Below are 61741 nucleotides of genomic sequence, written 5' to 3'. Positions count from 1 at the left end.
ACCCTGTTAATAGGGTAGATATTAACCACAGCTTGCCAACCGGAAAAGGTCACAGGTTAACTTCAGGACAATGAGAACACAGTCCCAATCTGATAACCTGATACCAAAAGGAGGAAGCACGAGCTTATCAACTGAGACGTAAAAACGAAGGAAAAAAACTGGCTTCCCCTGTCCTTTTTGAATTATTAAGCTTGCTGATGTAATAAAAATAGTAGCCCAAAAACCCCTGCAGAGAAAAAACTAAATAAAAGGCATTGTCTCATGCTCTACTGTGCTCCAGCTGCAACACGCTGACAGCCAGCAGAGAGAGAACGTGCATATTGATGCATTGAGGTCTCTGTGTTTGTTATTTTCGCCGACCCTCCCTCTCCCTTTTCGGGTACCCACAACTCGACTGGAGCTGGTCTCCAGCAAGAAACAAACACACAAAAAAACAGTAACATTTGTTTAGCACAGCAATACACATCTCAAATAGCTTGCAAGCACTATAAATATGTCAAAATAATGACCACCCTGAGGAAAATAAAGAATAGATAAAGCATTAAGTGTAAAGATTTTTCTCATGTTATTCCATATAAAACAATCAAAAATACATGAAAATAAGTTTGTGAAATATATAGTGGCATTTGAAGGTCTATAAAAACTTAGATACGGTGTTCTGTAAACTTATTATGTGTATGCTCTTCACAAAAGAAAAAGATTCATTTAAAATCATCATCATTATTGCTTCCTCTAAGCTATTAGAACCATATTGAGTCAACAACTGAATGTCATGGAAATGCCCAGCACATAAAATGCTATTTCTGTTAAATTATGCCTAAAGGCAGCTGCAGTTTGCATTTAGGCCAAGAATTGATTTAACTTAAAGTGATCTCATTTTAACTTTTAAAAAATATGGAATTCTTAGAGACTATTTTAGTACATTCAAATGCCTGAGTAAAGAAAAAATTCTGCAAATATATAAAACATTTAATTCAAATTCCAGTAAAGGTAGAGAAAGCTGTTTTTAAAATATTTTTTTTCGGGGCGGCCCGGTGGCGCACTCGGTAGAGTGCGGCACTTGGGAGCGTGGCGGTGCTCCCGCTGAGGGTTCGGATCCCATATAGAGACCGGTCCGCTCACTGGTTGAGTGCGGTGCGGGCGCAACACTGAGGGTTGCGATCCCGTTGCCGGTCGCAGTACGGGCGTGACACCGAGGGTTGCAATCCCATTACCAGTCACGAAAAAAGACAAAAAGGAAAAAAATATATATATATTTTTCTATTAGCTTACTTTTGTAATGCTGGTGCTAAAGAAAGACTTAAAAATATGGCTTTAGATATACATAAAGGAAGTACGACATGCTTCACATCATTATCCAAACTAAAGAAATGCCTTACAAAATAACAGTGGCTGTGACTGTCCTGTCACTTTTTTTTTCAGGTTTTACCTTTTTTTATTTTTTAGAGATTGCAGTAAAATATGTAAAACATAAAATTTACATTTTAATCATTTTTAAGTGTACAGTGCATTGGCACTAAGTATATTCACATTATTGTTCTACCACCACTTGCCATTTATCTCCAGAACTTTTTTCATCTTCCCAAACTGAAACTCGTACACATTAAACAATAATTCTCCATTCCTCATGTCCCCAGCCCCTGGAAGCCACCATTCTACTTTCTGTATCTATGAATTTGACTACTCTGAGTACCTCATCTTAGTGGAATCATACAGTATTTGTCCTTTTGTGGCCATGCCAGTTTTTTCAGTGAGTTGTGTTAGAACACAAAAGCAAAGAACCATTGCAATGAGAGTTTTTTTAATGCTGATAATAATCACGTGGAGACAATTTCAAGGTTGTAATGTCTTAAATAATGTAATACTTTTTAAAGTGTACTTATGATTTGAAAAATCTTAATATTATCACAGAACCACCTATTTTAAATAGTCACAAGTTCTATTTTGGTAGAACATGAAAATGATGACTAGGGTGCTTTTCTATAGCTCTGATTTTGTGAAACAGTCCTACTTAAGAATATGCTGGAGTTGTGATGACACCACAACTGGACAAATATGGTAGAATATTTCTGAATCTGATAATTCACTATTTGAACTCCTAGTGCTGAGCTGATGCAGAAGTATGTTATTCCTACCGAACTCAGCTGAGAAAGCTTGACATGGAGTGTAACTGACTTGTTTGCCACAAAAAAATATGTATTTTCTATAGCGTCCAGAAAACAGTAAATCCGCATCCCCTGAGGCATTCTATCACAAAAGGCTAGTGCCCCTTCTGGGAAACAACTCTTCATCTCTGCAGTGAGCTTCCAAGGTTTTCTCAGTTATAGATATCCTGAGCCCCGTCTGACTTCCAGGACAGAGTTTGGTCCTTCTGATCCTTCTGTTTCTGACAAACCTCTTTATGCACTGTCTTTCTCTGCATCTATATATCTTCAAATAAAGGTTGATCTGTTGCTACTGCAACCAGACGGTGCTTCCTTAACTATACACTGCACAGTGGGGACTTCCTTTGGCTGGATTATATATTTTAACCCGTGCTGTTTCTCATTCTTGCACTTCTAGCTTCTATTTTAGTTCTCTACTTTAAATTTTTGATGCAGTCATTAAATAGTTTTTTGTTCATTTCCATGAAAAGTTTTTAGCACAATTTATATTAAGCAATGTGTTTTCCTGTTGCATTGGGGTCTTTAAGTTGAGGTTCAAGGATAGAAACATGACGGGAAGAATTTTTGCTACATTGTCACTAATTAAACTCAGATTCTGGGTTAACTTTTTTTTCAGTACTTGAGAAATATCCCACTTCCTTCTGGCCTCCATGCTTTCTAATGAAAAATCTGTTGTCATTCACAAACTTAGTGGCCTAAAACAACACACATCTATTATTTAGTGGTTCTGCAGGTCACAAGACCAACACAGGTTTCACTGGGCTAAACTCAAGATGATGTCAGGGAAGTGTTCCTTTCTGGGTGATCAAAGGGACAATCTGTTTCCTTACATTTTCCAGCTTCTGGAGGCTGCCCACATTCTTTGCCTTGTGGCCCCCTACTAGATGTTTAAAGCCAGCAGTCTTGCCTCTCTCTGTAGTCACATCTCCCTCTGACCACAGCCAGTATAAAAGTTCTCTATGTTTAATGGCCATGTGATTAGATTGGGCCCATCTGAATAATCTAGTATAATCTCTCCATATCAAGGTCTTTGATTTAATTGTACCTGCAAAGTCCCTTTTGACACCAAGCATACCATATTCATGGGTTCTGGGGATTAGGATGTGGACATCTTTGGAAGGACATTATTCTGCCTGCCACAGCTTGCAATAAATTTTCCCATGTTCCTATGACTAAAAAAATTTTTTATTGTACCTCCAATTTTTTTGAGGCAACTGGAAAGTTCTTTATTAAAGTAGAGAAGAATCTTAATTTTTTTGAAATCTCATGCTTAAACCCAAGTGAAAATAAAGCAAAGTAATATTACAATAAAATTGGGATTTTACAAATTTACAGCTCAAGTGTCTTTTCTATTTGTGCTTGCCCTTCTATATAAGTATGTTAAAAAGCTATATGTATTAGTCCATTTTTTTGTGTTTCTATAACACAATACCTGAAACTGGGTAATTTATAAAGAACAGAGGTTTATTTGGCTTATGATTCTGGGACAGTTGCATCTGGTGTGGGCCTCAGGCTGCTTCTACACATGGCAGAAAGCAGCAGGCAACCAGAGGGTACAAGCAGATCACATGGCGAGAGGAAGGCGGGGGAGGGAGAGAGAGAAAGAGGAGGTGCCAGGGTCTTTTAAACAACCAGCTCTCAAGGGAACTAATAGAGCAAGAACTCACTACCTCCAGCCCCCAAGGAGAGCATTAATCCATTCATGAGGGATCCACCCAAACAGCTCCCAACATTGCCACACTAGGATCAGATTTCCACATGAGTTTTGGGGCTACAACACATCCAAATTTTATCACCATATTTTTACTCTTTCCATTTTCTAGCTAGCATCTTTCCTGATATTCCAAGTTTCCCTTTTTAAAAAAAAAAAACTCTTTTGTTTCCATTTGAAGAAATTCCTTTAGCCATTTTTTTAGGGTAGGTCTGCTGGTGACAAATTATCTTAGATTTCTTTTATCTGAGAATGTTATGATTTCCCCTTTATTCCTAAAGGCTATTTTCACTTGATAGAGGATTTTGAGTTGACAGTTACTTTTTTAGCCCTTGAAAAATGTTGTCCCTCTTCCTTCTGGCCTCCATGGTTTCTGGCAAGAAAGCCACTGTCATTTGATTGTTTCTGTTACTTGTACAGTGTTGTCTATCTCTTGCTGCTTTCAGGATTTTTCTTTGTCTTTAGTTCTCAGAAGTTTATTATTTTTCTTGGCCTAGATTTCTTTGTGTTTATCCTGTTGGACATTTTAACTTCTTGAATCTGTAGATTCATGTCTTTTACCAAATGTGGGGCACTTTGAGTATTATGATACTCTGGGTCTTATTTAAATCCTGTGTTTTAGCAGTCCTCCTTTGATGCCACTGTGGTAGAGTAAGATCACCATCTGATAGGTGGGGGTAAAAGTCCGAGTTCCCCATCCAACCTCCACTGACAGCTCTGGGGAGGCGGATTTCTTGTTACTGCTGGGCAGGGGTAGAATTGGTGGCTCCCCACTAGGCCACCACTGATAACATCTTGGCTGGGATGGAAGAGGCACCTTATTACTGCTTCCCACATACCCCCACTGACATTGTGTGTGGGAAGGCTCAGTACCACCAGGTGTAAAAGAAAGTCCCAGCTCCCCACGCTGCCATCTCACATCACCCTTGCAGGGGCAAAGGGACACCTTATTACAGTTAGGTGAGGGTGGAAGTCTAGGCTCACTCAGCCTTTGCTGATGGAGAAAGGGTGGGACCACCATCTTTTGTGTGTGTGTGTGTGTGTGTGGTGTTTGAGTAGAATGATTATTGTCTTAAAAGTTTTCTGTCATGCCAGGTTTCCCTTTTCTTGGTCCTTTGGCCTGAATTTTCCTGGGGCTTCTTTTGCCTGCACTTATTGACATTTTAGGTTGCCAACTTCTTCAGCACCCAGGCAAGGATATACATATAAGGCAAAAAGAAAACTGAGAAAACTAACCACCATGTTTTTCTCCAAGTTGCAAGACCCCTAGTTGGACTGCCTTCTCTCCAACTGTTGAGTGAGCAAGACTGAACCTATGTTGGGACCTAAAACCACCTGGGCTGGGGTGGGAGATTTTGAAAGTGAAAGGTTTTTTTCCTCCTCTTTTTCTTCTCATCCCCTAACTTTCTTATCTTGCTTGCTAAATAGAAAAATAAGGCAGTTGAAAAAGTTAATTAGTACTTTGCAAAACTAACAGTTCTTCTTTGAGACTTGCAGAATTTAAAAAAGTAATCAAGGCCACGTGTCTGAAAGCTGACCCTGATCAACAGCAAAGTCAGCCAGAGCCTTGCAAAGCTACATGGAGAAGCTTTGCAAAAAAAGCTGACTCCACTTTGAAACAAATCAAAATCCTACAGGGCCTTGAGATAATGGCATGGACAAGAACAGAAACCAGATGGAGCCTTGGCAAGACTTTGCACCTGGCTCCTTGCACAAAGCCCCCACAGCTCACATCCCCTTCTCTCCTGATTTTTATTTCCCACATTTCATTCCCTCAACCCCCTCTTTAAAAACCCCTCAGTAAATCTGAGTCTTTGAAATGGAGTAGTCTACCGTCTCCTTCAGCTGAATAAAGCTGGCTTCCTATCCCACCAAAAATTTGACTTTTCAGTTGTTTGTTTTTTTCTGTTTCAGTGGTGGACACCCAGACTTGAGTTCAGTAACAAGATTTTGATGAGCCTAAGCCAGGAGCTGAATGCCCTGGGTTCTGTAACAGATTTTGGTGAGCCAAGCCAGGGTTTTTGGCAGCAGCATTTGGGTTCAGTAACAAATTTTCAGAGTCTTCCTATATTTGTTTGCCATATAATATCAAGGGTTTTTAGCTCTACTTAGTGGTAGGTATAGGAAGAAGTGTGTCTACTCCATCTTATCTATTTGTTCTTTGAACTGTTTTGAAGATTACCTTTTATTATTGGTTTGTAGCAACTTGGTTATGATGTGCCTTGGTGTGATTTCCTTTGGGTCTTTCGTTTGGACCTCATTGAACTTTTTGGATCTGTGGGTGCTATTGATTGAATATGTTTGTCTCCACCAAAACTCATGTTGAAATTTGATTCCCAATATGGCATTGTTGGAAGGTGGGACCTATGGGAAGTGTGTGGATCATGGGGGCACTGTCTTCGTGAATAGGTTAATGCTGGCTCTGTCTCTCAGACTGGATTAGTTCTCATGGGATTGGATTAGTTCCCGAGAGAGCAGGTTGTTAAAAAGAGTCTGGTTTCCTCGGTTTCTCTCTCTTGCTTCCTCCCTCACCATGTCATCTCTTTGCACACTCCCACTCCCCTTCCTCTTTCTTCCATGAGTTGAAGTAGCATGTGGTTCTCACCCATTGCAGCTGCCCAAATGTGAACTTTACAGCCTTCAGAATCGTGAGCCAAATAAACCTCTTTTTTAAATAACCCAGCCTCAGGAATTCTGTTAATAGCAATACTAAACAGAATAAGAACGTATTTTGATAATTATCAAATTTTGAAAATATTTGGCCATTTTTTTTTTCAAAATTGTTTTACTCCCCTCTTCCCTCTCTCTGGGATTCTTAATAGTTAGGCTGTTTGATATTGCTCATAACTCATGGGTGCTCTATTCATTGTTCTACCTTTTTTCTCTGTTTCATTTTGGGTAGTTTCTATTTTTATGTTTTTAAATTCACTACCTTTTTCTTGTGCAGTGTCTAATCTGCTCTTAATGCAATCCAATACATTTTTTATTTCATATATTGTATTTTTTACCTTCAGAAGGTCAATTTCCCCAGTTGGCATTTCCCCTCTGATAGTTCCGAGGTCACTGGTTTATGTCATACTTTCCTCAAGGGTACCCATTGGCTCTTTGAGATCTCAAGAGCCCGGTTTTCCCGCTGTGTTCAGTTTCACTGAGTTTTATATTTCTCTTCAGAGACCCATCTGTATGGGACTCAGATACAATCAAAGCAGCAGAGAGAGGTCTTGAAATCCGAGGCACACAGATTAGGGATGGATTAGAGAGGAAGCCGTCTCACCATTGAGGAGGCAGCTCTGGAGCCCTTGAGGATTCTGTTTGACCAGCTGTGGAGAATATGGCCTTTGGACATTAAATCTACAGAACTAGGGAAGAGGAAATGATGTATCATCATCATCATCATCATCATCATCATCATCATCATCATCATCATCATCTAGATGAGTTGAGAAAGAAAGCTCTGGTTCAAATACTCACAAATGAAGGCATTATTGATTTCTGAGCCCAGAACTTGAATGAAAGACAAGCAAAAGCGTGGACACACACCTCAACTCTGCTGTGGTCCAAGGCTTTAAGTTACAGGAGGCCTATTTATTCTCTCAATGGCTTCCTTTAGTTGCATCTAAACGTTCGAAGGCAAGGGTTGGGTCATTCTTTGTGTCTCTAGTGCCTAGTTGTAGGGCTTGACACATGTCATAGGCTCTCAACACAGTGTATTCAGCTTGCATTTTTTAACGCCACCCAAAGAGTGACAGCCAATTCCCTCATAAACGCAGACAATGGGGGCGGGGTGGGACGGAGAGAGGGTGGGCGGGGGCGCAGGCGCTGAGGATTCTGGGTACTGTAGTTCTGACGCCTCGGCCGCGCAGGCGCACTGGCCTGCCCGGAGGCCGGCCCCGCCAACCCGGCGCCATTGCTGGAAGCGTTCCCGCCCTGCTCTGCGAGTGCCCTCAGTTGTCCTCAGTCCGGCCGCCAGGTACTCGTTGCCCCGGGCGCCAGGCCCCGGTTCCCCGCCGCCCCTCCCTCGGCGCTTGGCTCCCGGCAGCGTCCGGGGCGTGGCCGTTCCCTCCAGAACCCCTGTCCCTGAGCGGGCCCGCCCACCCCTGAGGAGCCACTGGGGCTGGGCCTCCCGCCTGGGTGTCGCCTCCGTCTCCGCCCGGCCTCACTCGTACGGCGGTCCGTGTGCCCGGCGGTCTCCTGCCCGGTCCTGACGCGGGAGACTTCTCCCCGGAGGGCCTGGCGGCACTGGGGCTGGAAGGCGCCGGGCCCCCACGACCCGGCCTTCCCTGTGTACCCACCCGCGCTTGGCCGGAGTGAGGAAGGGACCCTCCGAGTGGTTAGCGAAGGGCACCTAGGAAGGGGCGAGGCCGGCGGCAGCACGTCCGCCCGGGCTTCTGAGCTGGCAGGGACGGAGCTCGGCCTCACGTCGGTGACCCGCGCTACCGAGGAGTAACCGAGGCGGCTTTTCCTGGCCGGCTCATTTTACGGCATTTCCAGTAACCGCTTTTAATTTACTTGTCACTCCCTGACATGACAGCGGTGTTATTGCATTGCTTAGGAAATGCGGGACTGGTCTGTGGCGCGCAAATTCTCAGCGAGGACGTGGACCCTTCATTATTTTAAAATAACTTAGATGGGGTTTAGGAACCACAGAAAATGAAGTTTCTCCTTAATTCTGTTGATACTTCTGCAGTGCTTGGAAACACAGAGCTTGGGTGAAGTCACGAAATCCATAAAAAAATATCTAGGGAAATTATGATTCTGGGGAAATGCTGGCCTACATGTCTTCTGCATAATGTCAAAGGGGAAAGTAGAAACATGAAATGTGGTTACCCTCATTTGCGAGTATCTGATTCATTGTGCTCAAGTGAGTCGCCTATAATAGTCACATTTCTACAGTAGCCAAACCAAGGTGTGGACCGCCACTCTGGGATTTTATTCCTATACCAAACTCCTACATATATAGATACTTATCGTCTACTTGAAAAGTATAGTAAAGTAGAAAAAAGGGTAAACACAGCTCCAGGCGTCAGAGGTCTTCGTAGAGGTTTGGCTTACTCACTTGCAGTCTTTTTTTCTGGAATTTTGTATACACAGTTGAGATCAAGCTGAATATATTGAATTTTAAATAGCATTACTCTAATTATAAAATTTAAAAAAAGATGCTTATTGGACAGTTTAGTTGTTAAACATATTTTTCTAGCATAATTTACATGATATATTGCCAAAGCAGAGTTTATTAATCTTTACAGATTTAAAAAGAAATGATGACTCAGGCCATTCTTAATAAACTTTAATGATGCAGAAAACCATTACTGTAGTTCCTTGGAATTGAAAAGGTCTTATGTTGCTCTTTGTAAGTCTGCTTTAGTGTTTGAGAAGAAATTGTTTTTATTATTTCTTTTGGCTCCTTTTTTTCTTTGCAATGTTGTAAAACTGGGCTTCTTAACTTGGGGGCCAGTGGTCTTGGGGTGGGAGAGTCAGTCTTCAAATTCTCTGAAATAACATGCAACATCATACATGCATGTGCATCATTCTCAGATGGGTCCGTAACCTCCCAAAAGGTAAGATTTACTAGTATTGACATATAGTCATTGTTAATATTTGTTATGACAGCTTCAATTATTGTTTTAAATTATGTTCAAACAGCAAAAGTGTTGCTCCTGAGCTGTGAGACGAAGATTGTTTCAAGAAATACCTGGCTTGAGGCAGAAACTCAGCTGAAGTAACTAATGCAGGGCGACAACTTCTCCTTGACTCTAGAATCCTCTTGGTAAAACATATTTCAATTGGATTTGCAACTGTGTGAAAAAGAGTTTTTAATTTGAGGTTCAGGAATTGGCTTTAGGACAATATTTCTCAAAGTAAAAACCTGAGGTACTTGTTGAAACTGTAAATGTCTGTGTCTTTTACGTAGAGATTCTGATTTAGATCTTGGGTGGAACCTAAGAACTTCCTTCTTAATAAGCATGTTTAGTGAGTTTTTGGCATCCTTAGATTTGAGACCCCCCTAATTATATGGGGGGGTTTTCTGGCAGAGGATTCATAATTTTCATCAGATTTGCAAAGGGAACATGACTTTAAAAATCTAGAGAAACACTGGGATAAGGGAAAACCACTTTTGTTGGTATCCTTGACGCTTCAATATGGGAAGCCTCTCATATTGTTTCTTCACCCTGGTCTTACATTCACATGGCACTGTTTTTCCTCCCTCAACTTCTCATTGTTTCTCTTCCACCAAAATCTTTTTTGGTTGTGCTTAGTGAAACCCCTGTGTCATGGAACAGACATTCTTATGATATTCACATATATTCTTGATTTAACTAAACCCTGGTCTGCCATGCAAGTTAGGAAAATAATTTGGCAGATTTAACAGAGTCCAGATAACAGTGGTTTGAACAAGATAGTTTATTTCTTTCTCATATAATAGTCTGATTTGATAGGTGGCTGTCGGTGAAGGAGGTGGATAGTAAGTGGCTGTGATCTATTGGGTCATTTAGTAACCCAGGTTCATTCCATCTTTTTGCCCCACATCCGCTAGGGGGCAATGTCATCCTCCTTATGGTGGAAGGTGGTTTACTCTCACAGTATCTGCATTGCAGGCCATTGGAAGGGGAAAGGAAGTGGGGGAGGCAAGCAGCTCTCTTTTTAAAGATGTGACCTGGAAGTTACATACATCTCTTTTATTCAGATCCTTTTTGCTGTAATTTAGTGACACGGCTATGCCTGGCTACAAGGGAGACTGGGAAGTGACTGTCTGGGTTGTCTTGTAGCCAGCAAAGACTTCAACTCTCTGGCAAGTAGAAGGGGGGACTGGATGTTGGAAGGTAATTATCAGTCTCTGCTATATTGGCTTATTTAAGTTTTCAGTTTTAAAGTGTTTATCTGTTATAACCATATTCTCATTTCTATTTTGGGTTTTTGTTTTTTGTTTTTTCTGTTTTCACTGGCCAGTGGCTTGTATATTTATTTCACTATTCACAAAATCAGCTCCTGGCTTTGTCAGCTGTTTTTGTTTGTTTGCTTTCTTATTCATTAGTTTCTTGCTTTATTATTTCTGCCTCTTACTTTCCTATGGTTTGCTTGCTAATTTTTTTCTTCTTTAGCTGAATGTTTAATATTTGCATTCTTTCTGAAAATTTTACTTGAAAGTATTTAGGGATATAAATTGAATCTCTTTAAATCTTTGGCAGCAACCCCATGCATTTTTAATATATAATACTCTCATTTTTTAACTCATTGGCAATTATATTTTAAAGTTTTCTCTTAGACTCAATAGCTACTAAGGCAGGCCTATTTTAATTTCCAGGCAACAGGTTTTTCCTCTCTTCCAGACTTCCATTTACATTTATAATTCTGTTGCATCATGGTTAGAGAATGTAGTCTATTCAAATTTCTTCTTTCTCTTTTTTTTTTTTTTTTTTTGCAGCTTGCCATTATGGGGATCCAAACTCGTGACCTTAGTGTTATAAGGCTGCTCTAACCAACTGAGCTAACTGGCCAGCCCAAATTTCTTCTTTTTGATTTCGATTGAGATTTTTCTTTTATGGTCAGTGTTCTTTGTGGTATATGAGTATGGTTAATTTTAACAAATGTTCTGTGAATGCCTGAAAATAACTTTTGAGTAGAAGTTTCAATATGCTCATCTCTATTTAATTTCTACATCTCTGATGTTCTTTGCATTCATGGCAGCCTTGATTTGTACATTAGTATTCTTTATTTTCACAATATAATGATTAATTACTGCAAGTATCATTTCTGATGAGCTTCTGATTGGCATAAACTGTAAAGTGAGGTTAATTTCTGCTATGTTTATTGAGCAAAAGCTACTGAACCTTAGGGGAAGCATAGTGTCCATTCAGGTCAGGAGCAGATTCAGTATATTTAAGTATAACAAAGTCCCTAATTAAAGGGTCATATAATTGCCTGTAACACTTTGCGTGAGATAGAGTTTCTCAAAAACTCAGTACTTGTTATGTCACTGCCCTTTCATTCCTGAGGCTAATATTATCATTCAGGGAGAATTTATATTAACAATCCATACCATTTAGTATAAGGAAATACATGTCAGGCACCCTTCAATCAGCATCAGCAAGGCAGCAGCATCATTTAAGAAGGGGGACAGGGAAGGGGAAATGGTACCTAGATGTCTTTCATAGGTTAGCAGATGGTCATATATCTGGCTATTGTGGCCCATATATTTGTATTTTTTGACTGGCTACCAATTAGTTAACTCATATTTGTGGATAGGTATTTTCTTATTTTTTTGTTATTTGTACCTTTTCAGTCTCATCATAGACCTATAGACTTTCTCTATTAACCTTTCTCTATTTACCTTTTTCTATTCGTTGTTTTTGATTCTTTTTATTGTACTCTAATATGAATAGTATTTTTTCTACTTTCTACCAACTTTGATGGATTCTACTGTCTATTGTTATACGAAACTATGTGCTTAAGTTGTAGTATTGCTTCCAAATTTAGGCATCTCCATTTTCTCTGTTATTTTGAGCCTTGGCATAAATATCCTGGAATGTATCCTGGAATGATGATATATTCTAGATCAGTGTGTCTTAAACCTTAATGTGTACATACGAATCACCTAGGGATCTTATTGAAAGGTTCTGGAGTTGGGCCTGAGATGTTGCATTTTTCACAAGCTTTCTGGTGATATTGGTGCTGCTGCTCTTCAGACCTCACTTTTGACCAGGAAAACTCTTGGGTATAGATTCTTAATGGAGGCAAATTGCCTGTATGAGGCAGAGACAGATACAGCATAATTCACCATGGACTCCTTTGGCCCCCAGAGGCCCTATTACTGGGTAGGGACAGTGTCAGAACTGCCTAGGAAACTGTCATTACAAAGTAGAATTTCACAAGATTTGGAAAGCTCAATTCTTACTGTGCCACTGCCCTTTTATACTCTGGGCTTGTAACATCATTCTGGAAGTACGTATGTGATCCATACACTTGTTAAGACAATGTTTGCAAACATTAGGCTCTTCTTGTTTTTGAACCAAATTCAGCATCTGCAAGGCCATATCCTTAACCAAAGATAGAAAAGCATAGTGTCCAGGCATACCTGAATAAGATCTCTGCCACCCTGTTTCTCCATAGTATAAAACCTTTATTATACATACATCTTTTTTCAATATAAAAACATTACTGCTTAATGTTTTGTTCATTGAATTCTGTATCCCTTCTATTATTATTGTTATTCCTGCTTCTTTTTTATTTGGATCTGCCTGATATAGAAAGGACAGGTAAGGATCTGTTTGTATATGAGATTGGGAAGGGCATTCAAGGTTTCTAATATTATTTAAATTTGAAGTTGTGTTCTCTTTACATGAAACTGACATTTCTGAACATTTTAGGAATTTGACTCGTCACAGGAAAGGCAGGAGAAAGAGATTCTTGGACTATTTCATTGTTAGATGTGTAGGTGATTGTGGCAAAGAAGGAATTGAGTAATTTTTTTCACTTCACACAGCATATTGATTTAGTGGAAGAGGTGTGGGCTTTGGAATTAGATTGATTTGGAGTCGTGCATGGCGATAAGTAAATAGTTTAATTTTTCTAGGCCTCAGTTTCCTCATTCCTCATCTGAAGAATGGGAATGTAATTCCCGATGGGTTGATGTGAAAATTAAATGAGAAAGCATTGTAAAAGCCCTTTGTACAATGTCTGGCCTGCTAGTTGTGACTACATTTAATGGAGTTAAAATCTCAAGATCTCCAGGAGCAAGGATCTTTGTCCCTCACTGATCTTGATTGTTACTCTTGTATTCCTTTAGGGAGGTCATGCTCACTTGTCTGTCAGAATTTCACCTTGGTGAGTCTGAAATTCCCAAGGCAGGATTGTTTTCATGGCTTATTTCTCTTCCACAGATATGTCTTTTTAGGACTACTCTTTCTAGAGAACGGAATACAGAGGCAGAGATTATGGCTGCTGTGGTTTTTTCAGTTGGACCTCTGGTGAGTTGGGGTTTGCTCTGTTTCTGAGCTGCTGTCTTGATTTGAGAGCATGTCTACTTTTTCTGAAGTCTTGTGACTTCTCTACCTCACCCTCACCCTTTCTGGGAACTGAACCAAACTGATTTATGAAAATTGGGTTCATTGCAGTAAAGCCTGTAATCTAGAGGAGGATTCACTATACTTATTGAACCAAATATCAGGATACACGATCTTTCCAAAAATATCTGGGCCATCTTTAATTATGTTAGTCATCTTTAATTTTTATGTTAAATTTGTATTGTTCCCAGGAAACTTCAGTTATTTATGAGTTAGTAGGATGGAATATTTTTTAATTGGGATATTTGGTTTAGGAAATTTTGGAGAAAAAATATATGTACACACACACACACGCGCACACACACGCACACACCCCCGACCCTAATTCATAAGGACCATTCCTCTTGTGCCACTCTTAGTCATCTCTTTCATACCCATTAAGAAGTGACCAAATTTAATGGATGACATGGAGAGAAAGATGTTTAAGACACGGGGCCGGCCTGTGGCTCACTCGGGAGAGTGCGGTGCTGATAACACCAAGGCCACGGGTTCGGATCCCACATAGGGATGGCTGGTTCGCTCACTGGGTGAGCGTGGTGCTGACAACACCAAGTCAAGGGTTAAGATCCCCTTACCGGTCATCTTTTAAAAAAAAAAAAATGATGTTTAAGACACAACGCTGGCCCTTAGAGAGCTTATAGTCTCATTGAGGTAAGGCATACAAAAGAAATAGTTACATAATTTATTTAGGTGAGTAATAGTTGCTTAGCAGTATGGTAAACATGAATCTTATGTAAGAAAAGAAATGGGACATTAGTGTAGGCTGATTTGGTCATGGAAAGCTCATGAGGAGAGTTAGATTTAAGCTGGTATTCAGTTATGGAGAGGGGGGCGTTTAAATTGTCGCAAAGTGTTTGTGAGGATACTTCAGGTGAGAAGGGAGACTAAGGGTAGAGGACAGTGCGTAAGCTGGTGATTCAAGTTGGAGAGTTGTGACAGATAGAGCTGGAAATTAGATATTTAAAATGAATCTTTTAATGTTTCCTGAAGAAATTTAAGTGTGTGTGGGTGTATGTATTTGGGATGAATATTAAGTGATAAAAGCTGTGTTTTAGCAGTGACTTTTTGAAATAGGAGATTCAGAGGAAAGGTAATACCAACAAATATAATTTGTTGTAGTAATGATGTCATAACCTGTAGTAGTGATCTTTTATTCTTTGTAGCCAGAATATATAACATGAAAATAGTCTTTTAAAAATACCCTTGAAAATATAAATAAAAACCAAAATGTTGCACTTGATACTTCCCACTGAACTTGTCTAGTCATGTATCATGGCATGATCAAACCCATTCTTAATTATCAGAAGTTGAGGTACACATCGTTTATTTTCTAGAAGGTTGATATTTGTACTTTTTAGACAAGAACTTGGGAGGTGGGAACTAGGATAACATTTCTCCTAATGAAATTTAAGTAAATAGTTTTATTACATAATTTTTTAAAATGACAGGAAATCTGAAATGGATAAGTACTACTAGATGGTATAGTAGAATTTCATTTTTTAAAATAAAATCAGGTCCTCATGGGGATATAGTTTCTAAGGTTTGAAAGAAAACAATATTTTAAGAGGTCCCTGAAATATTTCCTGAGTGGCTCCTGAGACATGTAGCTCCTAGACACTAATGATTTTTCAATTGTAGAAAACAGATAGTGTTAGTAGGTTTGGGATATTATTCTCGAACAAGGTAGATACTTTCTGAGAAATGGATTTCATCCCCATATGAAAAAGCAGAATTATGTAGAATTATGTAGTGTCTGAAGACCTTTTATTATGTTTGTTTTTGTTTTCATAGGTTCTTTGTTAAAAGCCACCCTTAAAATTATGCAATTATATCTTTCTCAATTATGTGCGTGTTATTGTCTCAAATGAGGTGAAAGATTATGATTGGATGTTACAGTGGGACCTTAATTTCAGCCCGTAGGAAAACAGTAAAAGAGGTCATCCCATATATGAAGGTTACTTCAAAAAGTTTGTGGAAAAATAGAATTAAAAGATAATACAAATGTTTCCATGAACTTTCTGAAGACCCTTTGTACACTGCATCCACAGTGCACTGGTGGTGCTTGTTGAGGCTCTGCTGTAGGTCATAGACAGCCTATTACTGAGTGATCTTATGTATATTTCCCTCAGAGTCCTGAAGTTACCCAGCCAGATGAAGATCTTCACCTTCAGGCAGAAGAAACCAAATTGGTAAAGGTAATACCTACCATTTTATGTAAGAGGAATAAAGAGAAAATGCTGCTTTTACTTGCCTAATTCTTAAAGTTCCTAGTTCATTGCAAGTTCGCAATGAATATTTGACAGGTGTGGTAGCCCCAGGACTGGTAGCATCAATTTGACAGATTTTATTTCTCAATATTATTATTACTGCATATAAAAAATTAATAGTGAGCCTCTGTATCATCAAGTTTCAGTTGATATTTGTTTCCCCAGTTGATTTAGGCATAATTGGTTAACATGTATCTTAGTGTCACTTTTAGTGTAGATATTTCCCCTTCCTTTTTCTCCTTTTGTAATCGTTTATTGAAGAAACCAGGTTATTTGAACTTTAGAGCTGTGTTGTCCAGTGCAGAAGCCATTAGCCACATGTGACTATTGGCCACCTGAATTGTGACTAGTCCGAATTGAGATGTGCGGTAAATTTAAAATAACATACCAATTACAAAGACTTAGCATGATAAACTAATGTAGATAATGTCGTTAATAATCTTTATATTGATTGCATGTTGAAATTATAATATTTTGTATAATTGGGCTAAATAAACCATATTACCAAAATAAACTGTATTACTGTTTCCATTTTTAATGTGGCAAATAGAAAATTTTAAATCACATATATGGCTTGCATTATATTTCTATTGGATGGCGTTGATTTAGAATTTTACACACAATGAGTTTTAGTGATTGCACCCCCATGGGATTATTTAACATGCCCCCTCTACCCCTGTATTTCCTTTAAATTGTTAGATTCTTGATGAGATTCAGATTTTTATTTTTAAAAAATATTTTTTGCAATATTATTTCATATTGCTGGTATATACCACCAGAAGATACATAATGCCTAATTCAAGCCTTTTCTCATGTTAGCAGCCCCTGATGATCGTTTAATTTATTAGAGGTTGCAAAATGGTGATGTTGTAATTCCTGCATTCCTTCTTCATTTATTAGCTGGAGTACTTGCATAAAGAGAACCCTCCCCTCATTAACTAATTTAATTACATTTGATTACTATAACAACTATGTATAGTTTACATATGAAAAGGACAAAAGGTTGATTCTTTCTCTTTATTTACCAATTTCCAGGCATTCTCCAAAGATGATCAAAGAGTTTTTTTTAATAGTTTATTATGAACTCATGAATATAAATGTTATCAGATATTTTTGAGATCTGTTACAGTTATTATCCTTATTAATGCTCAAATTGTCCTGTCCTTAGGCAATGGAAGCCTCTTCAAGTTGTCTCCAGTGTCTTGGACATGACCCTAGTAATGTTCAATAGCTTCATAATGTTCCTGGCTCTGGTTTCTTTTGATGGGAAGTAACATTTAGAGGCTGCAGTCTGGCTTGCATAATGCTACCTAATTGATTGTTGTTTCTAGCGCTTTTCAGTAGCTAAATCTAGGAAATGTGTGGTTTTTTTCCTTAAACATAAAATATGAATGTGTACTGATGCTTCCATATCAAATTGACAACTATGGAGTTTTTAACCTAATCTCATCAATAGTACATTTATATCTTCTTCCTCTCATGCTAAATTCATTAGTTCTCAATGATATCAATATGCTAATTTGCTTTATCCAACACTCCACACACAACACTTACAGAATAGCATTTCTGTCACTACTACCAAAATGATTATTTACTGAAAAAGTTTTGTTTTTGTTTTTCGTTTGTTTTTCTCCTCAGGATATTTCTCACAAGCGATATACAGAAAAATTACTGTCTTAAAGTCACTCAAAATAGTTCCTCTCTTATGAATGGGTATGCTACCAACTTGTTTCATTTTACTTTTAATTTTTAGGGATTGCTTTTTTTAAATTTAATTTTTGTTTTATAATAATATAAAATATTTACAGGGTTCAAAAGTCAAATCTACAAAACGGGAAATAGTACAAGGCGACTAGCTTCTACTCCAGTACTCTCAGCTCTTATTTCCTCCTTCCCCCAATAGGTAATCATTAAAAAATTTTATTGCTCATTCTTCCATTTTTTATACAAGCATATATATTAGGGGTCTTCAAAAAGTTTGTGGAAAGACTCAAATTATCTTTCTTTTTTTTTTTTTTTCCTTTTTGTCTTTTTTCATGACCGGTAACGGGATCGCAACCCTCGGTGTCGCGCCCGTACCACGACCAGCAATGGGATCGCAACCCTCGGTGTTGCGCCCGCACCGTGCTCAACCAGTGAGCGGACCAGTCCCTATATGGGATCCGAACCCTTGGCGGGAGCACCACCACACTCACAAGCGCCGCACTCTACCGAGTGTGCCACCGGGCCGGCCCTCAAATTATCTTTCAATTCCATTTTTCCATGAACTTTTTTTTTTCTTTCTTCTGACCAGTAAGGGGATTGCAACCCTCGGCACAATGTTGTCTGCGCCAATGCTCAGCCAGCGTGTATAGGCCATCCCTATATAGGATCCGAACCCACGGCCTTGGCACTTACCAGTGCCACACTCTCCCAAGTGAGCCACAGGGCCGGCCGTTCCATGAACTTCTTCAAAAAGTTCATATATATTGTATAGCCTCACCAAAGAAGTTCCCTCAGTGTCCTGTGACTTCTTACTTTTCATTCTCAAAGAGAGCTTATAGTATTCTGTATCTACAATCTGAATGATAAAATAAATCTTTTATTAATATTTTATATTTTATTAATATTGATATTTATTTTATTAATATTGATGTTTTAGGTAGGCTAGGGTTTTGGAGGAAACTACTAGCTGTCATCAAATATTTCAAAGACTTTCTAGGGAGGGAGGAAACCATGCTGTTTGACTCCAGATCATAATATAGCAGGACCAATATTTAGAAATTATAGAAAGCCATATTTGAATTGATCTGAAAAAAAACTTGCTATCAGGTGAAACTCTGAAGATGGAATAAGCTTCCTCTTATGGTTTCGAGTTCATGTTATATCGTGTAAAGGTTGAACTGGTTGACCTACATAATCATTTTGTGATTCTGATTTCTGTGGTTCTTCCCCAGTTTTTGTACATATTATTCTGCCTGACAGGTCTGATTGTGTAGTCTCTGTGTGATCACAGTGTATTTATTTTAGGAATCAGTGACATTTAAGGATGTGGCTATAGACTTCACATTGGAGGAGTGGAGGTTGATGGACCCTACACAGAGGAACCTGCACAAAGATGTGATGCTAGAGAATTATAGGAATCTCGTCTCTCTGGGTAAGGATAACTTCTCTTCTGTGTTGATGTATCTACCCATTTGACCAGGTGTGCTAAATATATAAAGCTTCTAAAGTTCTTAACTGAATTTTGGTTTAGAATTTAGGTATCAGTATCTTTTAGTCTTAGGGGCACATTGTTGGGATTTATGCTGTTTCTTACTCTGAATTAAGTGGTCTTCCATTGTAGAGTACGAAATACATATTTCGTTGGAATCTTGGAGATTGTTGGCATTCCCACAGATTTAGGGCTGAAGATTTTTCTAGCCACTTCCATAAATAGGAGTTATTATTAGTGCCTCTAGAAAGAATAAAACAAATGTGTTCATTTTCCTTCTAAATTCAGATTATTCCTTTGATTTATTATTCCACCAAATTGGGATTGTAGTGTTGAGCTCCTCTGAGATATCTTTGTAAATTCTATAGAACATTACTGTACAATAAAACATTCTGCTGTGATAGGAATGTTCTATCTGTGCTGTCCAATGTGGCAGGTACTAGCCATTTATGGCTTTCGAGCACTGGAAATTTGGCTAATCTGTCTGAAGAACTGAATTTTAAATTTTACTTAAATTGATGTAAATTCAAATTTAGATAACCATGTTATTGGCAACTGCATTGGAAACTGCAGCTCTGAAACTTCCTGTAATTGCCACTCTGCACAGAAGATTAAGAACTGAAACCGAATTTGGTAATAGTTCTTGCTCATAGTTCCAATCAAATCCTATTTATTTTTCTGTGAACAGGGCTTGCAGTTTCCAAACCAGACATGATATCTCATTTGGAGAATGGGAAAGGACCATGGGCGGTGGTAAGAGAAATTTCAAGAATCCCCTATCCAGGTGAGTTAATCAGAACTAGTAATGTGGAGTTTATTTCAAGTAACAGGTCATGGGGGGATGTTCAGGAGAACATCTGAAATATTTTGGAGGGTATCTTTGCTCAAAGTTGTCTCAGAAGAAAAGACCCCCTCACTGCTCATCCCTTTCACACCCCTCTTCTCTCTCCATCTCTCTCCTCCATTTTTGGTTCCCTGCCCCATCTTACTCTACTTTCTTGGGGATATGATTTTATAATTAGGTATATCCTCTCCAGTTAACTTTACGTTTACCATTATCTGACATTTTCCTTCTCTTCCTTCATTTTCCCAAAAATACTTTCTTAAGGGTTACTACTGATTTCTTTTCAGCTAAAACCTACTCATTATAGGTTCACCTGCAAGCCTACTGAAACTTTGCGGGAACCCTCTTCCTCTCTTCTAGGTTCTTAACTAATTGAGAATACAAGCAAGGAATCAGTTGAGAATCAAAATACAGTATTCATTTATTTAATCAGTATTTATTACTCACATATGCTGTGAACTGGGTCAAGTATTAGTGCTACAGCAGTGAATAAGATGGATCAGGTTCCTGCCCTCATGAAGATTAAATTTTGAGAAACAGATAATTAACAAGCAAATAAACAAAAGCAAACTAAATAATGGTTGTACTGTCTTTTAGGTATGAGATAAACTGGGGGATATGAAAGAGTAACTGGGTTGGGGATGAGGGTGCCTCTTGTAGATGGGATGGTCAGGGCAGGCTTCTGAGGAGATGAGCTGTAAGCTGAGACCTGAAGAGTCAGAAGAATCCAGCCAGGGGAAGAGGAGAAGAGAAGAAGCATTTTAGGCAAAGGGAAGAACATCAGAGCAAAGGACCTGATATGGAAAAGAATGTAATGTGTTCTAGAAATCAAAAGGAAGCTGCTGTGACTGAAGATAAGAGAGGGGAGACTGATATGGAATCAAATTAGAGAGACAGGAGCCCACCTATGCGGTGCTTTGTAGGTGATGGTAAGGAATTTGGATTTTAATCTGGGTGAAAAAGCATGGAAAGATTTTAATTTAGGATTTTTAGAAGACAACCCTGTTTATGTAGATTGAACTTAAGAGCATAAAGCAGGCAGTAAGTTAAGAGGTTGTTACTGGCCGGCCCGGTGGCGCTGGCTGGCCCGGTGGCGCACTGGATGGTGCGCTGCTTGGGAAGCGCAGCGGCGCTCCCGCCCGAGGGTTCGGATCCCACATACAGATCGGTTCCCGCTCGCTGGCTGAGCGAGGCGCGGGAGCAACACCGAGGCTTGCAATCCCGTTGCTGGTCCCTGGTCCGGTACGGGGGCAACACTGAGGGTTGCGATCCGTTGCCGGACACGGAAAAAAGACAAAAGACAAAAAAAAAAAAAAAAGAGGTTGTTACATAGTCCAGGCAAGAGATGATAGTAACTATGATTAGGGTGATGGTGTGGATATGGAAAGAAATAAATGGATTCTAGTTCATCTGATTATTCATTTTATTATGGTGCCATCCATAACTCACATGTGTTACATATATATTTTTTTCTATATCAAATATATATAATTAAAAGAGTAAATGAAAGGTAGATATTGGAGGTAGTTTTAGACAACTCTCCAGAGAAAGGATTTTTTTCCTCTGAGAGGAGGGAAAGAGAGAGATGGGGCAGCAGCTAGAGGAAAGTATGGATGGAGTCAAGGAAAACTCTTGTTTTACTTTTGAGATGGGAGTTTCTATGGCATGTTTGAGTGCTGATAGGAATGCATCACCGGAGAGGGAGAAATTGGTGTGGCAAGACACAGATGGGACCACTGAAGGACTAAAGTGTTTGGGAAGGTGAAAGGAGATAAAATCTAGGCTGGAAAAGGAGATGTTTACCTTTGATATGTGGGGAGGTTTACCTCTTCTGCTGTAACACTAGGAAAGGTGGAAAAGGTGGATGCAGAGGTAAGTCAATTGGTGGTGAAGACTGGGGAATCTACTATGATATCTTCCATATTCTCTAAAATATGAGGCAAGGTTATCAGCTTATATTGTGGAAAGAAAGAGTTGAGAGAGAGGGAAAGTTATATTTTTATGGTACATAGAATTCAACAGGGAAGCCCTCTTGGCCTGAAGCTTTTATTATGGAAGGTGTTTAATTATAGCTTCTGTATCTTTAGTACGTATAGGACTATTCAAATTTCCTATTTATTTTTGTTTGGGGTCTTATTTATGAAGTCTTTGCCAAGTCCTACTTCCTGAAGTGTTTCCCCTTTGTTTTCTGTTAGGATTTTTATAGATTCTGGTGCTATATAAAAGTCTTTAATCCATTTTGGGTTGATTTTGGTATACAGTGAGAGGTACAGATCTAGTTTCATTCTTCTACTTATGGATGTCCAGTTTTCCCAGTACCATTTATGAAGAGGCAGTCTTTTTCCCAGTGTGTGTTCTTGTTGTATTTGTCAAAGATCAGTTGGCTGTAAGTACATGGGTTGATTTCTGGGTTCTCTATTCTGTTCCATCAGTCTGAGTGTCTGTTTTTATGCCAGATCCATGCTGTTTTGGTTACTATAGTTTTGTAGTATAATTTGAAGTCAGGTAGTGTTATGTTTCCAGTTTTATTTTCCTTTGCTCATGATTGCTTTGGCTATTTGGGGTCTTTTGTTTTTCCATATGAATGTTAGGATTGTTTTTCTATTTCTGTGAAGAATGTCATTGGTATTTTAATGGGGATTGCCTTGAATCTGTAGAGTGCTTTGGATAGTATGGACATTTTCACAATTTTATGCTTCCAATCCAAGAGCGTGAAATGTCTTCTGTCTTTTTGTGTCCTCTTTAATTTCTTTAAACAGTGATTTGTAGTTCTCATTATAGAAATCTTTCATCTCCTTGGTTAAATTGATTCCTAGGTGTTTTTTTTCTTTTTCTTGTTTGGTGACTGTGGTAAATGGGCTTGCTTTCTCGATTTCTTTTTCTGCTAATTCATTATTGGAGTATAAAAATGCTACTGATTTTGGCATGTTGATTTTGTTTCCCGCATCTTTACTGAAATTGTTATCACCTCTAAGAGTTTTTTGATACAGTCTTTAGGTTTTTCTGTATGTCATCTGCAATTAGGGACAGTTTGGCTTCATTTTTTCCAATCTGGATACCCTTTATTTCTTTCTCTTACTTGATTGCTCTTCCTAGTACTTCCAGTATTATGTTAAATAGGGGTGGTGAGTGGGTATCCTTGTCTTGTTCCCATTCTTAAGAGCTGAGAGCTTTTCCCCATTCAGGATAGTATTGGTGGTGGGTTTGTCATATATGGCTTTTATTGTTTTGAGATGCTTTCCTTCTATACATAATTTGCTGAGAGTCTTTATCATGAAGAGAAGCTGAATTTTGTCAAATACTTTTTTCATCTATTGAGATAATAATATGGTTTTTGTCCTTGATTTTGTTGATGTGGTATACATATTTATGGACTTGTGTGTGCTGAACCATCCTTGCATCCCTGGGATTAATCCGACTTGATCATGGTGTATAATTTTTTTGATGTGTTGCTGTATTCTGATTGCTATATTTTGTTGAGGATTTTTGTATCTATGTTCATCAAAGATATTGGCCTGTAGTTTTTTTTTGTTGTATCTTAGTCTGGTTTTAGTATCAGGGTGATGCTGGCCTCATAGAATGAGTTTGGGAGAATGGCCTTTGTTTCAATGTTTTAGAATAGTTTGAAGAGAATTGGTATTAATTCCTCTTTAAAGGTCTGGTAGAATTTAGCAGTAAAGCTATCCAGTCCTGGGCTTTTTTTTGTTGGGAGATTGCTGATTAGTGCTTCAGTCTCAATGCCTGTTAGTTGTCAGTTTAGGTTTTCTAGCTCTTCTTGGTTCAATCTTGGTAGTTTGTATGTGTCCAGAAATGTATCCATTTCCTCTAGGTTTTCAAATTTGTTGGCATATTGTTGTTTATAATAGCCTCTAATGATTCTTTGTATTTCTGTGGAATCAGTTGTAATGTCTCTTTTATCATTTATGATTTTTGTTGTTTGGATCTTCTTTTTTTTTTGTTAACCTAGCTAATGGTTTGTCTATTTTGTTTATCTTCTCAAAAAGCCAAGTTTTTGTTTCATTAATCTTTTTTTTATCATTTTTGGGGGTCTCTATTTCATTTAGTTCTGCTCTGATCTTAACTATTTCTTTCCATCTACTGATTTTGCAATTGGAGTGTTCTTGTTTTTCTAATTCTTTGAGGTGTATTGTTACTTTTTTATTGAGATCTTCCTATTCTTTTGACGTAAACATTTACTGCAATAAACTTGCCTGTTAACACTGCTTTTATTGTATCCCACAGGTTTTGTATGGTGTGTCCTTACTTTCATTAATCTCAAGAAATTTTTTGATTTCCTGTTTAATTTATTCTTGGACCCATACATAGTTCAGAGCATGTTGTTTAATTTCCATTTATTTGTATAGTTTCCAGAGTTTCACTTATTACTGATTTCTAGTTTAAATCCATTGTTGTCTAAAAGGATACTTGAAATCATTTCAGCTTTTTAAAAATTTGTTGAGACTTGATTTGTGACCTAACATGTGATCCATCCTAGAGAATCCATGTGTTCAGAAGCACATTCAAGAAGAATGTACATCCTGTAGTTGGATGAAATGTTCTGTAGATATCTGCCAGGTCCAGTTGGTATAAAGTGTAGTTTAAATCTTGTGTTTCTCTGCTGATTTGTTGTCTAGATGATCTGTCCAATGCTGAGATAGGGGTGGTTAGGTCCCTACCTGTTGGGGTCTATCTCTTTCTTTAGGCCTAATAATGTTTGCTTTATATACCTGGGGGCTCCAGTGTTGGTTGCCCCCAACACTTCATATATATTTTTGATTGTTATGTCTTCTTGCTGAATAGATCTCTTTATAATTATGTAATGACCTTCTTTGTCTCTTTTTATGATTTTTTGTGTAAGGTCTGTTTTATCCAATACAAGAATAGCTACTCCTGCTCAATTTTAGTTTCCATTTGTGTGGTATATCTTTTTCTATCCTTTCACTTTTAGTCTGTATGTGTCTTTACAGGTGAGGTGAATCTCTTGAAGAAGCATATAGTTGGGTCTAGCTTTTTAATCCAGTCAGTCTATGTATTTTTTTTTTCCTTTTTGTCTCTTTTTTCATGTCCGGCAACGGATCGCAACCCTCAGTGTCGCGCCCATACCGGACTGGAACCGGCAATGGGATCGCAACCCTTGGTGTCGCACCCGCACCTCGCTCAGCCAGTGAGTGGGAACTGGTCTGTATGTGGGATCCAAACCCTCGGCGGGAGCGCTGCCATACTCCCAAGCGGCGCACTGTAGCAGTGTGCCACCGGGCTGGCCCCAGTCTATGTATTTTGAATGGGAAGTTTAATGCACTTACATATAGACTTGTTTTTCAAAGGTATTGTCTTATTCCTGGCATTTTATTTTATTGATTTTTGTTTGGATGTTTTAAATATGTTTTTGTTTGTTTCTTCCCCTTTTGTTGTTTGTCTTTGATGTTTGTTGAGTTTTTGAGGTGGTAAAACTTAGTTTCTTTCTCTTTCTCATTTGTATTTTTGTTCTACCAGTGGGTTTTGTTCTTTCTTGTGTATTCATGATAGTGATTATTATTTTTCAGATTCGAGATGTAGGACTCCCTTCAGGATTTCTTGCAAGGTTGGTTGTGTGGTGGTGAGCTCCTGCCATTTCTGTTTGAATGGGAAATATGCTATTTGTCCTCACTTCTGAAGGATAGCCTTGCTGGGTATACTATTCTTGGCTGGAAGTTTTTTTCTTTTAGTATTTCAAATATATCATCCTATTTTCTTCTGGCCTGTAGAGTTTTTGTTGACAAGTCTGCTGTTAGTTGGATAGGGGCTCCCTTATAGATGACTTGATGCTTTTCTCTTGCTGCTTTTAAAATTTTTTCTTTGGCTTTGCGCTTGTCCAGTTTGGCTAGAATGTGTCTTGGGGAGGATCTTATTACATTGAATCTGTTTGGGGATCTTTGAGCCTACTGGATCTGAAAGTCCATGTCTCTCCCTATACCTGGGCAGTTTTCTGTTATTATTTCTTTGAATAGGTTTTTAATGCCTGGTCTTTCTCCTCCCCTTCTGGAACACCCATGATTCAGATGTTTGTGCACTTAAGGTTGACTGCTAGCTCTCTTAGATTTTCTTCATTTTTTTCTTTTTTCCTTTTTTTGTCCACCTAGGTTATTCCATAAAGACCATCTCTGAGATCATAAATTCTTTCTTTGCTTGCTCTAACCCTCTGCTTAAGCTCTCACTTGTGTTTTTTATTTCATCGAATGAATCCTTCAGTTCCAAGAGTTCTGCTGTGTTCTTTTTTAAGGTATTAATTTCTTTGTAATTTCCTCCTTTATAGCCTGGATACTTTTTATTGTTTCATTGTGTTGTCTGAGTCTTCTCATACCTCATTGAGTTTCCTTAAGATTGTTGTTCAGATTTCCTTTTCACTTATTTCAAGGGTTTCCTCTTCCATGGGGTCTGGTTCTTGCAACTTTCTGTATTCCTTTGGTGGTGTCATATTTTCTTGCTTTTTCGTATTTCTACTCTATGCTGATGTCTGATCATCTGACTGAGCAGTTGTTTCTTCTGTTACACTGGAGTGGGCTTTGAGGAGAGAGACTTCCTTCTCTTTTTTCTGACCTCCACTTTTTTCTGCTATTCTCTTTGTGTCAGTGCAGTTGAGTGGGTGGCAAGCTGCCTGCATGGAGGCCATGGCTGCTACTGTGGCCACAGGCTGCCCTTATGGTGGCCATGGCTGTGGCAGATCATCCACACAGAAGCAGTGTTTGTGGCATGCTTCTGCCTTCTGTTGGGTTAGGGACTGCCCGGGGCTCCTGTCTACATCTCTGGGCATGCTCCTGCCTTCTGTCAGGCATGGGAGACTGCCTATGGTTCCTGCCTATGTCCTCAGCATTCTCCTTCCTTCTGTTGGGTGGGGGAGACTGCCTGCAGCTCCCACCTAGGTCCCCAGGCATGCTCCTGCCTTCTGTTGGGTGGGGGAGGCTGCATGTGGCTCCTGCCTAGGTTCCCAGTCATGCTAATGCCATAATCTTGTTGCTTTTAATCTTACTGTGGTCAGAGAACACTCACTGTTTGATTTTAGTTTTCACAAATTTCTTAAAACTTTATTTTCTGCATCAATTTTTGTAAAACTGTGTGCGCTTGGAAAAAAGTGTAGTCTACAGGTATTAAGTACAGTGTTGTAGATATGTCAAGAGGCTAAGTTTGTTATTTATGTTACTAAAATCTATGTACTTACAACTTATTGTATTTCTTATTGGTTGAGAAAGATTTTTTAAAGTCTTCCAGTGATACTGTAAATTTGTCTGTTTCTTATTTTAGTTCTTTTTTATTTTGAACCTTTGTTATTAGGTAAATGCAAATTTATAATTGTTACATCTTTCTAGTATATTGGACCTTTTGTCATTATGAAGTTTCTTATCTTTGTTAGTGGTTTTTGCCTTGAAGTCTGTTTTGCTTGATATTAATATTGTTAGAACAGCTTTCTTTTGGTTATTGTTTGTATGAGATATCTTTTTTCATCTGTCCACTTTCACCATTTACATATCTTTGTATTTTATGTGTTTCTTTGTATTTTATGTATTTGTAAGTAGCATACTGTTCATTTTTTACCCAATCTGATAGTCCATGTCTTTTGTAGTGTTTAGTCCATTTGTACATATTTAAATAATTTTAACTCTACCATCTAATTGTGAAAGTGCTTTGCCTGTTTTGTATTCTTTTTCTTCCCATTCATTCTTCCTTTAGATTTTTTCTTTTTCCTTTTTGTCTTTTTTTCGTGACCGGTAACGGGATTGCAACCCTCGGTGTCGCACCCGCACCGCGCTCAACCAGTGAGCGGACCGGTCTCTATATGGGATCCGAACCCTCGGCGGGAGCGCTGCCACACTCCCAAGCGCCGCACTCTACCGAGTGCGCCACCAGGCTGGCCCCCTTCCTTTAGATTTTGTTTCTTTTCTCTATTTGCCCCCTCTAGTCACTTGGTAATTATAACATTTTAAATTATTTTTTTAGTGTGTAAAACAGAGATTACAGAATATATCCTTGATTCAACAGTCTAATATATGTTTTACCCTCTTCCCAAGCAACACAAGAACCTCAGAACAGCTTATTCCATTTAACTTTACATATATTATGTATTTTAATTCTATATATATCAAATCTTATTGTTATTATTTTATGCGGTCAATATTTATTTAAATTTACCCACATTTTTACCTTTCCTTTCTCTTAATTTTGTTCTTCATTTGTGAGCTTGTATCTGAGATTATATTTCTTCTGTTTAAGGAACATCCTTTATTGTTTCCTTTTATTCAGGTATGTTTGTGTCATATTCTCTCTCTCTTTTTTTTTTATTTTTGCTAAAATTTCTTTATTTGACCTTCCTTTTTGAAGGATATTTTTGGTAAGTTCTGGATTCTAGATTGGCAGTCATATTCTTTCAATATTTTAAAGGTATCATTTCATCGTTTCCTATTTTACATAGATTCTGTTGAGAAGTGAACCAGAAGTCAGCGAACTCTTTATATAAATGCAAGACAGCAAATATTCTAGGCTTTGTGGTGTTGTAAGGTCTCTGTTGCAACTACTTCACTCTGCCATTGTAGCCCAAAAGCAGTCATAGTCAATATATTAACCAGTGATCATGATTGTATTCCACTAAAATTTCATTTATGGACACTGAAATTGAATTTTATATGATTTTAATGTTCTACAATATATCATTGTTTTGATATATTTTTCAACCATTTAAAAATGTAGAAACCACTTTTATCTCACTGGCCACATGAAAACAAATAATGGGCCAGATTTGGCTGTAGTTGGCAACCTCTAATTGTTGCCCCTTGAAAGAAATCTTTTTTTCTCTGGCTGCTTTTAAGATTTTAGTTTTCAACATTTTTACTACTGTGTGTTTTAGTATAATTATCTTTGTATTTCTCATGCATGAGGTTCCTTTGGCTTCTAAAATTTGTGACTTTTTTTAATCTGTCTTGGAAAATTCTTGGACATTATTTCTTTGAATTTGATTTTGTTTATTCTCTCTCATTTCTCTTTCTAGCCTTCTAGGACTCTAACTACATCTTATGGTAGACTTTTTCACTATCCTGTATGTCTCTTGTGCTTTTTAAATGTGTTTTCAAATTTTTCATCATTCTGTACTTCAATATGGATATTTTCTATTGACCTGTCATCTATTTTGCTCTCTTATGTACTGTACCTGCTATGTATTTAGCCCATAGTATGAGTCCTTTATTTATTTTTCATCTCTAGAATTTCCATTTGGTTTATATTTTAGACTTTCCAGCTGTTCTTTGGTGAAATTGTTAATCTTGTCTTATTTTCTTGAATATAATTATAGTTATTTTAAAGTTTATGTCTGAGACCTCAGTTATCTGGATTCATTGTAGATCTGCTTCTATTTATTTTTTCCTCTTAATTTTTTTCTCATGTGACTTTTGTCTCCTTGTATATAGGTATATATACCTATTAATTTTGATTGACTATTAAGCATTGACTATGAAAACCTATAGCAATAATTTAGGTTCTGAATTATGTAATTTTTCCCACAGAGGACTTATGTTTGCTTTTGGTGGACTTCTAGACTAGGGGCTCGAGCTCTAACAACCCTCAGTCACCTTCATTCAGTTAGAAATTTGAATGAGCTGGGTTTTATTTCTTGAGCAGGCTGGTCTGTTTCTTAGTCATCTATTCTTAGGGCATATCACACTGAGGCTCCATCCAAAACATAGGGGTTCCAGGACTGTTCTCTTTGGTGGACCTAAATTTAGATCTTTGTCTGTTTTATTAAAAGTTCTATGTACCCATTCAGCCTCTCAGTCATTTCTTAGAGAATTAGCAGACATCTGTTGGGGAAAATGGCACCAAGTACTAGGATCCATTTTTTGGGTTCCATTCTTCTCCTTGTAACTCTTTAAGCCTTGGCAGTTTTTAGTGGCTTCCAAACAGATTTTTTTCTCTTTATTTTGTCCACCTCTTCTAATCGTACTTAGCAATAGTATTGGTCAAGATTACTTAGTCTGGGGCCGGCCCCGTGGCACACTCGGGAGAGTGCAGCGCTGGGAGCGCAGTGGCGCTCCCACCGTGGGTTTGGATCCTATATAGGGATGGCCAGTGCGCTCACTGGCTGAGCGCGGTGAGTTTTTTTTTTGCAAAGATATATGTTTTTAACCCCAGATACTAAGAATACTATAATTGTTATGTAAAGGTTCTTCATCCAGAGGTTGAGACTTACTAGTTAGTATAAGTCATTCATTCAGCAAATGCCTACAATATCTCAGGCACTAAGTTAGGCTCCAAAACTGAGACTGAATGTAAACACTCATCCACAAGATTTTGTGTATTTTCTTATTAAAGATCCATATGGACCCAAACTCTCTTATCTGATATAAGGGTTGAGAGTTATTTATCCTTACAATTGTACCCAGCTGATTAAGAAAAATAGGTAATTATTCATCCAATAAAAGACTTCATAGTAGAAAATATAGTAATATTTCTTTTCACTTACTTGCAATGGTTGCAACCGTATTCTAGTTGTATTTCGTTCTAGTTCTATGTTTATGCAGCAAACCATATAAAAACGATGATTTAGTAATTCTGATTTTTTTTTTTCCTTTTCCTTTTTGTCTTTTTTACTGACCGGTAACGGGATCGCAACCCTCGGTGTCGCGCCCGCACCGAGGACCAGCAACGGGATCGCAACCCTCGGTGTTGCGCCCGCACCGCACTCAACCAGTAAGCGGGAACCGGTCTCCACATGGGATCCGAACCCTCGGCGGGAGCGCCGCTGCGCTCCCAGACGGCACACTCTCCAGTGCGCCACCGGGCCAGCCCTTTTTTTCTGTTTTTTATTCATGTTGTTTGAAATTGACATTTTACTTTTACTTCAGAAAGAAGAGAACTTAGGCTCACATATATTAATGAAGTTTATGCAAGGAAATTTATTGAAGAAAAATTTTAATTTCTAATTAACTTTTCTGCACCCAAAGCTTTCATAATTTTAGTATATTTTATAGAAAATTTGTCTGCTTTTCAAATTCATTTCCTTTTCACATTTAATATGTTTTATTAGTTCCTGAATCCCAAATTGATGTTATAAATGTGTTTTCTATAGCTTCTATTCTGACAACAAAATTTTTTTTGTCAGATATTGGCAATATAATGTCCTAGGACAAAAAAAATATGCTGAAGTTAACTAAAACTATGTAAATGTAAAAGAAAAGAATTATTAAAAATAACAACAATATCATGACAGAAAATTAATTTTTTTGATATTTTTTTTCTTTTAATTTATCAATATACAGTGTAGTTGAGTTTTGTGTCCTTTTACCAGTTTCTCCTTTTCCTTCCTCCCTTTGCCCCCTCCCCCCAGTCAACATCATATCTGTTCAACTGTCTTAAACAAGTTCAAGAAATTGTTATGATTGTTGTGTCCTCTTTTTGTTGTGTCCCCCCCCCAATTTATTTGTTTGTTCATTTATTTATTTTTATGAGAGGCCCGAACTACCAACCCACAGGCCCCAAGATAGAAAGAGAAAATTAAATTTTACAAAAGCAAAATAACAGATGAAATTTCTTGATTAAAAATGAGTTTTAAAGTCATAAAGCCATTCTACTGTCTACAAGAGGTTTTGGTCTGATTTGTTTGTAAACATTTACTGTAATTACCTGAAAACAAATTAGAAATTTTAAAAAGTCTAAAAGTGTTAAAAATAAAATATTAAATTGCATATACAAGCAAGTTGTAAGACCTGCACCCCACAGTAGAATTTTTTTAAAAAATTAATTTATGTCTGCCTCAAAGATGTTGTTGGGTACATAAAAAAGCAGCAAAAGCTGCTCTTGATTATATAGTATGGTCTTCCGTAAAAGTCATTTGAAAAGATATGTATAAAGTCTTAACTGTTCTGCCAGAGAAATTTGAGAAAGCCCTCATAACAAAGGCTGGTCAACCAAGAAGGAGACAAATAGAAAGAAACTATGGCTGGGGACAGATATCTGGTTTGTGGAATAAATGGGAAGTAAGGAAGTATTGTCAATTTATGAGGAATGCTTTAAAGAAGTTGGCTCTAAAGGGAATGAGAAAAGGAATATTCTAGAGACTTACAATCTAGTGGGTTACCATGAATGAATTTTTTTATTAGAGGAAAATCTCATTGAATTTGATACTCTGGTTCTTTGCTCAACAAGCTTCCCTTAACCCTACCTTCTTCTTTCTAGAAAACAGGGTCAATTTTCAAGCAGTCAAAACTATATTCATTATCAGCCCATTTTTCATTTTATTATCCTGTTTAGTGAGATTTCCTTAGCTTAGAAAAATAGGAGTTACTTGATTTTTCTCTTTTATTCCCCTAGACTTGGAGACCAAATGTGCAACAAAGAATATTATACTAACAGAGGATATTTCTGAAGATTTATCACAGGAAGCCATAGTGGAGAAAGTCACAAAGAATGATCTATGGGATTCCAGAATGGGAGGATTATGGAAATGGAATGACAGGATATTGAGAATGCAAAATACTCAGCAGAGTTATTTGAGTCAAAGAATAGTTATGTACAAGAAAATTTCCACTGGTCAAAGAGGCTTTAGATTTGGATCTGTTCTTATTCCGGAACCAGGAGTTATCTCAGAAGAGCCCCACAGCAAATGTCAAACACATAAGGAAAATTTCACAGAAAATTTAGATTTGATTACAGATACCCATTTGGGGCAGATAATTAGCAATGATACAGAAGGCAGTAAAGCCATAAGGCAGACTTCAGAACTTACCTTGGGGAAAAAATCCAGTAATAAAGAAAAACCCTATAAATGTAGTACATGTGAAAAGGCCTTTCGTTATAGGTCATTACTCATTCAACATCAGAGAACTCACACTAAAGAAAAGCCTTATGAATGTAATGTATGTGGGAAAACATTCAGCCAGCCTTCATATCTTAGTCAGCATAAAAAAATTCACACTGGAGAAAAGCCCTATAAATGTAATGAATGTGGAAAGGCCTTCATTGCTTCTTCATCACTTATGGTACATCAGAGAATTCATACTAAGGAGAAACCTTATCAGTGCAATGTCTGTGGAAAATCCTTTAGCCAGTGTGCCCGTCTTAATCAGCACCAAAGAATTCAAACTGGAGAGAAACCCTATAAATGTAGTGAATGTGGGAAAGCTTTTAGTGATAAATCAAAACTTGCAAGACATCAGGAAACTCACAATGGCGAGAAACCTTACAAATGTAATGATTGTGGGAAAGCCTTTAGGAATAAATCATATCTTAGTGTACATCAGAAGACCCATACTGAAGAGAAACCATATAAATGCAATGAATGTGGGAAATCTTTCAAGAATACCACAATTTTTAATGTTCATCAGAGAATTCATACTGGAGAGAAACCCTTTAGATGTAATGAATGTGGGAAAGCTTATAGAAGTAATTCAAGCCTTATTGTACATATAAGAACTCATACTGGGGAAAAACCCTATGAATGTAATGCATGTGGGAAAGCATTTAATCGCATAGCAAATTTCACAGAACATCAGAGAATTCATACAGGAGAAAAACCCTATAAATGTAATGAATGTGGGAAAGCATTTATTAATTATTCATGTCTTACTGTGCACCACAGAATGCACACAGGAGAGAAACCTTATAAATGTAATGAATGTGGAAAGGCCTTCATGCGTTCTTCATCTCTAATTATACATCAGCGTATTCATACTGAAGAGAAACCTTATCTTTGTAATGAATGTGGGGAATCTTTCAGAATAAAGTCACACCTAACTGTACATCAGAGGATTCATACTGGAGAAAAACCATATAAATGCACCGACTGTGAGAGAGCATTCACCAAAATGGTAAATCTCAAGGAGCATCAGAAAATTCATACTGGAGTGAAACCCTATAAATGTTATGTTTGTGGAAAATCCTTCAGGACAAAATCATACCTTATTGTGCATCAGAGGACCCATACTGGAGAAAAACCATATAAATGTAATGAATGTGAGAAAGCCTTCACTAATACATCCCAGCTTACTGTGCATCAACGAAGGCATACTGGAGAGAAACCCTATAAATGTAATGAATGTGGGAAAGTTTTTACAAGTAACTCAGGCTTTAATACCCATCAGAGAACACATACTGGAGAAAAACCGTTTAAATGTAATGACTGTGGGAAAGCATTTAGCCAGATGGTACATGTCACAGAACATCAGAAAATCCATAGTGGAGAGAAACCCTATAAGTGTGATGTCTGTGGAAAAGCCTTCAGGAGGGGTTCATACCTTACTGTGCATTGGAGAACACACACTGGAGAAAAACCCTATACCTGTAAGGAATGTGGAAAAGGTTGTATTACTCTGTCACAGCTAACTCTACATCAGAGAATTCATACTGGGGAGAGACCCTATAAATGTGAAGAATGTGGAAAAGCCTTCAGAACTAACTCAGATTTTACTGTACACCTGAGGATGCATACTGGAGAAAAACCCTATAAATGTAATGAATGTGGAAAAGCCTTTAGGAGTAGCTCAAGCCTTACTGTACATCAAAGAATACATCAGAGAGAGACTCAGTTAATATAGAGAACAGTCATTTATCCAGCTATCAACTCTGTAAGAAGTGTCTTATAAGCTGTATTTTATAAATGTGGGGAAATTGTCAAGAGAAATTCACCAGAAAATATGCTCTAAAGAGACACTCTGCAAGCATAGTTAATGTGGAAAAGCATTTAATCATATTAAATCTTAGAAGTTGTAAGAACATTCACACTACAGAAAAGTAATTGACAAATGAAAGCCTTCATTTAGATTTCATATTCATTCAGCAAATTATCTGCAGTTAATTGCCAATACATATATTTGCCTATTTTTCTATTGGTTTACCTGTCTTTTCTTATAAATGTTGAGGTGCTTTTAAAATATATTTTAGCTAATAATACTTTGTTATTTGTGCCGCAAATGTTTTTCTTAATTAGCATTTGTCTTTATATTTTTTATATAGTAAAGTCACATTTTTATTTTTATAGTAAAATGTTTTTCCTTTTTAGATTCTTGATTTACTCTTTTTAATTAAAAGGAGTCTTTTTAATCCGTTGGTTATACAGAGTATCCTAAATTTGTTTCTAATGTTTTGGTAGTTTTATATTTTATACTTAAGTCTCTAATTCATCTGGACTGACTGGATGGCTCTTCATAGAAGAGCAATTCAAATGGCCATTAACCTATGAAAAGATTTGGAGCCTAAATAGTACTCAGGGAAATGCAAATTAAAATGACCAATTAAATGGAACTTCAACTTCATGGAGTTGGCAAAAATTAAGAGACCCTTTGCTAGTAGGGCTTGAAAAAAACCATGTACTCTTCCTTAAAAGTTGTATAACTTATATTTCCACCAGCAATGTGGCAATATATATTTTAAAATTTACGATATGTATACCCATTGATCCAGGAATCTTTTGGGAATCTGTCCATAGAAATAAAAGCAGCATCAATGCATAAGAATACAAGTAAAGATGTTTGTTGAAGTACTTTTTGTGGAGAGGGAAAAAAGGCCCCAACTGGAAACAAAATGAATGTCCATTAATAGGGGAATGGTTGAATAAATTTTGATATATCCATATTATGCTTTAGCATAATTTAGCTATCTATACTAGCTGATTTCAATGGGTTTTCATAATGTTTAGGTAAATAATTGCTTTATAACAGCTGTATGTATTCAAGATTTCATTTTTGTTAAAGTAATGATCACAACCATGTATTATGTATTTATGTGTGTACATGATTAGATGTGTGTGGAGACAGGTATGGGAGAATATCCACCAGGCTGTTAATATTGGTTACTGCAGGGGAGGGAGAAAAGAAGTTGGGATAAGGGGGAAGGGAGACAAATATAAATATGGAAAATGTAAATGTAGCAGCATGTATGGTGTAAAAATGTATATGTAATGTTATGTATTTATGTGAACTTTTGAGAGAGATGAATGAACTGATGGTCTCCAAAAAGCTAATGATGGTTGTTTCAGGGTTGGTGGAGCATCAGGTGTTTTCTGTTTGTTTGACTGTATTTTCTGTGCTTTTCTGTGTTTTAAAGTTTTTCTTTAAAATGAGCATGTAATATTTACATAAAAGGGAGAAACCTTTTTTCTTGTGAAGCTAATTTATTGGACACCACTGTGTCCTTGGAACTACCCTAAATGCTGGCTCTACATTGCTGGGGGAGGAGCACTCATGGATCTGAGAGCATAAGAATTGGTTCTGATGTTGCCTGGATTCCAAAGAAGTTACCCAGCACCTCATTCCTCCCACCCCATGAAGTTTCATTTGGAGGAGGTGATGGAAATTGCAGATTAATGAAAAATGTATCCAAGAATATCTGGAACTTGTGTCCAGTCTGTAGACCAGAAGATCACAAGCCTCAGAAAGAAGTTTCACTTTTGACATGACACAAAAAGAAAGGTCACAATGGCAAAAGTAGGTGTCTTGGCAGATAGGCCTGCATACAGCCTCAGAACCTTGCGTGATGAAGTGTACAGAGGGGAAACAGCCAAGAACTCCAAGGCTATAAATAAGGGCTTGGAAATTCTGCGAATACTAGGAGAGGTCTGGAGTTAAGATGGGAACTCAGGGACTGTGGCCCTGATACCAGAATGCCCTACCAGACCATGACCCTGATATTAAAAAGAACAAGGTGTGATGAGCTGCACTTCAGAGGAGGCTAAGGAAATAAGATTAAATACCCTTCCCACCATGCCAGGATAAGTAGTATTTAATACTGGGAAGGGAATATTGGATGAATAATATGAACTGTCTCACATTATAAGTGAATAATTTGACATTGTGGTTAAAATTACCATTTCTGATTAAATATTAATAGTGAAATTTATTAACTATTACTAAGAGACTTATGATCTTTGTATGTAGTTAGTGTACCACTTTCTGACTGAAAAGTTTGGGGGTCAGACCCTGAAATACTACTCTTAAGCCCTGCTGTCAAGCAGTTGACATATGTCAGCTCTGATGGTTGCCCCTTTCTGCCTCCTAATCTTAACCGCATCTAAACCCTGCCTCCCCTTTCTGCCTTGGAGGCAAATATTTAAAGAAGAGAAGCATGGTCAACAGGTTCAAATAACATAAGAACTGAATAGTGTCCGTTGGGTTAGGAGATGGGAATGACACAGGCCATCTTGATTAGAGCAGTTTCAATGGAGTGGTAAGGTGCCAAAGCCTGGTTCTAGTGTGTACTGGTATCTCATTATAGGTTTAATACGTATTTCCTCAGTGGCTAATAATGTTGAGCCCCCTTTTAGGTACTTATGGCTTTTTGAATATCTTGTTGCAAATTGCCTATTCAAGACCTTTGCCCATTTTTTAAGCTGAGAAATCTGACTTTTTGTTCATTTGTAGGATTCATTATATACTCCAGATACAAGCTATATTTTAGGGGTTTGTATTACAGATATCATCTCTCCATGTGCAGCTTGCCTTTTTACTATCTAAATGATGTCTTTTGATGAATAATAATTAATTTTGATAATTACCTTCTATGATTATTGCTTTTTTGCACAGTTTAAGGAATCTTTTCCTAATTAAAGGTTATAAAGATAATTTCCTAAACTCTCTTTTGCATATCTACTGTTTTACTTTCCACTTTTATGTCTATGGTCCATCTGAAATTAATTTTTATGTATGGCATAGGGTGGAGGTCAAAAATCAATATTTTCATACAAATATACAATTTATTCAACATCATTTACTGAAAAGATCATCTTCCTCTCTTGGGTTGTAATGGTACATTTATGATAAATCCGATGATCATATATATGAGGTTCTTCTAGACTATTCTGTTCCATTTTTCTGCTTGTTTACTATTAATACTAAGTGTTCTTAATGAAAAATGGTAGTATGTGTTTTTTTAATTTTGTTCTTATTTGAAATTGTCACTGCTATTCTAGGTCCTTGGTATTTTCCTATACCATTTTTAATGGTTTTTGTTTGTTTGGCCTATTACCCCACACCAAAAAGCTGGGATTTTAATTGGCATTACATCAGATACATAGATTAATTTTGGAAGAATGGACACCTTATCAATATTGTGACATCCAGTCTATGAGCACGATACATCTGCCTTTTCATTTATAGAGATATTTTAATTCATCAATTTTTGTATTTTTGCATTGTAGAAATTTTACATTTTTTCAGTTGTAAAGGTTTTGTTGTATTTTTCAATTATTGAAATTTTGTTAGATTAGTCAAATATAGTTGATGTTATTGAGGTTATAAATGCTGTTATTTCAGTTTCATTTTCTGATTGTTGCTACAGTATAACCTCTGTCAAATTAAGGAAGTTCCTCTCAAATCCTCTTTTTCTGGAGTTGATTATCATAGAAAGTTGTTGAATTTCATCAATACATTTTTTGCAACTATTCAGATAATTATGGCTTTTGTCATTCTTTTAATATGCTTGAATTATATGTATTGATTTTTTCAAATTTTCCAAGTTGTGATAAAAAACACATAATATAAAATTTACCATCTTAGCCATTATTATGCATGCAGTTCAGTTGTATTAAGTCATATTGCACAACCACCACCACCATCTGCCTCTAGAGCTCTTTATCTTGCAAAGCAGAAACTCAACGCATTAGACTTCCCATTCCCCACCGCCCCCTCTACTCCAGCAATCCACCATTCTACTTTCTGTCTTTATGAATTTCACACTCTAGGTATCATATAAGTAGAATCATGTAGTATTTGTCCTTTTGTGACTGGCTTTTTTCATTTAGCATAATGTCCTCAAAGTTCATTTACATGGATTGGTTTTTGAACGTTAAAGCATCTTTACATTCCTGGAGTAGATTCAATTTGGTCATTATGTATTTTTAAAATATATATTGTTGAATTCAATTTATTGATATTTTATATAGGATCTTATGTCTATGTTCATATTATCTCATATTTTTTTTCTTGTAATAGCCTTGTCAGGCTTCATATCAGGATATTTGTGGGCTCATAAAATGAATTGAGAATTCTTTTTTTTGTTTGTTTTGCTTTTTTTATTTTTGTGTTTTTGTTTTTGGTCCTCTGGAAGTGTTTGTGTAAGATAGGCATTATTGATGTTGCTATTATTTTTGCCATAAATATTTTCTGTAAAAATCACCAGTGAAACCATCTGGGACAGGAGTTTTCTTTGTAGGAAAGTTTTAAAGTATGGGCTCAATTACTTTGGTACTCATAAGATTATTCAGATTTTCTATCTCATGTAACTTTTGAAAAGTTTTTAAAAATTTTTTTCATATCATTTTATCAGAATATTTAATAACTGGCCTTAAGTACTTCATAATATCTGCTTGTTAAATTTTTAATATCTGTAGGATCTAAAGTGATGCTTCCTTTTTAAGTCCTGGTATTGGTAATTTGTGTACTCTCTTTTTGTTTTCTTGATTAGGCTTTCTAGGGATTTAACATTAATCTTTGTTTTAAAAAACCACCTCTGAGCTGTCATACAACTAATTTCCTTTTTATTGATTCATGTTCTTTTATTTCCTCCTATGTGCTTTATTTGGGTATGATTCACTATTTTTCTAGTTTCTTGGGAAAAAAATCTTAGATAATTGACATTTAACGTTTCTGTTTTGCTAATATTTGTATTTAACCCTATACATTTCTAGATAAGTACCTATTTAGCTTCATCAAATAGACTTTTATCACGTTTATTGAGACATAATTTATATTTAACAAATTGCACCCAATTTGACTTTACTTGTAATGAGTTCTAGCAAATTTATACACCTGTATAGCCACCATCACAATCAAAATAAAGAACGTTTTCATCACCCCCCAATTTTTTCTGTATTCTTTCCTGGACAATGCTTTATTTCTGACTTCAAGAAGCCATAAATATGCTTTCTGTTGATATAGATTAGAGTATCTTTTCCAGACTTTATATAAATGGAATTATACAGTATGTACTCTTCTGTCTCTACCTTCTTTCATTCAGCACAAAGTTGTCTTTATCTATTTTTAGGAGCTCCAACTCCAAATCAGCATAAAGTTTTTAGATTCATGTACATGGTGTGTGTCAGTATTTCATTCTCTTTTACTTCTGAATAGCATCCCATTGTATTAATATACCACAGTTTATTCATTTAGCCATTGATAGACATTTCAGTTGTTTTCAGTTTGATGCTATCAAGAATAAACCTGCTGCTGTGGTTTGGATGTGGTTTGGCCCCACCAAAACTCTTGTTGAAATTTGATTCTCAATGTGATGGTGTTGGGAGGTGGGGCCTACTGGGAGGTGTTTGGGCCATAAGGGCAAATCCCTTATGAATAGATTCATGTCCTCCCACAGAGGTAAGTGAGTTCTCACCCAGGAAAAAGTTACTTCCTGCAAGAACAGGTTGTTAAAAAGAGTGTGGCTTCCTTGCTTTCTCTCTCTTGCTCCCTCTGTCATCGAGTGATCTCTTTGCACAAGCCTGCTCCCTTTCCACTTTGCACCGGGGTGTATGCAGCATGAGGCCCACAGCAGAGGCAGCTGCCCAGTCTTTGGCTTTGCAGCCAACAGGATCATGAGCCAAATAAACCTCTATGTTTGGTTTACCTCAAGTATTCTTTATAAATTACCCAGCCTCAAGTATTCTGTTACAGCAACACTCAACAGACAAAAACACCTGTGACAACATTTGCATACAATTTTATGTGTAAACATTTCTATATTGCATACATTTATAGATTTGGAATTGCTACATCATATGGTATATATATGTATAACTTTATAAGAACCTCTCTAGTTGTTTTCCAAAGTGTTTGTACCATTTTCCAACCCTCAAACAACGTATGGGTGTTCCAGTTACTCCTAGTCTTGCTAATTCTGGGTACTATCAGTATTTAAAAAAAATTTTTTTTAACTTTTAATGCATGTAGTAATGCTTCATGGTGGTTTTAGTTTGCATTTCTCTTATGATTAATTAGGTTGAACATTTTTCATGTGCTTAAGGGCAATTTATCTCTCTTTTGTGAAGAATTTGTTTAAATTTCTTGCCCATTTTAAGTATTACTATTTAGTTGTAAGTGTTCCCTACATAATCTGAATACAAGTCCTTTATCAAATAGGTATATTGCAAATATTTTCTCTCAGTTTTCAGCTTCATTTAAATTTTTTTAATTTATATGTTTCATTTTATAATCTCTACAGTTTGAAATAGCTCTGTAAAGTCTCCCAAAAGCATGCAAATATCAAATTAATTTCAACAGAGGAAGATGAATAACGTTCAATGGCAAATTAATTTCTAAGCAAATCAGTAAGTCCACTTAATAAAAAGAAATCAAGAATGGAAATTAAATATCTACATTTAGCAATATAAATTGCATTAAAAATCAATAAAACAATAGAATACAAGGGCACTTCAAAAACTTTGTAGAAAAATAGAATTGAAAGATAATGGAAGTCTTCCCATGAACTTTTTGTTTCTTTAAATTTTTCCTTTTTTTTGAAGACTAAGATCCTAGAAAATATGTTTTCTGACTACAATAACAAGGAAATTTAGAAAACTCACAAATGTGTGGAAATTAAACAACATTCTCCTAAATAATGTGCAAAAAGAAAAATCTTAGGGAAATTATAGAGTACTTTAGATAAAGATCAAAGCACAACATATCAAAATTTATAGGATGCAGGGCTCATGCAGTGCTTAGAGGAAAATTTATTTGTGTAAACACCTATATTAAAAATAAGAAAAGAAAAATCGCAAGTCAGTAATGTAAACTTCTGCCTTAAAAAAATAGAAAAAGTAGAGCAAACTAAACCAAAAGCAAATATAAGTAAGAAATAAACATTACAACAGAAATATATGAAATAGGGAATTAAAAAACAAATCAACAAGGCCAAAAGTTGATTCTTTAAAAATATCAATTTGCAAACCTTTTAGACTGACCAAGAAAAAAGAGAGAAGACTGAAATTACTAAAGTCAAAAATAAAGGAGAGGCATTATTACATTGTCAGTATGGCTTTTTGTGGTGGTCTTAGTTTGTTTCTCTTTCTCATTTACATTTTTGTTCTACCAATGGGTTTTGTTCTTTCTTGTGTATTTGTGGTAGTGATTATCATTTTTCTGATTGTAGATGTAGGACTTCCTTGAGGATTTCTTGTAGGGCTGGTTGTCTAGTGGTGAATTCCTGCAGTTTTTGTTTGGAAAATACACTATTTTCCCTCATTTCTGAAGGATAGCGCAGATGAATGTAGTATTCTTGGCTGGAATTTTTTTCTTTTAATATTTTGAATATATCATCCATTTTCTTCTGGCCAGTAGAGTTCCTGTTGGAAGTCTGCTGTTATATTATGATAGGGGCTCCCTTAAAGGTGACTTGACGCTTTTCTTTTGCTTCTTTTAACACTCTCTTTTCAGGGGTGCAAAGGTAATTTCTGGTGGTGGGTTTGCCCCCAGCGTGAATCTGGCCCTCACATCATGGGCAGGAGGGGTGACAATTAGCTTTGTATCTCATGAATATTCTTAATAAGTAAAAATAAAAATAAAATTAAAAAGACTCTTTTTGTCTTTGAGCTTTGCCAGTTTGACTATAATGTGTCTTGGAGAGGATCTTTTTGGGTTGAATCTGCGGATCTTTGAGTCTCCTGGATCTGAAGGCCCATGTATCTCCCTATACCTGGGAAGTTTTCTGTTATTTTGTTGGATAGGTTTTCCATGCCTGTTCCTTTCTCCTTCCCTTCTGAAACACCCATGATTCGAATATTTGTGTGCTTCAGGTTGTCTGCTAGCTGTCTGAGGTTTTCTTTTTTTTTTTTTTTTTTTTTAAATTTTTTTTTTTTTTTTTTTTTTTTTTTTTTTTGTCCACCTTGGTTATTTTGAAAAGACTATCTTCAAGATCAGAAATTCTTTCTCTTGCTTGTTCTAACGTACTGTTTAAGCTATCACTTGTGTTTTTTATTTTGTTGAGTGAATCAGTTCCATGAGTTCCGTTACATTCTTTTAAAAGTTATTAATCTCTTTGTAAATTTCCTCCTTCATACCCTGGATTTTTTTTCTCATTTCATTATGTTGTCTGAGTCTTCTCATATCTTAGTGAGTATCCTTAAGATTGTTGCTCAGAATTCCTTTTCAGTCATTTCTAGAGTTTCCTGCTCTATTGGGTCTGGTATTTGAGAATTACTGTATTCTTTTGGTAGCATCATATTTTCTTGGTTTTTCATATTTGTAGTATCTCTACATTGACGTCTGGTCATCTGATGGAGCAGTTGCTTCTATTACTCTGGAGTGGGCTTTGAGGACAGAGACATCCTCTCCTTTCTGGTCTCCTCTGATGACTCTTCTTGTGTTAATGCAGTCAAGGGACCAGTGGGCCACCTCTATGGTGGCTGCCACTGCTGTGGCTTTGAGCTGCTTTTGCCACAGCCATGGCTATGGTGGGCCACCCATGTGGAATTGGTGTTTTTGTCATGCTTGCTTGCCTGCTTTTGGGTGGAGAAGGCTATGGCCCTCAGTTCTTATCCTAGAGGCTGGGCATGCTTTCTTGCCTGCTTCCAGGTAGAGGGGGCTGTGGCCCATAGCTCCTTGCCTAGGACCTAAATTTTCTTAGTGTTGTCTTTTGAAGAGCAGACATTTCTGATTTGGATGGATATTAATTTATCATTTCTTTTTTCTGGATAATACCTTTTTGGTTCTATCTTCACCTTACCTAGGATTCTGAAGTTTTTTTCTCCTATGTTTTCTTCTAGAAAGTATATGGTTTTAGATTTTGTGTATATGCCTGCAATCCATTTTGTATTACTTTTTCTGTTCACAGATTTTGATATGTTGCATTTTTTGTGTCATTTGATAACAAGTATTTTCTGAGCTCATTATCATTCTACCTTGACCTTTGGTTATGTAGAAGTATATTCATTAGTTTTAAAGCATTTGTGTATTTTCTTATTATATATCATAGATTTCTAGCTTAAATACACTGTGGTCAAAGAACACACTGCATTATTTCAATCATTACAAACTTGTTGAGATTTACTTTATGGTCCAGTCTCTGGTCTATTTTGGGTAATGTTCAATATTCAATTGAAAATAATGTGGAAGTAAGAATTTTCATTTGAAAAGCCTGCAGTTAGATGTAATGTTGTATAAATATTGATTCGATCAAGTTGGTTAATAATGTTTTGTAAATCTTCCCTATTCTAAGTCATTTACTTTTTGCTTGTCCTGTGAGCCACCAAGAATGGTGTCTTCAAATCTCCAACTGTGATTGTGTATTTACCTTTTTTCTTTTATTTCTATCAATGATTATATATTTTGAGGCTATATTATTTAGTGCATAAAAATTTAATATTGTGGGCCAAGCCCATGGTGCACTCGGGAGAGTGCGGCACTGGGAGCGCAGCAGCGCTCCCACCGCGGGTTCAGATCCTATATAGGGATGACCGGTGCGCTCACAGCACTCACTGGCTGAGCGCAGTGCGGCCGGTCTCAAAAAGGACAAACAAACAAACAAAAAAGTTTAATATTGTTATATTTTCCTGTTGAATTGACTCTTTTGTCAATATGTAGTATTCTTTATCTCTACTCTTATAAATCATAAATTCTTTTTCTGATATTAATATGAACCAAAAACAATTTTTTTTTTAATTTTTGGTGAGTGTTTGCATGGTGTGATAGGCTGAATTTCAATGTGGTCCCCAGATTCTCAGCCCCAGATTGAACTAATAGTTTTCTCCTTGACTTTTGCTCTAATGTTATCCTATATTTTATTTACACATATGTTTAAACATCAAAAGATGCTATTATTGTTTTAAGCAATGTTCATTTATATTTACATATTTAGTTATTCTAGTGCTCTTTATTCTTTCCTCAAGTTCTTTATTCTAAATAGGATCTTTTTTCTTTCTACCTGATTGTTTTGTCATTTAGCATAGTGTTCCATTCCAGTGGATTATCTCAGCTTTTGTCTGAAATATCTTTATATTGCATTTATTTAGGAAGATATTTTCACTTGGAATAGCATTCTAAGCTGGCATTTTGGGGATTTTTAGCACAAGATAAAATGACATTTCATTGTTTCCTGACTTTCAGAGTTTCTATTAAAAAGTCAATTATGAGTTATTTTGCTGTTTTTCTTTCTCTCTAGCTGCTTTTCAGATTTTCTCTTTTTCTTGGTTTTCAAACGTTTTTTCATAAGAGATGTGCCTTGGTGTGGAGAGTTTTTTTTGTTTGTTTGTTTTAAAATCAGAGTTAGGGTTTGTAGAGCTGCTTGAGACTCTGCTATGATGTCTTTCATCAGTGTGGAGAAATTCTCAGCCAGGTTTCTTCAATATTGCTTTTGCCCCATTTTCTCTCTTCCTCATTCTAGAATTCTAATTATAAGTAGGTTAGAACTTCTCACCATGTTCCAGATGTCTCTTAAAGTTCTCTGTAATCCCCCCCCCCTTTTTTTTTACCTTTCTGCAGATAAAACTGGCTATTTTCTACTTACCTATCTTTCTTTTATCTAATAGCTATTATGCTGTTTTTAATCTATTAAACTATTTTGAGTTCTTAATTTTAATCAAATCTTTATTTCTGGAATTTTTTATCCTCTTTTTATATAGATTATACTTATCTTCAAAAATTCTCCATTCTTTTCTCTTTTTTCTTGAATACATTAATGTTTATTTTAACATCTTTGGCTGTTAACTGCAGTAGCTGAATTGCTTCTGGGTCTATTCCTATGTCTGTTTTACTTGCTATCTGGTCAGCTGATATTTTTTATCCCCTGCATGACTTTTAATATTTCATTTAATGCCAAACATTATAGATGAAAAAATTGTAGAGATCCCTAATTTATCTTCCTCCAAAGAAGGCTACGTTTTATTTTAGCAGATAGCTAGACTATTAATGGATCATCTGATTTCACTGATTAGCTTTAGGCTTTGTTAACGTTGGACTATTTCAGTTTTGCCCTTACTTCTAAAGCATTGTCCTTCTGGGATCGCAATGGAAACTGCCAGGTGCTTACCAAGCCTCTTTAACCTGGCAGGGATTCCTCTTGAGCTGTAACTTCTGCCTTTCCAGAATTGGGCAGCTGCTGAGATCTGTGCTTGTGCTTTTAGCCTCTGGTGCTGCTTTTTATGGGGTTTCTCTTATTTTAACTATGTACAGCTTAAGAGTAATTGAAAAGTTGAGGAAAACTTGGGGGCTACTTTCTCTAGTATATTGCCTCTTATCTTCCAGTGGCACCCCTAAACTCTTACAGAAACAGTGTTAATTTCTGCCTGGGCTCTATGAACTGGAAACTGCTCACAGAGGAAATGCTAAGTAAATGTGAAGCTCACCTCTGATGGTTCCTTTCTCTCAATGATCTTAGCTGATGTCAGCCATCTTCTGTCATGAGTCACAGTACTGTCACAATGGAAACATAAGTGGAGTGGCCATGGTGGCAGAGATAGAGGTTATACATACGTCCACAACATGTGCTGCCTCTTTCCAAGACAAATCTAGTTACTGTGACTGTTGAATGTTCAATTTTCCCACAACAAAGAAAAATGCTAAGTACCAATATGATTACCATCCAACTGGGAGAAAGACACTTGGTGGCATCTTGGCTTCATTGGACCCCTTCTATCTGGAAGCAGCAGCAATTTATATGACTGGAATCAACCCATACTCTGGGTATATGTTAGCCTTTACTGCTTGCAGAGCCTCAGTCAAAACCACTCACTATCTTGGAGTCTACAGAGTGTTTGACCCATTGGCACTGGGTTCCATGTAACACCACATCAAACCAAGGAACCCACTTTATAGCAAATTAGGTAAAAGAGTGTACAAATTATAATGGGATCCAGTGGTTATGTCAAATACTACATCCCAAGAAGCTGCCAGTGGAGAGATGAAGTGGCCCGTTGAAGGTGCAGCTGAGTTTTGCCACCTTGGAGACAATACTTTACAAGGATGGGGCCCCATCCTCAGGGTGCAAAGTATACTGTAAATCACCTACCTTTATAAGGTTGTGTTCCTGACAGCAAGCATCCACAGACTGGGAACCAAAGGGTGGAATCAGGAGAGTCCTTGCCTACTATCAGTCCCAGTGACCCAGTTGAAGATTATGTGCTTCCCTATCCCACAGACCTGGATTCTGCAGATTTAGATGGCCTGATTCCAAAGGCAGAACAATTCCTTCAGGAAACTCATCAAGAGTCCTTTTGAGCTATAAACTATAGCTGCTGCTAAGGGACCAGCCAGCAAGAAGAGAAGTCACCATCCTGACAGGGATATGTAATCCTGATCATTAGAGGAGTTTGGGCTATCGTTACACAATGGGAGAAGGGAGGAATGTGTCTGGCATTCAGGTCGTACACTTTAATACTAGATTGCCTCGTGGTACTATCTTGCCCCATTTTGATAGTAAATATATAGTTGCAGCAGCCATAGCCTGTGAAACATATGGTGACCAGGAGCTCACGGGTGAGTGTGTGGGTTATGCCACCCGGTGAGCTACCAAGACCAGTGGAAGTGCTAGCTGAGGTTGAGAAGCATCTAGAATGGATATCAGAGGAGGAAAACAATGTCGGTTGCAGCTCTAAGATCAGCTGCAGCAAGAGGGGAGGCTGCAGTCCACCCCTCTGCCTCTTATGCTTCTTCTAGGAAAAGAGACCCAACAGAATCCTGGAGCTGCTTCTCCAAAAACTTATTTGAAGAAGTGAATGCAAATGGTGAATGATGTGGGCTGTAGTGGGTGTCACACTGTGCCATCCGGTCCTCCCTTCAGAACCAAAGGATTTACTCTCCAGCTGCTAAGAGTGCTGCTGACAGCCCTCAACTGAAGAGAATCACCTTGCCCAAGAGTACACCTTGTTCCTGGAACAGCCCTCATACCATGACTGGTCAACGTAGGGGCAAAGATTTGGCCCTCCCACTCAAAGTTATGGTAATTTTGAAAGGCTGTCTCAGCTCTGGGGCTCTTTCTGGGGTCAGCTGATGCCCTTACTGAGATTGTACAGCAGCCTAACTTCTCCTGCCACCCGATCCTGCTTTCTTCTCTTCTACAGGTTGTGATACCAAAAGCCTCCATACAAATTTCTATCTCACAGTCGGCTTTCTGAAGAACCCAATCTGGAATAGCCTCCTTTCCTGCCTCTCATATCTTGAAAATCTAGACTTTAGTTATGAAACTGTGCAGATAAGATTGCTTTTAATTTTCCACTATTATAAACACAGTTTTGATAACCCGAAAAGAAAATGTTGTAAACATTCTTAATTGTTTCCATGGGCTGTAAGAAATGGAATTTCTTACACATATTGATAAGGTCTTTTAATGAACATGCCAAATTCCTTCCAATAGCTTTGCACTCTCACCAGCTATATATGAGAGTGCCTCTTACCCCAACATCTTTGCTTACACTGGGCAATCACATCCTTTTAAATAATGGCTGTTTTGACATTGCCTTCTCTAAATTTGAGAATTTTTGCATCTCATGAAGATCAGAATAAGAGACTTCTTTTTTTAAAAATTGACATGTACATATTTATGGGGTACAGAGTTATATTCAATACATGAATTCAATGTGTTAAAGTTAAAAAAATTATAGAGGGCCGGCCCAGTGGCGCACTCGGTAGAGTGCGGCGCTTGGGAGCGCAGTGGCGCTCCCGCCGAGGGTTCCGATCCCATATAGAGACTGGTCTGCTCACTGGTTGAGCGCGGTGCGGGCGCGACACCAAGGGTTGTGATTCCGTCGCCAGTAGCGGTGCGGGCGCGACACTGAGGGTTGCAATCCCGTTACCGGTCACGAAAAAAGACAAAAAGGAAAAAAAAATTATAGAGGGCCGGCCCAGTGGCGCACTCGGTAGAGTGCGGCGCTTGGGAGCGCAGTGGCGCTCCCGCCGAGGGTTCCGATCCCATATAGAGACTGGTCTGCTCACTGGTTGAGCGCGGTGCGGGCGCGACACCAAGGGTTGTGATTCCGTCGCCAGTAGCGGTGCGGGCGCGACACTGAGGGTTGCAATCCCGTTACCGGTCACGAAAAAAGACAAAAAGGAAAAAAAAATTATAGAGACAAATCTCCAAGAAAAAGTTTTATTTGAGAATTGGGCATTGCTATGGGAGTAAGCATGCCATATGTGCATAGTCAGAGAAGTAAAGGAAGACAGAGGTTTTTAAAGGTAAAAGAAAAAAGTACGCTTAATTTGTTTTGAAACAAAGAGAACACTGGTTACAAAGGCTTATCAAAGGATTTGACGCCAGTTCATTAGTGGAGACAATGTCAGACAAATGTTGTTATACATCCAGCTAGCTGTCCTTGTGACTCATGTAGCAAGGTGCAGTTGCAAAGTCCTTGGCAAAAGTTTTTGCGTCTTTATAATAGTTCTTATCATAGGCATGTGTGCAAGAGTGCCCTCCCTTCTCAGCCTCCTGGCTTTACTTTTTGTAGAGTTTGATACACATGATTGTATGCCACACATGATCATTTCGATTCAATTCTGACAATGTTCACAAATGTGTGATGATCAAATCAAGGCAATTAGCATATCCATCATCACAAAAATTTATCATTTCTTTGTTATGAGAGCATTTGAGCTCCTAGCAATTTATAAACATACAATAGATTATCATAGGAATTGGGTAATGTTCCAGATCCAACCTCAGAGTTATAAAGGTTTTATAAGACTCCAAATATCACTTTCCATGTCCTCTCACCAATTCCACTCCCAACCAATACCATGACAAACCACATTCACATAATACAGCACATTCTCCCCTTTCCCATCTTGGTATCAGGAGGGCTGTACTGACTCTAAGGTGATGAGTAGGCTTACTTAGGCGGTAGGCATTCATGAGCAGGCGCAAAAGGAATAAAGGTACCCCATTGTGCACATGTATGGTCATTTGAGGCTCTCCACTAACATCCTGGGAATGAACTCAATGGAAGAGACTCTGGTCTAGTATCTGCCCTGCTCCCTGGACCTGGATTCTGAACCAGGCCCTATACTCAGCTAGGTGTGCTCTCTGAGGACAGACTCCATCTCTGGCCCTTGTTTGTCTACTGGCACCAGAGTGGCCACTCTACGGCTTCCCACAAGGAAGATTCTGAGGCCTCAGAATCTCTGGGGTGGGAGGAAGAGTGGGGGAGCTATACCACGCACAGGCTCAGACAGGACTTTTCTTTTGCCATGGCCTGAGCTTGGCCCTGGGTTTTCCTCCACTAAAGCTCTTGAGGCCCGAGCTGTTTCACTAACATCTTTTCCTGGGGTGTATATAAAACCCGTGGGATTTCAGTACCTCTTTAAAATATTTTATTTGTTGAATAAATACAGGTAATTTCTGTTTGTAAAAAGCCAGATGTGACCTGTATTATAATTATTTTAATAGTCAAGATGAGAAAAAGAAACAAGATTTAATGATTAAAACCAAGTGATCGAATAAACCACTGGGATCCATCAAATGGCCATCAAGCCATTATAAATTATACTGTGGGAGAATATTTAGTTATCTGTGAATAGTGTTAAAGGAAAAACATTAACAGAAGTATGTAAACTGCCAATTCATTCAAGGCGCATTTGGGCATCCAGCCTGTTTTCAGTTTTAGGGTCATTATTAATTAAGCTTCTATGAATATTTGTGTACAGGATTTTTTGTGGACATATGTTGTCATTTATCTTAGGAAATACTTAGGAGTGGAATTGTTGGTGTATGGGTAGGTGTATGCTTAGTTTATAAGAAGCTGCATTTTACATCCTACTCACAGTGTATGAGCGCTCTGGTTGTACCACATCTCATTATTTGGTATTATCAGTTTTTTTGAGTTAGCTATTCTGGTGAGTTTGAAATGATATCTTACTGTGGTTTTAATTTTTTTTTTTTTTTTTTTTGGTAAATGGTAATGGTAAACAATTTTTCATGTGCTTATTGGCCATTCAGATATCTTGTTTTGTGAAGGGTCTGTCAAAGATTTGGCTCATTTTTACTGAGTTGTTAATCTTTTCTTTCATTGAGATAAAAAGTTATGGAAACACCCTGGATACCAGATCTTTGTCAAATATATGTTTTACAAATATTTTCTCCACATCTGTTGCTTGCCTATTCATTTTCCTCATGGTGCCCTTTGATGCACACAAGATTTTACTTTTGATGAGGTTCAACCGATAAATTTTTTCTCTTATACTATTTTTCTCTTATAGTATTGCTTTTTGCAACCTATGAAATCTTTGCCTATGCCCAAGTCATAAGGATGTTTTCTTACATTTTCCTCTAAAAGTTCTAGGGTTTTAGATTTTATGTTTATACGGTACATCTTGTATTAATTTTTTTTGGTACAGTGTGAATCAAGATTCACTTTTTTTCCATATGGACATCCACTTATTCCAATAGTTTTTATCATACTTTTCTTTCACCATTACATTACTTTGGTGTCTTTGTTGAAAATCAAATGACCATATAACTGTGGGTATATTTCTGGCAATCTAGTCTGTTCCACTGATCTATATACCAATCCTTATGCCAGTATCAGATTGTTTTGATTACTAGAGTCCAAATGTCTATCAATAGGAGAGTCAATAACCTATGGCATATTCATATAATGAAATATTACTCATCAATAAAAAGGGACAAATTACCAATACATACAGCGTGTATAAAAACATTACCCTATATGATAGAAACCTTAAGAAAAAAGAGCACCTACTGTACGATTTCACTTATTTGAAGCCCTTGAACAGGCAAAAATAATCTACGGTGGGAACAAGTGAAAACAATGGTTCCGCCTAGGGACCAGGGTTGGGAATTGACTGAAAAGGAGCATGAGGGAATTTTCTAGAATAATGCCAATTTCCTATACCTTGATAGGGCTTGGGTTGCAAAAATACGTTTGTTAAAATTCAGGGAATATACACTTAAAGTTTGTACATTTTATTGTTTGTAAGTTTAACTTAAAAGAAAAAAATTTTTTTAAAAATCAAACTCTACCAATGTCTACATGCTGAAGTATACAGGAGTACATATGTTGATTCACTTTAAAGTGCATCAGAAAATAAGATGGACTGATGGATGAACAAGTGAATAAATGTGTGATAAAATAAGTATAGTTGAAGGTCAAAGGTAGAATTTAGGTGGTGTGTATGTAGGAGTCTACTGTAAATCATTCAATTTTTATGTATATTAGAACATTTTTATAATAGGATGCTGGAAAAATACAACTAGGGATTTCTGGTGCTAGCAACAATGGAGCAGGTGGTATAAACTATAATGCCTGGACAAAAATATAACAAAAAACAGGTTGATAATACTGGAGAGCAATTAATTAGGGTCTGCAATCCTTGGTAGAAAGGAAGCTTATGAATTAAACTTCACATTCTTTTAGACTTTCACCGTGGTAACATTTTTTGAGCCAGAGCAGGGAGTTGAAGCCCAAAAGGGAACAGCATCTCACTGTAGAGAGAGAAAGAGAAAAGATCAAAGCTCAGGAGTTGGTGGCTTTGATTTAATAGTATAGTGACAGAGAGGGGAGAACCACAGAGAGGGCACTTAAGAAATGTGCATGAAAAATTGCCCTTGGGTCCATGGCCAACTCCTGGACTCCATCTATAAAGGACCAGGCTCCAGGAGGCCTGGCAGAGAGCAGTTGTTGGGAACCTAAGAGATAAGTGGAAATTCTGAAGGACACACAATGCTGAAACATGATAAAATTTGGACCCAGCCAGAATGATTAGACCTTGGTGAACATTCTGTGAATTCAGTGGAGACTCCAGATAGCCCACACCCTGGGAGTTAGAACCATTCTCTAGGAATAACGGTTATGACCAAGGGGTAAAGACAAAATAAAAGTAGACACATCTTAGCAAAACCTAAAACCAAACTTTGACTAGATTTAGGTATCTACCAGTAATTGAATTGCCTGCCAGAATAAATCTCAGCATTCTATAGAGGAGGAAGGCATTCAGAGCTTCTAAAACGTATATTTATCATCCACAATGTCCAGAAAAAAGTAAAAATTAAATTGGCTATCAAAAAAGGAAATAATAGGTGACTGATAATAGAATAGTCAATCAAAACAGATCCAGAATTGATCCAGATATTGGAGTTAGCAGTCAAGGACTTCAAAATTGTTATGATTTATAAGTTTAAAAATAGAAGAAAAGTGGTTGACAATTGATAAAAAGATGGAATGGAGTATTTCAAAACAGAATTAAAATCTACAAAACATCAAGTGGAGATTCTAGAACTGAATCTAGTACAATATCTGAAATTCAGTGGATGACTTTAGCAGCAGAGATACAGCAGAAAACAACATTTTTTTTTCCTTTTTGTCTTTTTTCGTGTCTGGCAACGGATCACAACCCTCAGTGTCGCGCCCATACCGGACCGGGACCGGCAACGGGATTGCAATCCTCGGTGTTGCGCCCGCACCTCACTCATCCAGTGAGCGGGAACCGGTCTGTATGTGGGATCCGAACCCTCGGCGGGAGTGCCGCCACGCTCCCAAGTGGCGCACTGTAGCAGTGTACCACCGGGCCAGCCCAGAAAACAACATATTAAACATGAAAACAAATCAATAAAATACATACAAACTGAATAACAGAAGAATGGAAAGAGCAGAAAAATCATAAGAGCCTGGTGGGATGTGGTCAAAAGTTCTAACTTACATGTAATTACGTCACAATGAAATCACAGGGTAAATTCTAGGTACAGATGAAAGTGAAAACACAACACAGTGCTATAAATGTTACATTAAAGAAAGAAGACAGGCCTTGATTCAATACCCTAACATCACACCTTAAGGAACTAGAAAAAGAGGAAATAAACCCAAAGCTAGGAGAAGGAAGGAAATAATAAGATTAGAGTGGAGAAAAATAAAATAGAGAATAGAAAAAAAAGAGATAAATCATAAAAACCAACAGTTCCTGGAAAAGATTGAGAAAAAGGGATTGACAAATTTTTAGCTGGATTGACTAAGTAAAAATGAGAGAAGACCCCGATAACTAAAACCAGAAATGAATGAAGGGATCTCAATACTAATATTATAAAGATAAAAATATAATAAGAGAGTACTATTGACAATTGTATGCCAACAAATTGGATAACTTAGATGAAATGGACAAATTCAGAGAAACACACAACCTACCAGACTGAATCATGAAGAAATAGAAAACCTGAATAGACTTATAACAAGTAAGGCAGTTGAATCAGTAATCAAATCCTCTCAACAAGGAAAAGCTCAGGACGGAGCAAGTACTTCAGAACTTATTCCATGGGGCCAGCATTACCCAGATACCAAAGCCAGACAAAGACACTATAAGAAAACTACAGGGCCGGCCCCTGGAGAGTGCACCGCTTGGGAGCGCGGTGGCGCTCCCGCCGAGGGTTCGGATCCCATGTGGTGACCGGTTCCCGCTCACTGGCTGAGCGTGGCGCAGGTGCAACACTGAGGGTTGCGATCCCATTGCCGGTCCCCGGTGTGGGCGCAACACCGAGGGTTGCAATTCCGTTACCGGTCAGTATAAGGGGACAAAAAGGAAAAAAAAAAAGAACATACTACATGATTTAATTTATATGAAAGTTTAGAAAATGCAAACCAATCTACACCAACAGATTGCTATCAGTGATTCCTGGGGACTAGAAAGAGAGGAGTAGGAAGGAGGGATGACAAAAGGGCATTTGAAACTTCATACTCTTGTTAAAAGAAAAATAATCTTAAGAAATAAAATTTAGCTCCTGTTTAATTTCCATATAGGATCTTGCAAAAGCCTCAAATTACTCCTCAATCAAACCCATAGAGCTATCAGCATGCAACGCCAGCCTGGGAAAGGCACAGACTTCAGTGCATGAGAGCTGAAGTATGGGCTGTGCCCCGCAAAGCCATGGGAGTGTGGCTGCCCCAGGCCTTGGGTCCCAGCCCCTGGCCCCAGTGTGTCTGGAAGGCAGGAGAAGGAGTCAAAGAAGACTATTCTCAAGCTTTAAGATTTAATGTTGTATGCCCTATAGGGTTTTGGACTTATATGAGACCTGTTACTCCTTCCTTCTTTCCTGTTGCTCCCATTTGGAATGGGAATGTCTATGCCTGTCCCACCATTACATTCTGGAGTACATAACTTATTTGATTTCACAGCCTTACAGCAATTTGCCTCAGGATGAATCACACTTTGAGTCTTACCCATATCTGATTTAGATGAGACTCTGAACTTTAGACTATTGAGTTGATGCTAGAGCAAGGTAAGAACTTCTGGGGCTATTGGGATGGAGTGAATATATTTTGCATGTCAGAAAGACATAAATTTGGGGGGCCAGGAATGAATATGATCCAGATGTGTCCCCCAAAATTCATGTGCTTGAAACTTAATCCTCAATGCAATAGTGTTGGAAGGTGGGGCCTAATGGATGTATTTAAGTCACAAGGGTTCCACCTTCCTCCTTCAGACATGTGGGGATGCAGTAAGAAGGGCCTCACAAGATGCCAGCACCTTGATCTTGGGCTTCCCAGCCTCCAGAACTGTGAGAAATAAATTTCTATTTTTTATAAGTTACCCAGTCTGTGGTATTATGTTATAGTAGCTCAAACAGGCTAAGACAACAAACCATCATGGCTTTGTTGGGCAGAGCCCACACTCATGGCTCTCACTCACTGAAGTCACATGCCTATAGCTTTCCCAGGCTGGCACTTCTGTTGTTGGCCTTACAGTCTGGGATCTTGTGGGCAGCCCCATTCCCACGTCTCCACTAGGTATTGCCCGAGTGGCAGCTCCTTGCAGCAGCTCCAGCCCAGCAGCAGGTGTGTGTCTGGGCCCTGAGGCATCCTTTGAAATCTAGGTAGAGTAAGGCCATGCCTCTACATCGCTTACACCCTGCACACCTGCAGAATTAGCACCAGGTGGATGCTGACAAGGCTCTACTGCTTGTGCCCTCCAGAGTGACAGCCCAAGCAGCACCTGGTCTTGCTTGAGCCACAACCAGGGCAGCCAAGGAACACTGCACCAGAATGTTGGGAGTAGAGACTTGAGGCAGCCCTGGGCACAAGCCCCAAGGTCGTATGGGTGCCCTGAGCCTTTCCCTCAAAACCATTCTGCTCTCGAGGCACTCTGGGCCTTTGATGGGTATGACACCCTCAAAGATCTCTGAAATGCCTTTAGGATCATTCTCACATTATTTTGATGAATAGCACTTGGCTTCCTTCTACTCATACTAATTTCTTTATCACACAGTCACTTTGCCACACCCTTGGTTTTCTTTTCTAAACATACTTTTTTATTCTTTATGTGGCCAGACTGAGAATTACCCAAATCTTTATGTTCTGCTTCCCTTTTTTTATAAATTCTGCTCTCTTCTCACATTTTACTATAAGTAGAACCACGTAAGAAAATACCACAGGCTAGGTAATTCATGAAGAAATTTATTTCTCACAGTTCTGGAGGCTGGGAAGTCTAAGTCCAAAGCACTAGCATCTGGTGACAGCCTTCTTACTGCATCTTCATATGGCAGAAGACAGAAGGGCAAGTGGAGGATGAATGCTTTGTCCTCACATCACTGAAGAGTAGGTGACAGAGAACCCACTCCTGCCAGCCCTTTTATGGCAGCATTAATCCATCGTCATGACCTAAACCCCTCCTGTTAGGCCCTGCTGCTCAACAGTGTTATGCTGTTACACTGTCAGGATTAAGCTTCCAATACCTGAATTTTGGGGGACCATAGCAGCCAGTATGGATGAAGTGGAGTGTGCAAAGGGGAAAGCAGTAGGCAATGTGGACAGAGAAGTAACAAGATTCTAGGTGATATAAGACCTTGTAAGCATTGTTTGGTCTTCAGTTTTTACTCTGAGAGAAATGGGGAGCCTTCAATGGGTTTTGAACAGAGAAGTGACATATATGACTTCAATTTTGAAAGAATCACTCTGACTGCTGTATTGATAATACTCTATAAGGCAATGAGTACAGATATAGAAAGACCCATTTAGAGGCTATTGCAGTAACCCAAAGGAAAGATAATGGTGTTTTCTACCAGAATGGTAGCAATGGAGGTGATTACTAGGGGTCAAATTCTGGATATATTTTGGAGGTAGGGCCAACGGGATTTGCTCATGGGTTGGAGGTAGAATATGAAAGAGAGAAGTTAAGGTTGCCTCCTAAGTTTTAACCTGACCAACTAGAAGAATGAAGGTGCCATCAACTGGGGAGAAGACTTAGGATGGAACAGATTTATAAAGGAAAACCAAGAGTTCACTTTTAGACATAGGTTGGGAGAGAGATCTGGCCTAGGAATAGAAATTTGGGAGTCATTAACACATAGACGGCATTTTAAACCATGTGACTGGATGAGACCTTTAAGGGTGATTGTAGATAGAGAAGAGAAGAGAACCAAGGACTGAGAGAACTTGCCAACATAAGGAGCACAGAGAGAAGAGAAGGAACTAGCAAGGAAGACAGAAGAAACAAGCGAAATAGGAGGAAAACGAAGAGAGCATGCTATCACAGAAACCAAGTGAAGAACGTGTTCAAAAAGGAGATGGAACACATGGTGTCAAATGCTGCTGGTAGGTTAAGTGAGGTGAAGACTGAGAATTAACTACTGGATTTAGCAATGCAGAGGTCATTGGTGGCTTCATATGGAGCAGTTTTGGTAGACGTGGGGGAGGAAGAGGAGGTGAAAGCCTAATTGGAATGTGTTTAAAGGCAGTTCCAGCTTCTGTTTAGAACCTAGAAAGTTGGAAAGAGTTGCTCTCCCCATCACCAAAAAGAAAAAGAAAAAAAAAGAAAAATTTACAAAAACAAAACCCATAAGAAAGCTGAGGTTGAGGCATAGCAACCAACTAACCCAAAAATATAAGGAAACACAGGTGCCTCCAAGGCGCAAACAGACAAAAGTACTTGCTTATCTGAAGCAGATATTGGATGTCATATAAGCCGGCAAGGATTCAACTAAAATTAACAAATTGCTAGAGGCCTAGCATGTGCCATAATGTGGATATAGAACTCCTGGGAGCCACAAACACAAGAGGGAACTTCCAGAGTATTTTCCATGAATCTCATTGGGCTGGGAGCACAGAGGGAGACCTGAGAAAGCCTTTCTTGAGGTGCAGACCTGAGGAAGGGACAGTGGCCTCTGTGGAAAAGGCACAAAGCCCTGTCTATATCCTCCCTATCTCTCTGACAGAGAAATTGGGGGATAGTGTGGGAGTTTGCAATTAACTCAAGCCCCCACAATAAAGGCCCAGCAAGAGAGTATGTACACCCACTTACAGATGTCTGCCTTTTCATCAAAAGTTTTGAATTGAATGAAAATAGAAGCACACAATATCAAAATTTGTGGTATGCAGCTAAAATAGCACTTAGAAGGAAATTGGAGCATTAAATGCTTATGTTAGAAAATAAGAAAATTCTCAAATTAATGATCAAAGTCTGTGCCTTAACAAAGAGAGAAAAATAATGAGTGAAGTAAACCCAAAGAAAGCAGAAAGGAAAAAATAAGAATAAGAGCAGAAATCAACAAAACTGAGAACAGAAAATCAATTTTAAGAATTGATAAAACAAAAAGCTAATCTTTAGAAAAGATCAATAAAAGTGTCAAACTCCTGCCAGACTGATCAAGAAAAGAAGGGAGAAGACACAAATTACAAAGTATCAAGAATAAAAAAGAAGAAATCAAAAAGAAAAAGAAGATATCACTATAGACTCTACAGAGAGTAAAAGAATAATAGGAGAATATTATGAAAAACTCCACAACTGCAAATTCAACAACTTAGATAAAATAAACAAATTCCTTGAAAGTCACAGAGCCAAAGCACACTCAGGAGAAAATAGCTAACCTGACTAGTCCTACATCTAATGGACTTTATTTACACTTGCTGATCACTGTACCTGCAATGTTTTCCCCCAGATCTTTATATTCACCACTCAGCTCAAGGGAGATTAGACCTTCTCTGACCTGTCTAATTAAAGTAGCCACCTTCCCCCAATCACTAGATATCACATAAATTTTATTATTGATGTGGATTAAATTGTGTCCCCAAGTTTTATGTATTAGAAGCTTGGTCCTTTCTGTGATAGTATTAAAAGGGTGGAAAATCCTACTGGGGCCTTGGAGAGGTGATTGGATTGTGAAGACTGCATCCTTGTGAATGGATTGATCCATTCTTGGAATAACAGCAGTGGTTTTGAGAGCTTTGAAAGGAGAGTGAATGAGGAGGTTATTCTCTCTCTCCACTTCTGCCATCACACAAGTGATACCCTGTGTCATTGAAGCCACCACCAAGGAAGACCCTCACCTGATGTGTTCCCTAGACTTTGGACTTCCCAGCCTCCAAAACTGTAAACAATAAATTTTGCTTTCTTACAAAGTACCCAGTTCCGGGTATTTGGTTACAAGCAACAGAAATGGATTAATAAAATTATATAGTCTTCAAAGTGTTTATACCACATAAAATTATCTTGTTTACTTGTTATGTATTTGTTTGTGGTTTGTCTCCCGACTTTGTCTTATTCATCAGTGTATCCACAGCACTTAGCACAGTGCTTGGAATGTCGCAGTTGCTCAGTGAATACTTTTTTGAATAAATAAAATGAATGGTACTTCACTAATGCAGGCCTTTCCTATCAGTCACTAGTTTGTCTGGAATAAGGCAGGTCCATTTGGGGTGCAGACCTCAACAGCCCAGCCTCTAAATCTAAAAGCCCCCAAACTGATGACTCCTTTACTTTGCATTTATCTGATTGTTCTCCTAGTTCTACCATCCAAAAGAGTAAAGAAGTCAACTAAGTTCAACAAATCTGCACTAAAGCACCGACTAGGAAACAGAAGCAAACAAAACTTTCTTCTGTTTAAATGTCTAAAAGTGCAGTAGAACAGCTTTTCCCCTCCCTGCTTCCCACCGATAGTATAACACATTCAATCATCATAACAACCCAGAGGATTGGGTATTATTACAATGACTGTTTTATAAATGAAGAAACTGCAGCATGGGGAGTTTAAGTCACACAACTATTAATTGTAGAGCCAGACTTAAAATCCTGGCTCTCTAGCTCCAGAGACTGGGCTCATAAACATTACACTAAACTGCCTGCACTGAGGGGTAGATGCCCTGCCTGAAGGATCCGCACTTCCCATCCCACCCTTCCTTTCATCCTGCTTGGCCAATCACCCAAGCCAGAGACTGAGAAGACTAAGAGGCAAGTCCCTGGGGAAACATTAAAGAGCCCAAAGGGCCATTGGAGTGGGGGATTGGGGGTGATATTCAATAGAGAGAGGGTCCAAAAGAGGCAGAAGAAGGTTTTTCCCGGATGACCATAATAGGGATCACTACATGGAATGACCCTGACTGTCTATAACAAAAAACTCACTCTCTGTAAGAAGCTGGCTACATCAAATCAAGCACAGCAACCATTCTACAGCTGGACCAACCCCCTGGTTGGAAGATATGACAACACAAAATACAGTACAGTGCTGGTTTTTTGTTTTTGTTTTTGTATTTTTTACCTTCTTTTCAAAAGTTTCTTAAATGATTGACTGGCAAAGGTAGCATTGTTAATAACAGGCTGTAACAAACTCCCTTCCACAAAAAGGACAGAGTCCTGGGTCACATACAGTAAGAGGTCCTGCAAGAAGCTCAGCAGATTGGAGCATATTGCGCAAAGCTCTCCTGATTCCAGCCTCCTCATAATAATTAGAAACAGGGAACTTTTTTATTTTCATTGTGAATGTCTCACACAGTTTTTAGTTTACCCTCCAAGGGATATTTTTCCCAAGAGGGAAAAAAAAACTAATTCAGAGTTTTTTTTCTTTTTTTCTGCCAAAGTTGTTCCCTCCAATAAAAAACACAGCTTTGTCCAGCTAAAAGGACAAAAATTAACTTAAAAAAATAGGTCACCTGAAAAGCCTAATTCCTTGAGTAAATTAGGTGAGGCATCTTGACTCCTAATACACAAAATATAGTGCCTTGAAAGATGTAATAACTCATTCACATCACGTTTAGGAATATTGCCCTCATAACCAATAAGCCCCTCAGGGAAACTTAATTAACTATGCAGCTTTCTTGAAAAAAGAAATCTGCTCTTCATCAATTCCAAATACTCATGTCTCTGACCTCAGTGTTTCTCAGTCTGTGTGATCCCACCCCTTTCTAAAGCAAATATTTTCAGTGCTCCCTGCCTTGGGTTGAATGTCCTCCCAAAATTTAATTCCCACTGTTGAGGGTGGGAAATCCTATTATGGTAATTGCAAAGTGGGGCCTTGAAGAGGTGATTAGATTGTAGGACCATGACATAGTGAATGTATTAATAATGGCAGTCATGGGTATGTTTCTGGGGGCTTTAAAAAGAGAGTACATGAGGAACTATCTCTGCTCTCTCTGCTCTGCCATTTTTGCAATGTGATACCCTGCCATCACTGAAGTCACCACCAAAGAAAGACTTCACCACATGTATTCACTGGACTTTGGACTTCCAGCCTTTGAAACTGTAAGCAATAAATTTTGTTTTTTAAAAAATAACAGTTCCGGGGCCGGCCCGTGGCTCACTAGGTAGAGTGCGGTGCTGACAACACCAAGGCCATGGGTTCGGATCCCATATAGGGATGGCTGGTT

At 37.9% G+C, this 61741-nt stretch overlaps 1 protein-coding gene across 4 annotated transcripts; it reads left to right on the top strand.

Annotated features, from left to right (window-relative positions):
* Positions 1 to 9552: 9552 nt before the first annotated feature.
* Positions 9553 to 40044, top strand: LOC103592994 (zinc finger protein 624). Of its 4 annotated transcripts, none has more exons than XM_008575905.1 (6): positions 9553 to 9643; positions 13755 to 13841; positions 16067 to 16132; positions 19214 to 19340; positions 20086 to 20181; positions 32572 to 40044. In XM_008575905.1, exons 2-6 carry the CDS (start codon positions 13809 to 13811, stop codon positions 34791 to 34793), a joined length of 2544 nt encoding a protein of 847 aa, XP_008574127.1. In that variant the 5' UTR covers positions 9553 to 9643; positions 13755 to 13808; the 3' UTR covers positions 34794 to 40044. The 4 variants fall into 4 exon arrangements, with proteins under 4 accessions (XP_008574127.1, XP_008574125.1, XP_008574126.1 ...); XM_008575906.1 differs by lacking the exon at positions 9553 to 9643 and adding an exon at positions 17843 to 17917 and having other exon boundaries at positions 13831 to 13841; XM_008575903.1 differs by lacking the exon at positions 9553 to 9643 and having other exon boundaries at positions 13302 to 13841.
* The last annotated feature ends 21697 nt before the right edge of the window (positions 40045 to 61741 follow it).

This window comes from Galeopterus variegatus, unplaced genomic scaffold (assembly GCF_000696425.1).
Source record: "Galeopterus variegatus unplaced genomic scaffold, G_variegatus-3.0.2 Scaffold1255, whole genome shotgun sequence".
Classification (NCBI taxonomy): Eukaryota; Metazoa; Chordata; class Mammalia; order Dermoptera; family Cynocephalidae; genus Galeopterus; species Galeopterus variegatus.
This window is presented reverse-complemented; position numbering and strand designations above follow the sequence as displayed.

Excerpts from the sequence above, each read along its gene's own strand:
- LOC103592994 (XM_008575903.1), top strand. The coding sequence starts at position 13,668 with ATGCTCACTTGTCTGTCAGAATTTCACCTTGGTGAGTCTGAAATTCCC. Across the intron at positions 16,133-19,213 it reads AAGAAACCAAATTGGTAAAG|GAATCAGTGACATTTAAGGA; the intron begins GTAATACCTACC and ends TATTTATTTTAG. Across the intron at positions 19,341-20,085 it reads TAGGAATCTCGTCTCTCTGG|GGCTTGCAGTTTCCAAACCA; the intron begins GTAAGGATAACT and ends TTCTGTGAACAG.